The following is a 72,089-nucleotide window of genomic DNA, read 5'->3' as shown; positions in this document are numbered from 1 at the left end:
TAAGGAAAGCATTATATCAATTTGGAGATAATGAGGAGGCAAGATATAAAGATTAAGGACATCATTTTCAGAATCACTTAAATTATTTTGGAACCTTGGTTCCTAAAACTTAGAAAAAGAAACAGAACTTCAGAAGAGTGTTAAAAATATCCAGCAAATTAATGGAAGGAAGGGATATCCACAACTTCTGAAAAATCTGTCTAACAATATACTTAAGTGGGCACCATAGACTTCAGTGGATGCTTCTGGAAACATTAATCAGATCCAAATAAGATTAATTAGAACCAGGATATGAACATTTTGATTCAGTCTTACATCTTAATCACAAGATCTTTTATCATTCATGCTCTAGTTCAGATATTTAAATAGGGCCATTTTATAATTTCATGGGCAGTTATCACATGGGTGCAAACCACTTCAACAAGGATAGCTATATCAGTAAATGATAAACCAGCTATAAATTCTTTGTGTTAGCTATTGTTTCTTTTACTTCTCATATTATGCATAAGTTCATGATAAGGTAGGTATCAGTAGGTATCAGTCACTCACTGTATCACGCAAAACTTCCTATTGTGCTAAAATAGATGACTGGACAAAGCCTCTTTTGGGTCAGTGTCAGTAAGAGCTGTGGAACTTGTCTGCCTCACACTTCGCTCATTTCCTTGTAAACTCTGCGGCTTCTAATACCATGCAGCTCTCAGGTAGACTCCAGAAGTACATGACACTATGGGGTTAATGGACCTAGTTGCCAAGATTCAACAGCCAAATAGAGATGGGTGTCAGATCACATATAATCACACACAATCTCCCGTACATCCGGAGCTGGGAAATGGATTCTGTGCAAATGAAAGAGAGATATAACTTAACCAAGTACGCCCTTAACATTAAGAGCTTCAGTCAAGACAATAATACCTCCATTTCGTAACTACAGGTTTTGCTTTACTTTAGCACCTGTTTATTAAACTCCTTGCTTCTCATATTTTCACATGGAAATAAGCCAACTTTTGAAAGCAGCGGCAAAGGATTTCTCATGACTAAGGGGCTCTAGGTATGGATGAAGAGAAGTACTCTGATTACATGGCTCACATTTTTGCTTTCTATTTTAATGTGCTAATTGTATGGCTCTTTCATATTCTTCAGTGGTATAGGTGCATTGGTGATGTTTGATCCCAGTACCTCTGAGTATTGGGCCCTGAAAATCTGCCACCTCCCTCAGTCTAAATTATCAAGAGGTAAAGGAATAAAACCTATATTTGACAGGAAAATAGAAAAATCTGTATCTTTGAATCTTTCAGAATTGCTCTGGACAACACACTAGAAAAGATTACAATGAACAGGAATAAGTCTTCCCTGGCAAGGAGATGGACTAGGAAAATGAATCAGTGTTTTCTGTATCTAATTTCTATGATGGTGAGGCATGAACATTCTGACCAAGCAATTTACATTGATTTACAAGTATAACTTATAAATCTGTGGGTGCCTACATAAGGATTTCAGATCAGCTTATATAATGTGTATAAATACATTTTCACTTTATTTGTTAATGTACTGCAAATGAGGATATAAATCTGACATGAATACAAGCTTACCTAATTGTATTCATTTAAAATGACAGTCACTCCTGTACAAATGGGTAGCAGAGGATTACAGCACAGGCCTACTTCTGTTGTTTAGCCCAGGGTTAAACTTGCAAACCAAATTTACATCATTTACTTGTCTTCTGATATATTTCCTCCTGAATGCTTTCTTATCCTAAAAATACATGCCTTCTGAGGGCTAGATCCTCAGCTATAATGCAACTAAAACATCCTTCAGCTTAGCTCATCATCTTTAATAAAATTATGCTAGTTTTCAGCATTTGAGGATTTGAGGTGAAATCTTTGTTCCAATTAAATCAATAAGAGTTTCCTATTGAATTCAAGGATTACATCCCTGGCCTTTCTATGTACACACATTTTTTTTTAAGACTAAAGTGATATACAACAGCTCTGTACAACTTGCACGCAGCAGATCCTTTTAAGGAAAGAGTAGAAAGCTCCTCAGACAGTGCACATCCTGTTTCCTTGTGAATAGGTTCTGAATGTTTATAAAACAAAATATAGGATGAGTTATGTCAAAGATTCATATAAATTGTCACCATTTATAAATATTTCAGACATACTTTGGACATAAATCAACATTGAAAATTTCTGTAAGCCTATCAAGCCAGCTGTAGCCTAGTTTTATATCAGCTAACACATAGAAAACTTTTTATTTTAAGAGTCCTTCTTGTCTGTGATCATATTTTTGAACGAAGGGTTTCACATAAAACCAAAATGACAGTGGACATTTAACAGGAAAGGACTGAAGCAATAAATGTCCAAAGAGCAGCTGGATCCTGTTTCAGCCTGGATGAGCTGTACCAAGTACCTGACAGTCTTACTGCCTTTCCATTTTACGCAAAACTACAGTAAAAAAGTGGTATCTTCTGGAAGCTATTCCATGTGGAATGTAACTCATATTCTGGGCAGAGTGATATTTTATTTGAGCAGCAGATAGTGTGGATCCATAGGTGTGTATTTAGAGAGAGATGTAGTTGTGGAAATTAAAGACAGAAAAATTACATGTAGGACCCAGCTCCACTTAAATCCACAACAGTTTTTCTGTCTACTTCCAGGGGTGTTGGAACAGGCCTCTTGAAGAGAGGCCTTTTAGCTCCTTTTAGCAAAAAAAACTCCAGGACCATACTCACAGAGTACAAGCTTGACACACTCATGGAAACTGTTTAAAAAAATGAGTGAGATATATATAATTGCTTATCAGGAAGTTGTTTTTAACTTGAAGTTGTTTTTTAATGTACACAATTTCTTGTTTTATACCTTAATAATATAGTAGCAATTTTATATCAATTTTCTATTTGCAATGAGTTTTCCCCTCATCCTCTTCTCCTGCTCATATTTTTAAGGGTGCCATTTATTAACAGTAAAGACTCAATCCTGTAGGACCAAACACATGGAAGTCTTGTCTGACATCCGTGGGTTTCTAAGCCACATAAACATTTACACTTGCTAGCACCTTCATAGATTTAAACAACCTCCCTTTCTCTCTAAATTCACCACCTGGTGGAATCAAAGCAAGCTGGAGAGAGACAGGGCCCACAAACTTCCACCTATGTGCTTCTGCTTATATCTTGTTACTTCTGCTAATTTTACTGCAAAGCATAAAGTAAACTCTGCATTCCCGTGTAATATAAATGACATAATTTAATGTGACTAAGAGATATACAGATGGCATTGCATTTCCTCTGCAGTGTGGAGAGGTCAGACAGCAATTGGCTATAACACAAACTAAGCTAATACTGACCTACAAGCTGCCAGATCTTGGTCCTGCTTACTAATAGCCTATACTATGTGAAGTAATTGAGCATGCAGCAACTTTCTCAACTGTACTTAAGCAAGGGACGATGCTGGAAAATGTCAATGCTCCAACTTAACAGATCTTCATGTAAATAGGAAATATTTTTAAAGATTTTCATAATAAAAGGTTCAGAAGGAACAATCTTTTCATTGAGTATGCCTAGATCTACAGCTCATGTATTACAGAAGCTTAGTCGTAGCTCCTTTATGAAAACTGTAAAAATAAACCTAGAAATAGAAAATAAGCTACATTACTGTTAACTTTGATACATAAAAAATATTATTTATTTAGGTTTTCTCTACAATTAAGTATCCAAATGTTAACCAGTAATACTGAAACTGTTAAGAAATTATCTAGTTTCTAATAAAAAAATTCCCCTCTAAAGCTGTTTTTAAGGAAAGTGGATTTAGTAATTTTTCACTGCAGAATGTCTACACAAATTGGACTATGACTCCATCTACAAAGGATCCTGACCAGTCTGTTTCACTTCAGAAATGTAAAAAGAGGCTTTAATGTTGCCCCATCTGTGCTGCTAAAGACTATTCTACCACATGACAAGCTGTCAAGCAAGGCAAGTTCAAGTATGGGGAAGGAAGAGGGTATGACAATACAGATGACCAGGCTGTGCTGGTCTCCCAAGACCTTGATCACTATAATGTCTTCAAAGATTCAAAGACATTTTTGTCCCTACACACAAGGACAGAGGGATTATTTGATATTTTAAAACCAGCTGTTCAAATAGAAGAATACCTGATTACCTTTCTTCTACTGATTAATCAGTAGCAATTGCTTTTTGATCTGTAGAATGTTCAAATATAAAAGCATGTAAACCATGAAATCATCCTCTACAGACACTGAGGTCTAAGTATACTTCTGAAGATGTGCTGGAAAAGACTTGGGTTCGCTGCTGTGGACAAGTCTCAATTCACATTAGATTATTTTCTGGATCCAATCTGGAAATAAATTGTCTCTCTAATGTGCCTATACTTTGAATAGAAGTCTTCCAAAGAGAACATGTCCAATTAGAGCAACTCAGCTGAGATATGGTAACTTAAAGAGCCACTGTAACAAGATCATGTTCAGTTGTGTTCTCTGCTACTATTCATCCACCTGAATCCTAGGGAGGCATGGAATGAGAAACTGAAGTGCTGCCAGAACCTGACAGTTTTGCATAGATCTCAGAATACTGAGTATGTTTCTTAAATCTCCAAATCCCCAAATCAAAAGATTATTAGAGAATATAAACTTTTATTAAAAAGCAATGGCATTTTTAGATCTGGTTGTCTCAGAGAAAAGCTTAAAAGTTCACATAAAGGAGAAGATGGTAAAAATCATTCAAATTAATATTTTTAAAGGCGATCTAATGATTTCCTGAGGTCTAATTCATGCTTTTGAACACCTGGAGCTGTCAAAATTAAAACTGACTGTAGGAAGATCCTACAATACTAAATGACTATGCAATGTAAAGGTACATTAATTCAAAAGTTGATAAATTCAAAATAATGCACATGACAAAAATAGTGGTAAGCATATATATGACAATGACTATTGCCATTACAGAAGGAGATCTTAATGTTACCATGTTTGCTTAGCAATCAATGATGGTTCATTGATCAGTGCTGCTGAAAAAAAGGCAAACTTGAACATTGGGAATGACTGAGAAAGGAATGCATATTAAAATATAAAACATCATAATCTAGACCCAGTGCATCCACATCTTGATTACTGCATGCAGTTCTGTTTCCTTCCATGTCATACAGTAGGATTATGTAAGTCACAATGAACATTGTGATTGAACAGCTAATTCACAAGTGTAAGTGAAGTTGAATAAAAATTGGATGAAATTAAACCATCTTCTGAAAAAGTTAGGTGGCTTCACAATCACATTTGTAACTTACGTGGAATTTTATAAATATGGACGTGTTTACATACTGTATCTACAAAGTTTTTTAGATAATTTATTTCAAATACTTCCCTAATATTCACCCATTCTAGAGTTCACATTGTAGAGTTAATGCAGTTTGCTCATGCCAGAATTATTTTCATCCTTTTTTAAAAGAGAAGCCCTTCTGCATGATTTCCCTGACCTGTCACAACTTCAGTAATTCCAACTTTGAGTATCATTTGCAAATAAAAATATATTTTCCAAGTCATTCAGGCAAGACGTGGGCAGTGTTACACTTCTGAAGAGTGGGTGGCAGATGAAATTCACAAGTGGAGCATATGCTGCTTTCTCTGAAAGCAATGCTTATTGCCTTGTTCAGTATACCAGACCAAAGTCCTTTTGGCATCTTGGCTACCAAAATTAACAAAGGCATTCACAGATGCCCTTCAAATATACAGTTGTAACAAAGCAGCACTTCAGTCATCCCGGTGGACACTAACAGTTACATATTTATTATGAATATAAAGGGACAGATTTTATTCTTGCCTTTCCTTATCATATTCACTGCCCAAACTGTCAGTTACTACAAGTCGGGTAGCAAATCCGGCTTTTAGTTCTCTTTTCTCCCTCTATCTTGTTGGTCATTTAATACAAGACATCAAGCCTCTGCCCCTTCCAAGATTTCATTTTGCTACTGTGATCCCCTGGTGGAGCAGTTTCATCTTAAACCAGAAACTACTCAAGCTAAATGCCAGTCTTCAATGTTTCAAATTTAGAATCTTTTTGAGGTACTTGCTCTCAGAGTGCATTAGCTGGCTGCACTGCTTGATTAGCAATGCTCTTTCTGAGTAGTATATTTACTCCCAGGAGCACTTTATCATTTATCATACTTATGTTCATTTCACTCTTATCCCAATCGTGGCAGCTTTCATGTAAAATGGAAACAAAAAAAAAAGGAAAAAAAAAAAAGACAGAAAACAAGATTAATACCTACTTAGTACACCTCTAATACCACATGTGTATTCACAAACACACAGGTGCGAACGCACACACATTTTGGCAACAAACATTTTTCTGTAGTTTCTTTATGTTTGGCCTTTTCATTTTTTTCATCAGAGTTATCTGAATGTAAATACTATGCAGAGATGTGAGAAAGTAAAAAGCATTATTGAAATCTGCATATCACTAGAGAACCAAGAGGAACAATGGAAATTCAGGCCAACCATCTGGTGTAACACAGTGCTCCATTTCAAAAGGTATCTCTTCGAGAATCCTGCTACTGAAGTATAATGTGATTTTGGGTCACAGTCATTCTGACATCCCTGTTACGGAGATTGCCTATGTTCAGTTGGGTCAGAGTTTTTGAATATAATTTAACTAAGACAGACATTTTCTTTTAATCTATTGTCATACAGGAACAATTGACACCATCTGTTTTCATAAAAAAAACTGCTTTAACAGACCTCCCATAGGTTGAACAGTCCCCAAGGGTGCAGCTGGAAGTGAGAAGAACCAAATTTATTCTATATTACAAGACACAGGAATCACAGAGCTACTTAAGCATCACAGAGGACAACCAAGGAGAAGTATCTCTTCACACAAATGGGTATTTTGAGGGTAGGTTGGAAAAGGTAATATTAATTTCTCAGAAATTCCCTGAACAAAAGAAAACCAATACTTTATTATCTAGGGAAGGTTCACTCTTCTGAGTCCTGAACAGAAAGTCTTAATTTTAATTTGGAAACTTCCAATCAACTGCAGAGTTCTGAAGATTTCCTGGTATTTCAAATCTGAGTTCTTCAGGGTGTTTTTTTCTTATGCTCTGGTCTGGCAGATTGTTGAAGAACCATAATCATGAATTATTCTTCATTTACAGCTATCTAATTAGCTAACTAAGTTATATTTCAGATTCCTGACTTATTACAACTAGCTTCAACACAAACTGTGTATCTTACTATCTAAAATAATACTGTGAAAAATGATTTTTTTATATGTATGTCAAGCAGAAGAAACACTCGGCAAATGGAAGCTATAAAGCTTGGAATGGAAATGGAAGCTATCTCTTAGGGCTGTGTTTTTTTTAAGTTCTGTGAAGTGTAAAGGGTTAAACTACTCAAACTAGACTGAGAAAAAATTATTTAAGGAGGGCAACACTGTGCTTAGGATAGTTAATAAAGCCCCCCCAAAAGCAATTCTGTGGTTGTGACCATCAATCACTACAACGGTCAGGCAACCATTTCCAAAATAGTGCTTCGGAGAGAATTTGGTTAAAAGATATGCCCTTTTCTGGTTAATTCCAGCCTTTTCAAAAGTTGTTGAGATACTTTTATCAGAAATAAGATTTTTTATGGCAGTTCAAAACAAAATTCATGGAGTTTTCTCTTCAAATGACTGCTATTATAGCAAAGGACAGCAAATAGGATATTAGGCCCTTTCCATGAGCCTGCAAAATTAGGTTTCGTATCATCAAAGGGCAGAAATCATCACAATTCCATACAAAATCTGTCATAGTGTGTACAACAGTTATACCCACTTAAGTCAGTGGAAAATCATAACTAATATATATATTAAGATATGATATGCGCTATGGAAGAAATAGTATATTTATTCTATTTCATAATGCTCTTCCTCTTTCTTTTAGACATTGTCATATCCTCTCCAATCAACTGCTTCTTCAAAGTTTGTTTGGCTCGTTTATTTTCCATCCTCCTAATCTGTCTTCAGCCCTGAGGACTACCTTGTGGTATATTATAGTGTCTAAAATACAGGAGAAAATGACATAAATACCTCTGCTAAAGCTAGCAATTTCACCTTAAGACAACGTAGCCCGTTTTGTTTCTTACAGTAGGAGGTTAAGTTTGAGGCACATTTACAGTGAAGCCTGAGTGGCTGCTGAGTGAACTAGATAGAAGAAAACTGGAGTAAAATACCAGAGTGGGCAGTCATCCTCGTGGCACCTTTCAAATACTTCTGCTGGGTGCAACAGCCTGCTGCTGAACAGAAAGTACCAAAATGTGAATCTTGAGACATACAGAGGAATTACTGTGAAATCAAGACACCTATGAAACTTTACACCAGCTACAAGATTTTGACGATTTTTAAATGGACTCTGACTTTCAGGTTCAGAATGTGATATCTATTAATGATCTAATATTTCATTAATTATTAATAATTAAATCACTGGTGATGAGGAACTGGAACAGACTGCCCAGAGAAGCTGTGGATGCCCCATCCCTGGTGGTGTTCAAGGCCAGGTTGGATGGGGCTTTGGGCAACCTGGTCTATTGGAAGGTGTCCTGGCCCATGGCTGGGCAGTTGGAATTAGATGGTCTTTAAGGTCCCTTCCAACACAAACCATTCTCTGACTCTATATCTAATAAATGATATATAAGACTATTCTGTATATAAGACTATTCACAGTTACAGTGCATACATAAGATGCCTCATAAAACACACTATTTTAGCAGTTATGTTCTTATTGTTTCCATGCGTTTCCATGCGTGTTACCAGACACTACATGGTAGCTTAATAGAAGATAACAAAATGACGCCTCAAAAATATTTTAAAATTGTTACCTGGTAGGAAAACAAACACATGAACAAACAGTTTTTGTTTTTTTTTCTCCTCCAAGAATCATTTATCTTAACAAAATTTAAATCACTGCACCAGTAAATGAACATCTTACATTTCAAAACAAAAAAAAAAAAACAAACAAAAAAACACACTCTGATCTCTGATTATTTAAATCTGGTACTTTCTGAGACATCAAATATGTCTCAAGAATTAGCTTGATAATGGTTTGCTCAAGGAAATGAGACAAGGACTGCAGGTCATACTAAAATTAATATTGAAAGTGAATCTGCTATGCAAAATGAAGTGCATCTGGTCTTGATCACTCCATGTTTACAATCACAATGCATTATGTAGATCCAGAATTTTGTGTCTATTACAAATATATATATATATATATATTCTCATCTGGCTTCAGACTTACCATATCCTTGTAACAAAACAGAAGTAAGGGACTGAGGCACAAAGGTTAACTGAGATCAATAGAAATCAAACAGTGAAGTATCTCTAAAAATGTGGGCCAGAGGGATGCACATAAGTGCTTACTGGAATTTTCAAAATCACCACAGTAGTTTAACCTCTATTACAGTGGTTGAATTTGAACATTTAGAAATGTAGTCTGAACTGATTAGCTGTAGTAGTAAAAGTAGTAGTAGAGCAGAGAATGAAACCTGAATTTCCACAAGCCTAGACACAAGAGGCTGGGACTTACCTTTCTACAAAATAAATGTGAAACTTGGCTTTTGCTTGGTCTGCATCTCATGATAATGATTCAAAAGTAAAAATAGTGAATTTATTTTAATTTAGCAGTGGTTCAATTTAAAATTATTTTTAGTTGTGGGAAATTTCAGCATTGTCTCTGAATGGAAAGTAAAGAGGAGATGAAGCTTGGCAAGCCGACTGTTGCTGGCCAAAACAAATCCATGTTCACACACTGACAGTCCTTGAACATGGTCGTTGGACAACCAATATAGTTGAATTCTCTGAGGAAGATGCTGGGAAATTGGTTTGAATGCCATAATGAGTATATCTGCCCTGTTCCCTCAGCAGCTAAAAATAAAGTTAGAAGAAAGAGCAATCAAGAAACTTTAATAATGATATAAGACAATGGATTATGTTCCATTTTGTTTTCATCAGTTGAAGAATTGGAAAAAAAAAGAATAAAATAGGGCACACCATGCTATTTGAGCACAGATGAATCCTCCATTTAAACATCATTTCTGTTCTCCTCATATATTTGTAACTCAAAACCGTTTTCCCAATAATTCTGACAAATTTTGATCTCTAGATGTGAGTACATTGTGCAGACTCAAAATAAAAAGTCAGAGGACACAGAGGCCAGATCTTTGTGGAAAATTTCATTACACCAACTTTATAATTTCCTATTCAAGCAAATTTTCTATTATTTATTAATGTTTTGCTGTTTCTACGGAATTTATAGTGAGTAAATGAATGGTGTCACAGGGATATTTATCAAATGCTAGCACAAAGTGAAGTTTAAATAACCTAATAAAAAAGTTGGGGAAAGATAATTAAAGTACCCCAAATCCACAGGATTACTATGACTAAATCATCCTCTTCACTCTTTCTCCTCCTCTCAGTACTAAGAAGGAGCTTTAGGAACACTTTCTACATATGAGCAATTAAAATGAATCAGATAAATATAAAATACTGCTTTGCAGTCATTCATACTCAGCTGTTTAAAATTACTGACACAAGAATCAAGTGTTACGGTTGCATTTAAAACAAAGTTTGATGATTTTATAGTTGTGAATAGTGCACTCAAAGCTTTTTACACATTTTCTTGACTAAGTATCTGTATGGTCTTATTTATATATTAAGCTCTTATGGACCAAGTAGAATCAGCAAGATTTTTGTAAGTTGATCGGTTCAGGTTAGGTCATTTGCTCAAGATGTTTCAAATTTTGCAAGAACATATGATTTTATGAGATGATTCTGTTATAGAGATCAAAAACCTCAGGACAATCAGAAATACCTTCTTTCTTTGTCCCTAAACTGTCATGCAAAAAATATACATAATAATGTTAAGGACACCAAGGCAGGGAAAAGATAAGCAGAAGAACCTGGCTTCTCTCTTTTTTCCTTCTAACTCTTAACATTTGCATTCTAGCACTGCTGTGATTTCAATGGGAAGGCTTTCTCTTTCTCTATATATAAATGTTTTATATATAAAACATTATATATTATATATTATATATTATATTATATATTTATATAAATGTTTTTCTCTATATAAAATGTTTTGGAATTCCAGTGGCACTAAAAAAATACACACAAATTATGTAGGGGAGGAAAGATATGGAACAGGGCGGTTTGCAGCTCATGGGAACGAGGTTCCATGTGTACATTGTGCTTTTCAGAGAATGACATGAAACTCATTTTGACTTTGTGCATGAGCTAAAAACTGAACACCATCAGCTCCCTGAGCTGGGGTTTCCAGCACTATCTAGTGAAAGAAAAAGAAAACTTTTCTGGCCAGGTTAATAAAAGAGATGGAAGGCATTTTATTTTTTTCTGAATGATCCAAGTATTAGCCAATATTATGGCAAGAGGCCAAAATAGACTGGAGATCATTTGCTCCATTACACCTACTGTTGTATTCTTGTCCTGGAATGGCAGCAATTACTCTATGTATTTTTAACTCTATTCTCTCATTATGACAATAAATGGTTATTTAAATGCCATCAGGTTCAAATTAGTCCACTGGAAAATACAGCAGGGAGAAGTATCAAAGACAAAGAACTTTTAAATAAATCTCATCTCTCCACCTGCCATATGAAGCAATTTCTATGCCAGGTGGCAGATGTTTATGATGGTGCTTAAAAGAAGTAAAAATTAATTGGATCTGAAAAAATTAATTGTTTTTACTGTAAAGGGCTCTCAATTAAAGGATATTTTCTTTTCTTTTTTCTTTTTTTTTTTTTTTTTGGTTAGAGTTCCTATCACAAATGACCTGAAAACCCCAAGCTCTTTAACATAAAAGAGAAGATAGAGAGATCTGAATCTCAAACGTTAAAAGAGAATCTTCTTTCCTCAATGTAATTTGATATGTAATATCTCATAATCAGGCTATCATGACAGAGAACTCTTCATCCCTTCAATATAACACTTAGACAGTACATGTGGAATTTTCTTGATGCATGACATTTTATACAGGATATAGATCAATCAGACATGTTTTTCTCAGATTTCCTGCAAGAAATACATTGGCCGTAGAACACCATATTCAAAAACCCCTTTTGAAAACTGAGTATGTATTGGATTTGCAACCTGATGAGTGATCTTACAGTTTATAAAATACTTAAGTCTTCTAATAAGTATAATATCTTAACCAAAGAACTGTAATTTAAACTAGACAGTTTTCACTGAATATTATTCTTGTTGATATTTCATATATAAAAATTAGCTGTCTCTTTTTTAGGATGTGTTGCATTCATAAACATGTTGTTAAGTCTCTTATGAATCAATGCCACATCTTCCATTGGTCTGTGTCTGCTCTATTGCAGAAGCTGGTATAGAAATTATATGTAAGTAGCACATATTTTTGTTCCACACATATTCCCTGGGATAATAACACTGCCTCAGCTGAAGGACTGACAAACAATTTATGCATTTTTCTTTTATTCATCCTCTATGTGGGTTTCTATAAAGTAGATGTGGGCCAGAGGAGGAACCTCACACAAACCATACCAAATGGATTATTGAATGAGAGAGGGATTCTGAGAGCTGGATCACAGAATACATACATTCATCTGAATCCTGGAGAAACCAAGATCTAGGAGAAAACACTTTATCACCTCAGTAAGGATGTGGTATATAATGGCAGAAACCTGGACAAAATAATACATTCCTGAAAAGGCAGCAAAAATATCATGAAATACTTTCACACCTGTAGGACAAGCCAAAGTATCATTTTGTGTTGTTATAGCTGCAAAGAAATGGTTGAACTGTCCTAAGCTAAAAACAAAACAAAACAGTTCATATCAAAATACAGGAGTATATTTCTAGAAGAGGACTGTGAATGCTCTTCACTGGAGCATGCCTACCACCTTTAGGGGTGGTCTCATTGATCTGAAGTATGTCCTAGAATACAAAAGCTGATCTACTGCTAAATTTTTATGAACAAGCTTTATTGCAAACATAGTTGTAACAGCTCTGCATAGATAGATGCCAGACATTTTGATTTTGGAGTGATTACACCAATACGACTACAACTTTTCTTTAGTACTGAAGTGACGAAATTGCAGCTTGGGTTCTGTGAAAGGTGTTCAAGTCAAGGATTGTATAAGGGTTGTAATCCAGTGCTGATACCTTCAATACTGCTATGTAACATCATGGCAAGAGATGATAGCATTACCCCTCTTCAAACACACGTGAATCCTTTACTAGGAGAGATGTCTTTTGATCCTGAAAAGTAACTATTGTATCTAATGGCTATGGTTTCCATCAGTCTCTAAACTAGGTCCAGTGTACTACCATCTTTCATTTCTTCATGAATATGTTGCCAGTAGGATTGTCTGGGACATTACAAAATCAACAGCTCCTTAGGTAGTACAGAGGTATAAATTTACATTATCTATGAACATAAAGTGCTGATCATTATGGCTCACCCACTATCATTTTCGTGAATACAATCATGGCACTTTCCCAAATCCAAGATTACGAAATTAATACCACTCAATTAGCACAATATCACTGCCAATCAAGTCAACCAATACAGGCTCGTTGCACACTTAAAACCTAATACATGGGGAACTGAGGCATGCTGTATGTAGCTAGGGCTTCTAGGCAGTAAAGAGGATGGCAGTGAATTAAAGTTATGACAAACTAAGGTAGCAGATGCAGTGAAAGCAGTGATAAAGCATGAAGGGATGCATGAGAGATTCTTCTGTAGTTCAAGCTACACCATACTTCTACTAGTCTAGGTCTTTCCAAAACTCCAATTCCAAAATAGTGAGCCACTTTTCAATAGAAAAAAAAATGTTTCACACAATCCAGACTAGGTCTATTATTCATCCTACTACACCATTCTGTGTTGTTTCTAGTGTCTATTTTATTTAAGAACAACCTGCCTTTCCCCAGTCATTGTTCTCATCCCAGCAATGCCACAGAGAGCAGGAAACTTTAGTGGACAACCTTCTAAACCCCTTCTTCCCCAAACCCCGAATTCCACTTGGAGGTTCCATAAATATGTAAATGACAAGCTCACTATGTGTCTGTGTTCTTCTTTGAGACATAGCTTTTTGTCTGAAACCCACTAATAGCAAGCACATGTAATAGTAGAAAAATCTTTGGTGCCCAAGTTATTCCACTGCATTGTGGTTAACAATTTCTGTGTAATTTCAGTTACACAGTTCCTCTGCTCATAATAAAGCAAATCTGTTAAAGAAAAATAATAATAATAATAATCTCTCTCTCCCATAAAAAGACTCATAGTTAAAGCATATAAGATTATCATTATGCAAGCTTATTAGGCGTACACAAGCTATACTTTTCCCTATACAACTGAAATTCATTGATAAAACAATGAAGTGAACTAACACCCCTCCTAAATAAAGTTTCACCAGTAGCACTGTATGTTAATGGAGCTATTTCATTGTTAATGTGACTGACTGCTTATTGATTCCTGCAGTAATCCAGCAAGGGCTTCAGAGTACAATTTAGTTTGGAGAGCTACGGGTCCAACATCTATGCTCAATTACAACTTTCAGAAGGGTAGATCAATAAAATTTAAATTGCTTATGGTAATCACAACTTCAAATCATTGCGATCAGCATAAGCAATCTGCTGACCCCAGCCAAGCTCCTAAATTGAAACTTGTAATGAGTGGTCATTTAGTTTGGGTCCATTCATATTATTTTGGAGGCAGGTGATGAACAATTAAAGATCAGTCAGCACCTTCCCTACCCAGCATTCCCATCTGAATTCCCAAAGTACTAATATGCGGTAACCCTAGGGTATAGGCCTTTGCACTTCTTTAATGGGTATTCTGTATGAATAAGCAATTATATTTTCTATTAAACAATTTCAGCGTAATTGAATTAGCAGTTATAATATTGCTCGGGCAAGCAGAAGCTTTCCTAGGGAAAAATTAAGTGATATTGGGTAATTCAAATTAATTTATAAGACTGAGAAATGTAACCATTAAAGGCAATTGTTCACCCTCCCCAAAAAATTACAATTAATGAGCATATTGTTGCAATGCCTAAGTTTCCTAACAATTTGTTTTTTGGTCATAATAGCTTTTTTCCCAGTTCATTATAAAAACCTGTCTATTATAATGAAAATTTCATAGGCTGTTTTCTTTGACAAAGCGGGTTGCAAGTTTAAACAAAGATAGCCTGCAGATTACTTTCACGATAAGGAGTCACCTTAGAATTACATTTTAATAAATCATTGACAATAAATCTTCTGCATTACAGCACTAGGGTTTAGAGAAGGAGGAAAAAAGGCAAATACTGAGAAAACGATCAATGAAAATCCCCTTCTGCCAATATGAGAATAGATTGACCAATTCTAATGTAAAGTTTGCTACACATGAAAATAAAAGCCTTATTTGAAAAAGATGCAAAACAAACAGCAATAAACTCCATACACAGATACTGATTTAATTAACATACTAATTTATTAATATTCACCTAACAGCTTTGGCAAATGGTCTAGAAGGATAGAAGTTACTGAATATTTAAACAAGCTAACAGAAACTGATTTGGGTATATTTTCATTAATAAAATGCCAAACGCACATGATTCTAGTTCACAAGATTACATGTTATTCACAACTATTTGGAAAACTGATGAGCATTCCCATTTGAGATTCACAAAACGCTACGTGGATTTTAGCACAAACAGTGCTTTGCCTGAAGACTGTTTAAACTGATTTAGTCATCCAGCCAGAAAGGAATAACATTTCCTGTATTTTTACTTAGAACAAGAGATTTTAAGGCCAGGAACACCTAAGCTACATGAAATATATTTTGCCATATTAACCGACAGCAGAAAATGCACCTTAGTTATGTCAGCTTTTGCACAGTTAGGCAAAAATTTCAATGGCTTATATTTTGGCACGGGTAGGGGGAAGAAATGTAAGATAGAATAACCAGACAAAAGACTTCTGTATGTGTTATGCAACACTTGGATGGTTTTCTGGGACAAATCTACCAAAAAAATTCTTCTGATCACAAAGTCTAATAATGTCACTCACTAGCTTTCATAACAATACCGAGAAAGTAAAAGGGAAAAACTAGAAGCAGTAGATTATGAGTTCTTGATTAAACTGAATCCAGAGTAAAAGCCATGCCTTTGCTTATGTTCCTATGGGTTACTTGCCCTGCAGAGAGCTTCTCCCCTCTGCCTGGGCTGTCATTTTATATGTAATGTAATGATTCTTAAGAATATCAATCTTCTTAAAAAGTATACTGATGTTTTATAGCTGCTCCTGTTTTGCAATACAAATGATATAATTACTTGTTTCTCGCTGGAGGGGGTCCAGTTCTTTTAGTTCATTTTTTAAATGCAAATCTTATTAAGCATTTTATCCTAAAATGGCTACGGTAAAGAGGGCAGTACGATCTTGGAGAAAGATGGACAACACACCTCCCCAAATAAATACTAGGCAAGGAATGAAACCTGAATTAAAGCAGCGTACCAAAAACTGAATTGATTACTTACTGAAATATGTTAACATGATGTAATGGGTAACTACTAAAATCAGATGTACAATAATATTCCATGAATCACTGCTAGCTAGCCCACAACAAACAGAGACATAATAAAGAGCTCTGTTCACCACAAATCTTGAGTTTCATAATAGCTCAGAAATGTTCTGTTTATATTTCTCACCACCTACAGCTTCACATTTGTTACTGTGGACAGACTGCAAACTTTCTTACAGTGGTGAGCAAAGTAACATGAGCATTAACTCATTCCTGTGAGTAACTGCTCACTAGTATGAGCTTGCTAATGACACCCTACCATTGAGATGGAGACCAAAACCAATCAGAAATTCCTGGCATCAACTGAGCTTGAAATTAGATTCTCCTGACCCAAAAGCAAAAGTCCTCACTATTTAACTTAAAGCAGGTTCGCCATGAGTTGTGCCCTATGAGACATGACAAATGACTGAACAGTTCTGACTCCATCCATTAGAGGTCAGTGGTACTTGTAAGCTAGCCAACTCATTACAGAGCTGTAGAAAAGGGATTAATTAGTGCCCTAGCTTAGCTTCAATTATGAAACAATCCATATTCAAATGGTCTGTTGAATATGGTGGCCACTATGTGAGAATCCTGGAAATCTAAAGATAATGAAAACGTTACAAGTAGGAAAAAATAAGAAAAAAAATGAAAACAATAATAATAAAAAAGGTCCAATGACAGCAACAAGGTAGGGACTGAAGTCCATTTGGTGGTCCTTACATAAATTCATTCAGGTCAGGAAGATCCCCCATAAACTTTCCAGATCCTCGTCTGTGAGAGGTAGGTTTTATCCTTCCGTGGAAGAGATCTGGGCCAGTATTGCCCTTTTTGTTTCCACACATGAGAAGTATTCTCTCTTGCAGTTCTGAAAATGTTGAAAGGAAAAAGAAATTTTCCCCTACTTCTCTTAACATCAGGAAGAGGACAGCAACAAACAAGAGAGATATGAGTAGGTAACAGAAGATTTATACATGTCCTGAATGGATCTAACAGGCAGAATCTCAGCCTATATAATTAACTCGTAATTTTAGTATATAATTATCCAGGGCTCAATGTCACCATACTAACGAATACCTAACCTGTAAATATTCTTTGATTTTTTAAAGTACTTCAGAAATCACAGCTGTCTTTTTTTCTCAGTAATTAGCAGATTTAAATATTTGAAGTCAAGATACATAGAAAAGTAATAAATAATATGCATCCTTTCCCTAGGCAGATCTTTCAGACATTGTGAAGAATAAAAGCAAAATGACATTTTAAAGGTTTGTGAATTTCTTGAAAGCAAGCTGCAAAATTGGCCTGACAAATCCTTAATCCATTTATCCATGCAGTGAAAATGTAACATTTCTATTTAAGAAATGAGATAAAATAAAATAAAACAAAATCAGAAATTGTCAGTTCCCATGGCAAGTAGAGTGAAGAAACAAGCAGAACATCCTAGGCTAGGTTCTGATCCAAATAATATAGCTATATATCTGGAGTAGACTGATTTTAACTGTTATTTCAGATTGTAAAGGAAATCCTGATGAGACCATTAGGCTTCCAATCAGCATTAGGTCTAAAAGGATCAGTCTTCATATTTTTTGTTTGTATACTTCAGCGTACTTTTTCACTTGTAAGGAACACCCCGGTAACATCAGTTTAACCATTAAATAATGACCTACGAGTTGAACGCCCTATGTTTTAAATAAAGACAATGCACCTGAATCACATCTTAATCAACCAAATTAAAAGGGCAGTGTCATTACAGTAATATAAAGACATCATTTATGGTGTTTATGGAATGTCTAACAGAAGATACATAGTGTGGGATTGGTGCTATTGCAAAAATTAAATACACAATAGGGTTGGAAGATTATTAGAAACTCGGTAGTTTAAATTAGGATGTCAGAAGAACGCAAGAAGAACACAATATTCTATTGTCCCATACAGGTGGAAGAGCATTAACAAAAGAAATAGACTCATCAAGGGTCAGAATTTTGCCCCCATTCTAAGGATTGACCTCTGAATCATGTTATTACTGTTAGCATGAATGAGATGACCCACAAAACTGTGAATTTGCATGCTCTTGACCTATGCAAAACTCACAGAAATGCTATTTATCTTAAATTTCCCTCACTTTAATTTAAACATTATCATGTCACTTCCATTTGCTATGGAACAAATTTACTTCAAAATATAACTAGTGGGCTCAGCTGAAGACAGTAACCCCTTCAGAATAAAAGAACTGGATCGAAAGGTTTAGCCCTAAAATTTTCTTTTTCACATATCTCTGCATTTCAGCAGAAACTTATGGATAATACAGTAGACTGTGAACAAAGGAACTACTATCCGATTGCTATAGAATAGGGATGCTCCTAAATGTACTTCAAGACCCTAGGACTGGTGGTGCCTGCTCAATCCCTTGCATCATGCAGTATACTCCTGTGACATTATCTTGCACTTTGTGGTATTTAGCATTCTACATTAAGACACCTTGGATCCATCTGCATAATTAGAAAAAAAAAATTAAAGAGGCAATCCTGTACTCTTATTTATAGAAAATATCTTGAAAGGGCTCAAAATCTAGAGAAAAAATATCCCATGCTGTAACTTTTTTTTTTTTTTTTTTTTTCCTAACAAGTATGATTTTGAAAGTAAGATCACGAATCTTTGGATTAGTTTATTACAGACATAGGCTGAATTTCAGCCTCAAGACACTGCATCTGATAGCCCATCCCCTTGTATCTGCTCCATTAAAAACTACCCCATGGACGAATCATGATCCTAATAGTTAGTTGAAAGTAACCTCAAACCTTTCACCCTTTTTGTACTCACAAAGTAATCTAAACCCAGCACATTAAGAGAGACATCAAAGAGTCCCCACTGGTTTTTGTAGGTGCAACTTCTGAGTCTCTCACTTCCTACTTTAGAGATAAGCCACGCAAAGACTTCATTCTGGCCTTTTGCCCCCAAAAGAGTTTTTACTGATATGTGTGTTGCAGTAGAAAGATAAATGGTCAGAGTTACAGAAATCAATACAGCAAAATTCAATAAATAACAACAAACATCTACTGGACAAGACCTAAACTTTTACTATGAAAGAAGTTGTTTTACTTTCCTATGCTTCTGCAATACAGACACTTCTTTTGTACATTCATGTTCATAAAGAATATGACATCTTTCTGATTTTAAAGACTCAGGCAAAATGTGAGACATACGTTCCATTGCCTTCTTCAGAAGCTCCTCAGATCAGTCTAAGAGCTTTTTGGAACCAGAACCAAAAACTCAAATGATATTAAACTGCATCACACATATAAATTTAGATCTCAAATTCACTTTAAACTATGGATCCAAGCTACAAAATACAGATCCAGATCTCATTAGCCTCAAGGTCTGCAGCTATCTGAATCTGACATTTTGACTTGGAGCTGTTTCTACTAGGAGTCAGATTTTTTTTTCTCATTTTCTATTTAGTCATTCCCAGCATGTTTTGCTTACTTTTTTTTTTTTTTTTTCTTCTGTGTCCCTGCACTATGAAGCCATTGAACCATCTGTAGTATTCAGATAATAATTTTCTTAGCTACAACTACATAATTCCACTAATGAGGGCTACTGGAGAATCTGCTATCTTCCATTTGCAAAGACATTATTATAGTTTGATCTTTTGAGTATGCAGGCATCACTCCACATTATGGGTGTTATTAAATGTATAAGAAACCATTTTTTAAAGAAAGACTGTACTGCAGCAATGTATATAAATATCAACTACATCATTTGGTAGTAAAATTACCCAGAAATGCTATTTTAGAGGGTCTGAAACTGTTTACCAGATGGACAGAATTAAGACAATAGTTTTGGCTCTAAGAAAATAATTGGATTATAGTCTGGAAAAGTACAAAAAAAAAAAAAGTTTTTCAACCTAATAGTTAAAAATTACGTTTTCACTTTAAAATCCATTGACGTTTATTATTTCTTATAAGAACTGAAGGAGTTAAATCCCATTTAAAGATGCAGGTCTCCTTCATTGTCTCCTATGTCTCATTCATTTTTCTCTTACAGTAGGAAAGCCCAAATAAAATACCATTTGGGAATTACGCAGTATTCGTTTCCTATTTTCAACTGAGTCTGTGAACCAAAAGACCACCTTTAGATCACACTCATCCAAAAAGGCAGCCTTACAAATCACAGCAATAGATCAGTCAGAGTGACTCTCCAAAGAGCTAGACCTTACTTTATGGAAATTCGTAGCAACTCAGAATGATTTTGGGCCACAAGTTCAAGATAATTATTCAGCTAGTAGCTGGAAAATCTTCAGACCTAGTCTTCACATTGGCAGCTCCAGTACTTGCAAAGTGCTCCCTCTGCAGAAAGCAGGTGATGCAGGAATCCACTTTGTAGCCCCTTTGCCTGAAGCACAGCCTTCACATAAGGGTCCTTGTTCCAGCACTCTACACCGAGTTCATGTCCATCATCATGTTAAAGAAAAATTATATGTTACATGCAAGAGATTCCTGATAACTCTTCATTTTATGACCTGTCTGTGCCCTTCACAAGCATGCAGCCTCTGCCATCAGCCTCTGCTGACACAGTAGCCTCTCCTTTCATGACTGAAATCCTCCAGCATAGAAGTGCCTTCTTAAATGGAGAGAGCGTTTTGAAAATGCATTCCACAGTCTGATCATGAAAAATGGTTATGAGAATAAAAGAATTCCTGTCGTTTTCTTGTATACAAGACTCTCCTTGCAAAAATCAATCCATGCCATTTTTGGAACAGTATCACTAATGAAATTACCATAATCAAGAACTGCAAAGACATCGATTACTAAACACAAGGCTAATAGCAGCCTTGAACGAGATTCTGACTCTACTGAAGATTTATAGAATCTGGCAAAGATTTCTCTCTGTCATCACACAATCCCACTGAAAAACTAAACACTCCTAACTATAAGCAGATGATAAATCCAAGGTCATGGTTCTGCAAGACACTGGCCCCTTATAACATTACAAAAATGCTGTGCTCTCCAGATCCAAAGCACCAAACTAAACCAAACTTGTTCTACCAGTTAAAATTTGTTCAAGAAATTGTCCCAGAATACTTCTTGCCAGATCATCTGTCCTCTAGCCTACAACCAGAACGAAGCACAAAGCTGGAAATAAATTGTGTGCTATTTTAACAGAAATAACACTAACCACAGCTTTGTGATGGATCCAGACCAAATCTTTAAAGCTACATGATTCAGTGATGTGCACAGCCACTGTGGATGAGCCTGGAACTATGACCTCATTGACTTCACTGAGATGATGTGAGATATTCGAGTATAACACAAAATCTTACTTGGACTCTGCTGAAACATTCTGTAACTTAGATCACACCCATCATCCATGAAGAAACGTGAATCAATGATCCTTCTAAGCAATTCAGTCATAAAACTGCATGTGTGAATAAACTTGTAATTCATTTTTGTGTGCGTTTCCTAGATTCAACTGTCAGGTGCCTGATTGCTTAAATTGTACAGCGTTGATAAATGTGTATGCAATTATATATGCAATGTTTTTGCCCAGCACACTTAAAAACTTTACAGATTCAACTTGTTTCACTGTTCTTAGAAATTCAAAGGTCCAAACTGTTTAATTAAGTGTTCCTTACTTTTCACATAATTTCATTCTGTGCACCCATAAAGATTTGTACAGCTGATTGTACAGCCCATAAGCCCCACATCTCATTTCCATGGTCATACACTAAGAGCCGTAACCCTTTTATCCTGATTTAAAGCCAATCCACATCATGTGGGTTCACTTGAAGGACCAGAGCTGGATTGGAGATGCAGCAAATAATTAAGAGAAGGCTGTATTAAATGGAATCCAACAGGTATTTTCCATCTCCAGTGGCTGAGTCACTCTTTTTTTTTTTTTCTCCAAAAAGATTTGAGTTAATAAAAAACCTCCAAGGACCTGGCTCTTTAGCTAATGTCCAAAATGGTCTTTCTTTGTGTAGAAACAACATAATATATGATATAAAAATAGGCTTAAATTAGCATATTGCCAAACTGGTCTACTGTAACGAGTTCTTTGAAGTCTGGCATGCTGACTGATTCCCCACAGGAAGTTGAGTACTCTGAAAACAATTAGGAACAAAAAAGGGGTGGGTGAGAAGGGGGGAGAAGAAAGGGAGCAGCAAGTACAGTAGTTAAATTAAGCAAAGTGAGCCTTGGAATAGTCAAGGGACTAAACAAGCCACCAAATCACTTAATAACAGCACTTCTTTAGAAGTGGAGATAGAAAACACCAACTGGATTTTTAGAAACTGAGACATTAAGGCTTGAAAAAGCAGAATGACAGAAGTTTAAATTAAATAAATGAAAATTACTTCAGAATATAATAGAAGGTAATAAGGCACCCAAACTGCCAGTACTTATAGTAGCTAATCCTGTTCTAAAATTGATCCTAATGTAAAAGCATTGTGCAATTTAAAAGTAATAAACATAATAATCCCTGCCATTTTACATAATAAATAAATCCTAACTACGTTTCTCATTTGTATAAAGCCTTGTGAAATGATGGTGTTGGTTGTTAAAAAATCCAAATGTTTGTTTCACAAGGATATTAGAGTGATGCAGTGGAAAGAATTTTGAGGGGGAAGGTTAAAATATATTTTATAGACAGAACTGAGTAAAAATAACTATATCTGAACAACTGCACACACCGCACAAAGACCTTTCAGATTATACAATAAACATTTCACACCGTGGAATACCCTCTTTATTACATTTTGTTTATACTGAAATGCATAATCACATACAGAGAAATGGTTACAGTTATTATTACTAATGTAGTTGTGGCATGCATGGGAACTATTTATGCAATTAACAATCATATCTGTCCCAAAGATCCTATGATGTAGACTAGCAAAACAGGTAAAAATTTCACCTAGTTTTACTAAATGTGACAGAACTGCAGGGATGTTTAAAGGCTTACTCCAATTAAGCAATGAATGTCTAAGTAACTCATGGTTTCCAGACCAGGTTCCAGATTACCAGTCTGAGCAAACAAAAGGCTGTGGTTCAGGTGGGAACTGAACCTGCATTCTTGTCTTCCCTACAAATGTCTTAGCACAAACTCATCAGAAAGAAATTCTGTTCCTTTGGACCAGCCACCCCAACAAGCACTCCCATACCTCCATGCTGTAGCACCCTAGTGGTGTTACAAAGAACACAGTTCTCTGTCTTACAGCAACACATCTCAAATGTATAAGACAGAGATTTCACTGGTTATTCTGTCTAACTTCACTGGCTATTCTCCCAGCCACCTTTTGCCTACTCCTTCATGCAGACACAGTGGCACCTCAGTATTTTAGGTATCCCCACAAAAAGTGTTTGGGCAACGTTATATAATTTTCTAAAACTTTTGGCAACTAAATTTTGATAATAAATAAGACTTTGGTAACTAACCTGGCTGGTTGCCAAGAACGGTTATGGAATCTCCATCCTTGGAAGTGTTCAAGATTCAGCTGGACCAGGTTATGAACTACCTGGATCTGCTTTGAGCAGCAGGTTGCACTAGATCTCCAGAGGTCTTCCCTTCCAGCCCAAATTATTTTATGATTCTGTTTTATGTCTTTAGACTTCAGATGTCTTCCTTGACGTGCTAAAAATTTCATTTCTTTCAACCCCCCGACATTTCTTATCTTACAGAAAATAGTTCAAATTTCCTTCAAGGTACAGAGGAGTACTATTAAAATGAACTAGATATTTCTACAGAGCATGTCTGCTGATAACATGTGTCCCATATCCTAAGTCTTTCTGAAGTCTTAAAGAGCAACTCTTATTCTTTGTTCTCTTGGAACTCAAAGCCCATATGGTATGTAAGAACTCTAAACACTGAAGCTGTAGGACAAGCCAGAAGACACATGCTGACCTCAACATCCTAAAGAATCACCTTTATTGTACAGTAAACGTTCTTTGAGAATGTGTTATTACTGATGCCACTATAGAAGATCAGACAGCATTATCCTGTCAGAATAGGAGCTTTGTGAAAATCCAGCTGCCTTGAATGCTGATTTATGTTATTGCACTTCCAGATTTAGTAACCAAGGAAAAGCTGGAGCATTTGATACTGACATTCACACTTCTGGCCAAAGTAAAATACATCAGAATGAAAAATATCATGTGGGAGATCTACAGAACTCTCTCAAAAGAGGCTTGTGCACAAGTCTTACTACGTTTCAGTTCCTCTTTGGACTGACTACTACGTAACTTGAAAACAATACTATAAAATGTAAGAAAACTAAGTAGCACTAATTATTTAAAAGTTTTAATTTTTTAATTTTTATTTTTTTTATTTTTTAAGTCTAGCTAGATGAGAGGAATGCCTGTTCAAAATGAGACTGGAGAAGACTGTGGAGATTAAGTCTTCTTGTCTTCTGCACGACACTCCCTTCAAACTCTTCTTGGTTGCTTATATGAAGAACATTTTCCCTTTGGAAAGGTATCTGCTAACTTCCATGTCTTATTTCAAGATTTCCCTGTCACCTTGCAACAGCCTCTTGCTACAGCACTCAGGCTACAGCACTCAGGTATTCATCACAATTATTAGGTCAGTAGAAATGAGTAGGGTGTGACCTAGCCCTCACTCTGTGAGGTTTGGTGGAAGAGATCTGAAAATTAAACATCAACAGACTTGTACTAGTCAGTTTAAAAGCCACCATATGAACGTCACCATATCTCCTTCAAGCTTAAAAGTCACCTCAGGGGGAACTATTCTTAGACAGTATCAAACACCAGCATTTGGTTGCTACCATTCTTTTCATTGTTTACACTTTTATTATTTCATTTTCTTTAAAAGGAAAATGTATTAACGTTACAGTACCATCTATAGCAACAAATTAAAAGTGCAGGTGCCATCGTAAACATTATCCTGCTATGCTAGATTCTGTACAAATCTCAGTGATAATAAGATACAGTTTCTTGTTCAAAGCGGCAAGAATAAAGGTGATAGAAAAAAAAAATCAAAGCAAAAAGAGGTGACCCAGCTCCTGTCATATGTCAACAGGAGAGCAAGTTTCCTAATACCAAGTCCAAGGTACCACATTTAATTTTTTGTCATTTGACCTTTTGTCAGTATGTCTCTTCTCTTACCTTACAGCTGAATGTTTCACTTTATGCATGACAGTCTGAGAGTGCATGTGTGCGATCTACAGCTCAGCCAACTTGTATACAGGCAATGTTAGTAACTGGTATTTGTTTAAGCTTTAAATCTTTTATTAATAGAAGTTTGGAGACTGAAAACACAGAAACGGATATTATCTGACTTGGTCAAAAACAAGATAGGGATAAAACACAGGCCTTTTGTGCTCCAATTATAAAACTCATAAAATTATTTTTTATGAGCAGAAGCAATTGCTATTCTTGGTCTGAGCTATCTAGTAGTTTTGTAACCAGATTCTCATAATATTAAGGCCCTGATAATAAAATCTACTTGCCAGCATTTAGTGCTTCCCTAATGGAACTACATAGCGCAGATCCATGACTGGGCCAAGTGAGCTCACATGGCTGCAAAACATCAAGTCTCCACTAAATAACGCTTCTTCATTCACTAAACCTGCTGAGGGAAAAAAAAGAAAAAAAAAAAAAAAAAAAAAAAAAAGGCAGAAGAGTTTCACTTTGTATGCTTTTCTGGTCCGCACTAAATAACCTTCTGGGTGAGCCAGTGATAATATAGGAGTTTTTAAATGCTTCCTTTGAAAGAAGAAAAATATATCTTTTAAGCAATCAAGCCTAACTTGGAGAATTAAAAATATCTGCTCCATATGTTCAAGTCCCAGGTAAAGTAATATTAAGTACGTACAAGAAAGTTCAGGTAGGAAGAGCAAATGATTAAAATAAAAGTCCCTTGGGTCAAAACACAAGAGTAGTGGACATAGATAAAGTACCAGGGAAAGGAGATGAAATACAAACAGGATGTGCTGTGGTGTCCAAATGAGACACATTACTAAAAAAAGTGTTGCATCATTAACCACTCTATCAACCAGCTCTGCCAGGGCTGCAAAGGACCTTCTATTGCCAACACCAAGTTCACTGACAGCATAGAGACCATGGAGAATAAGAGGATCTCAGATCACTCTCCAGTATGTCTGCTAGTCACACTTTAATACTTCAAAACAGAGGAGGGAGAAAACATATTTGAGCTTAAAGAGAAGCAGCAGTTATATTAACAGCTGAGAAACTATTTCAATTGTGTGATGGGCCTCTTATTATATGACTGAGATCAGTATATTTTGCAGTGATATCTCAAAGGTCAGTCAGTCACTGGTCTTCAGTGAATGTGATATGTGTTGTCCACAGTTTGTGCTGCTTTTGTGGTAGGTACTTGGGTAGCCCCTCCAGAAGCCATCCAGAGCTCTGGTCATAAAACATCCTGAGGGTCTTTCAGTAAATACCCTGCATCAACAGTTCTGACCCACACGCTCAAACTAAAGTGCCATGAATTCACACTGCAGTCCATAGAAATAGATGATACTCAGCACCCCTAGAATCAGTCCCCTAATGATGAGCCCTGCCTGGCCTCCATGGCATATCACACAGTACACAGCCCACTGTCTGACTGAACATGGACCAACTCCGCTTTTAAGCACTATTAGAACTATTGAGATAGGGTGGTTCTAGGTGAAAGAGTTTATACAGACATAGTTAAATGTCATCTGTAATGCACAGAATATCCGTTGTGTCTGTTGTGAACATAATTGTATCATTTTACAAAATAAAATATTTTGATTTCTCTAATTGGAACAATTTTAATGATTTTTTTAAGTTTGTTTCATAAAGTATTTTTGAAATGCTTATTCAGATCTTATAATTCTATTCAATTTTTTAAGCTAATTTTTTTTTTCTAAAAAAGTGCTAAGTTTATCTATGCTACTGCTAAGCTCATTCCATGCAAATTAAAAAATAGTAATAATCTTAGTAACTGAAAGAGTTAAAGGTAAAATACCATTTATTCTTACTTCATGAAATACACAAAGGAAATGTTGATTATTATTTGTGTGCTTTGGGTTTACTCAAATTCATTTCCATGTCAGTGAAGTAGCCAGTACTTTCTTTAGCATGGTTCATACTTGTACACACAAACATACATGCACAAAAATAAAAAAGAATAAAAGTCACCCACATGAATGAGAAAAACATGGTTAAAAATAGGATCCTTTTGACTGTAATCCCACAGAAACTGGCAGAAGGACTTGGAGACATGAAGCTCCTATTAGCCTGTTTGTTTTTAATTGACTAGATTTCAAGTTGACAGTGTCCCTTTTAGCAGTGTACAGAACAAAACAGCACCACATGGCCAGCAGGATCCATTTTAAAGTGGTGCTCTCTTATGTCTCCCGCTGAGGATTGCGCCATATGAGCCATCAGTAACGCCAAGTCAAAGGCCAACCATCAATAAAGCTCTTGCTGTGATCAAGAATATGTAAACAATGGACCAGCCACTTCTAGAGGTAGTTACAGCAGAGTTAAACCTAAAGTAGGGTGGCAACTACCTGATTTTTTTTTTTTTCCACTGAGGTGTTACAAAATATAAAATACTATCTGGACACTAAATATTCTAACTCAGACTCTAGTGTACACATATTTCATTAAATGAAGCCAATGAGATACAGACTACTTGTCTAGATACAAAGCCTGTAAGAGTCAGTGGGAACTTTTTCATTGAATTTACTGGTGTCTGAATCAGGTCTGTAGTCAATATGCTGTTACCCAGATATCAGAGTGATGAGAACTAACAAGTAACAAAGATGTGTGCTTACTCATTACATACAATCTTAAAAAGTACACTTTTATTGAGTAAATTCAAAACATCTGGGCTAAGCTTCTCTTCCTAGATGCACACGTGCCTAGAGTTAAAAACTCATACAATTGAAGTTCATTGAGAACAGGTTATTATTTCAGAGGGAAAAGACCCACCAAATTTAATAGGGATTGTTGCTTTTCTTCTTTCTCCTTACATTTCTGCTATAGGATGGATTAAGCTTTTTCTAGGAAGGATTTACTTCTGCACATCCACGAATAGTTTCCTTAAATCCTGCTAGCCTCATTTTGCTGGGTTTCTCTATAGTTCCTTCATACGTAAGACTTAATTAAACAAATTAAGAAAATCATATAAGCCCCCTTGCAAGGACATACTTTCTCTGACCCTAACCAACTCTTTGTTGCTATCCTTCCCCATATATGACTCATCCCAATCTGTCGCATTATCACTGACAAGGACATACAAAGCCACAAAAGAAGTTGATGGACATCCGCTGCAGAGCATTAGCTACCTTGCTCCATGCTCCTGAGATCTGACTGTGTCTTTTGACAGCTCTCCAAGCATATTTCCCCATTTCTAGAATGAAACTGAACCTTTGCACTTTATTATTATTATTATTATTATTGTTCTCTTTCAGCAAAAAGGTAATTGGGCATGAAAAGTTCAAATCCATTAAATAAAAACTCAATTTAAAATATTTTCCATCCACCAAGCAAGGTCCTATTCATTATGCTGACACTGTACTCCACCTCTGTGCCAAGTGGATCACTCAAAGATGCCCCCCACCACTTCCCTGGCATTTGGTGTGACAAGTAAATCTGCTGTGCACACATTACTTTAGAGGGCATCCCAGTTTTGTATAAATACAAGCAACATTTTTAACAGCACCTTTAAATTCCCATGTTGAATTTTGTAACCACTGAGATAGTTTTATTAAAAGTATTTGCTCTGAGTCTCTCCATGGATATTGTGGCAGAACAGGTAACAGGGTTGTTAGATCTATACACATAACTTCTAAGTTTTATTTCTGCTTTATTCAATTCAAGTTTTTGAACAGACTCAGTCTTGCTCAGATTACCCTACAGCTACATACAAATCATAAAGTGTATTTACTTATCAATACCAATAGCAGAAAACTAAAAGATAAATTGCATAGCTCTATAGAAACCTCAACAGAAGAATTTAGACATTGCAGTTATTTGGTGCTGTATTAATTAAAACTAACAAGGAAGCAAACAAACAAAAACAACAACAACAAAAAACACTCTAATGCTTCAGCCATGGGTTAAATATCCTGTTTTCACAAAGGTCACTTTTCCCATAAAGCTTTTTTAGTACTAAGAGACAGTAGTTAGCCTTAATATCCATTACAAATTTCTCCTTTAAAGCTAGCAAAATATTTTTTTGCCCTACAACTCAATCTGCCAGAGATGCAGAACACGGCTACCTCAATTCTTCACAGGACCAGATCTAAATCCTAATAAAAAAGCCAAAGAGGGACATCTAGTGGTAATATGCATGAAATTAAGCATTGGCAGAGGGGGGAAAAGCCTAGTGCCATGACTATTATGGATCAGAGAGAATAGTTTATTTCTCATTGGAAATGAGGAAAAGTTGAAGGAAAGACTGAAATTAAATCATTAAAAAAAAGTTTGCTCATATTATTTTCTAGCGTATAAAATCTTATAATGGTAATATACTTAACACTAAACTCCATTTGGGCAAACCAGTAAGATGAAGTGACACAAAAGGAGAGCTAACAATCAAGTTAAGTCTAATTTGTTTGAATAAAGTCAAATTATTCAAAATTAACTGATTATAAATTAAAAATTCTTAAACAAAAAACACTACCCCAGAACTCCAGACACAAAGAGAGCAGCTGCACTCTGGCTTTCACTAGCAGAACAATCCCAATGACAACTAAGATCAGGAAAACTAATTTCATTTACCTTGAAAGTCTACAGATATATCAAACTCCAGTGAAGGCCTGAGCATCAACAGAAACTAAAATTAAATTCCAGTTTAACAAAATTTCCAAAAAGTCACCAAATGTGAAAATCGTAAGATTTAGTGCTAACTTTTATTAGAAGTGAACATTTCATCATAATCATCATGAAGTGCTCATGAAATATTAGTGAATTAAGCCATCTGTCAGCTAGTGAGGCAGATCAGTAGTACTGGACTCTTTTCCTAGCTGAAGACAAGGAGAGATCAACGGCAAGTTCCTAACTGCTGGAAAGAAAAAGTAGAGCTGTGCAGCACTAGCCACAGAGTCCCGGTTAACTTTAGCGTCAAAGAGAATCTGTATTTGTAACAAACTGTCTTTCTTATGAAAATGTCCTTTAAGCGTAAAGAGACACCCCCAGAAAGGGTATGTAAATTGCAGAAGTAGGACCTTACCTCGAGATAACAGCTGGGGTGAAATAAGAACACATTTTATAACCGGTTCTTCCACAGGAAAACAGAGGTCTGAATGGAGAGAAATGACCTTACAATCCATAATAAAACATCCTGCCAAATACCAGTATGTTAAGGCATGAAATGCGCACATATTTTGCAATGGACCAAGGTCACTGATGATGAGGAGCAACCTTCTTGCTCATCCTCCTCCGCGTGATGCTGGGCAGCTGCTCTCTGTCAAAAATGCAGCCTAGTAAGATGGTCCACAACTACTTTGTTTTGTTAAAGTCACATAACAACCAACTTTGTGTTATATAGCTATAGTTATGTACATTAAATATAACTGCAAACTAGTTACGGAAAACTGAGCTTTTTAGCGTTACTTTCTATCAAAAGACAAAACAGTTGAACTTCTAGCTTTATAACAATTATGTCCAGGTCTTTTACATACCAAAAGAGTGGTAAACTTAACCAATCTCAAGCACTTTTGTGGCAGTTCCACTTACACGGATCCCTACAGTTGCTCTCTAAAGCGAGGTTTAAAGAGAGACAACGCAAAGAAATTCTTCACAGGAACATGGGACAATCTATAGGGCTGAGCCCTCTCTGCTCAGCTCCCAGATAAATTCACCCTTGCTCTGGTGGACTTTTCTGACTTTCCATGATTGCATGAAAAAGGAGACTGCCATAAGTTTGCAAGCGCATATAATGTACTTCCGTTAAAAAAAAGGGACCATCTCCAATGCCATAGGTGTGATGTTAATTTTGGGGCAGCATCGTAGACTATTCTTTGTAATCACATGATCTCAACTCCTTTCTCCCATAGTGGTGGACTGTGTGTCACAAAGGTGCCTTAAGAGGCAGCTGATTAAACAGAATTAGGTACTGAGTTGACCCAGCCCAAAGGTCATATCCATTCTGATCTGGAATATTAATAATTCTCTTTGTAGATACATAATGACTAGACATACACGGAAAAACATCCTTAAAATTAACTTATTTTAACTTGAGATAATAAAGCGGGCTTATAAAATAGAACTGAAGAAGCAGAATACTGACTACCTCTCTGAGAATGCTTAATCTATTAATCTTCAGTTAATAGTACTGCACTGAGTCTGCTACTTCAGGCTGCACCAAGCTATCATGAAAATAATCATCTCCTTTCACTCTTTTTATTTCTCCTCATTGTTTCTGCATGACTGCTACTACCTTCTAAATTTATTCCCCCTCACTGGATGAGCAGTACCCATGAGACAAATCCCCCCCAAACCTTTTTTTTTTTTTTTTCTTTCCCTAAAACAGACAGGCTTCTTGGAACTTTTCTTCTTATGCTCTCTCAAAAGTCCACCAGCACATGTAAGATGTGGAATAAAAGAAAGATGCTACCTGTCAGTGGTGATGTGCACTGGGATCCATCAGCAAAGAACTAGAGATGAAAGCATTTGGTTGTGGAGATTATGTGGTCACTGCTAAAACAATGTCCTTTAAGGCATAAAAATAAACGACTCAAATGTGTTTCCATGGCAAAAGCAGCCACCCGGCACACACGTCAGTATTTGGGAATGCCATGTCAAGGCATGGAGGCTGACTAGTTAATACAAGTCAGCCACCATTCCCCTGCCCACATTACACCTCAGCAGGCTTTGAAGACAGTGTGCTGGAGATGTCATTTTCCACTCTTTTATAAACACACACTTCAAGATGCTTCACTCCAGGCTAGCAAGTGATGCCCTACATCACTATATTCATTTACAGAATTTAAAACATAGGATCATGGTTACAACTTCATACACTGCAACTATTTGTGAATCATATTCACCATTACTTTCCTAAGAGTGCTTAATTAGCAATAACATACAGAAAATACTTCAGGCATTATAGTTCACATTTCTCATGCCTACTTTTAAAATAGAAAAATAGTATCTTTGTACATGTGGAAAGATGCTCTAAATTCTCTTTGCATTATTTTTATTTTCCCAAGAGTGAACAGGAATGAAGAACAGGGTGCATTGCAGGACGAAAGCACCTGTTTAAAATATTTCATATTCCTCCTTGCATTGCAATAATATAATAACTATCTTGACTTAAAAATAATAATAATTCTGTTTTTAAAGATTAAATTTAATGTTCATATTCCAGAGAGAAACAAGTTAAAGAAAAAAGTCGATCAATGCTTGTTTCCTAATGTCTCTGAATAAAGATCACATACCTTTCTGGAAGACATGCTGTAATTAAAATAACCTCAGCAGAAGGGCAGCTATTCCATGGCTTATTTTCCACTAGAGGTCAGGCTGAAGGAAGTAATGATCTATTCTAGCCTTCAAAATCTCTAAGTGAGAGTTAGTTACTAATCAAGTTTTGGAAGTCTGAAAATCAGAATTTAATTAATACCACTTTGCTTCACTTAAAATGAATGACAAAGATGTATTTTTCTAAGTGTCCAACTGCTGGAGGTATTTAATCATGAGAGTATTTTAATGCATGTCAATACAACTTTTCATGGAGCATTTGATGTGCCATCTCAGTTGGCAGGACAAGGTTTGTACTGCAATAGAAAAGTTTTTCTTAAAACTTCAGACTTGAAATGAAAAACACGTTAAAAGGTTTGATTAATATCAAAGAACATTCTAATTACTTTTAAAAAGGTATTTTTCAAGTTCGTATTTTTTGCCCTGAGAAAGGATATACATTACAAGTAATGTCCATCAAAAAAATAGACTGAATTTGTTTCTCTAAGTAACTAAGAAACACTGCTAAGCATGGAGTAATGACCATAAAAGACTTTGGGTGACTACAAAAATTTTTAAAACCCCAGAGTGATTTGAATTAGGAGCCTAACCTTTTCTTTTTGTCCATTTTGATGACATGCAATGTCATCACTTTCAGAAGAGTTTAACTAGCTTCCTGAAATAAAACCTTGAAGCCAAACTTGCTCCTGGAAGTTCAAGGAAACATCTAATGTATCATTTATAGTTTTAAGCACCTGCTTTGTTGTGCCAGGACATGAAATCATGCTCAGATTGCAAGTCCTAGCTCCAAGGTCTTCACCAGTCACCAGCCCTCAGAGCAACTCCCTGCCTACAGGACATCTGTCTCCAGCCATGAAAACCTGGACAAAGTAACCTTGTCTACAGTCACGTAAACGTTTACCTCTGAGTTGAAATCTAAATTGAGGAGTTGCTCACAAGTTTACACTTCTGAAAATAAAGCAATTCACTGAGAAAGGAAATTAACTAACTAGATCAAACTGTATCAGCTAGTATTTTAAAGTACCTTACGGTCACCTATTAGAGCCACTTCAAACCATGATGTACTTTACCAAAGTAAAAATACAAAATGTCAAGAATAATGTGCAGAGAGAAGAACACTTGTAGTTTCTCCAGCCACCTACGATAACTGGTGGAAATAAGATGCATAAGGTATAGAAATGAAGCCTACAAGACATTGGTAGGAGTTTCCTATGGTCTAGCTGTTTCCGTACTTTCACCAGCTCAGAAGTAGCCTACCTGCTGATAACAGCCAGTTGCTTCAGTTACAGATCACCTCATTTAACAATTTTGTAACAGAACCAGATAATCTCAGTCCAAAATTTGCATAATGTTTTTAAAGGTGAAAAATAATTTTATATCAGCAGTGTATTCAACTAGTGTTTTTTCTTTTTTCTTTTCCAATTTAATTTACTAGTTCTGAAAATAGGCTAACATTTTAAATTATACACCTGTACAACTGAGTATGACACAGACATATCTCTAACGCGTGGCCTGGAGCAATGCAAGAGTCATTTGAAAAGGACTACTGGATCATAACTTCCACAGAGCTGGCAGTCAGAATTTCAATGAAACTGGTAACGCAGATTTCACAGATTGTACCCCACCCAGATTCACAGATGATATTTGTGGGAGCAAAGGAAAATATAGGTTTAAAATAAATGCAAGAGAAACACAGAATAACATTGAATCACTCTAGGTATTTCTAAGGGTTTCTGTTTATCTTTTCTACTTCTCAGCACATAGTGAGTGTATGTTCAAGGCTTTGATACCACTGAGCAAATGGAAGGTATTTAAAATTAGTTTTGTTTCAAATGTAAAATCACAGAAATAAAGATAGGCTCCAGATATTTCTCTTTAGAGTGAAATTTCTGTACAGAAGCTCGATGAAAAAGGAGTTAAAAGCTGCTCCTCAATACATTGTGCTAGGCTGCATCCCTCCTTGTGGACCACTTGTGACATTCTGACCTCCTAACATGCCTGTTAATTAACTAACCTCCTATTTTAAACGTAGGGTGTTATGAACACATAGCTGTTAGGTGGTTAAGATAACATACTATTAAACAACAGAATGAATTGAATGCACAGACCTCTGCTTCCTTAGTGCTACTGCATGTGTACTAGAAAAATTCAAAAATATGGGAATTAATCAATTAAGAACCAAACAATTTTGAATTTAAGGGGCAAAAGCATACTAATAATTCCTCTGTAGGAAAGCTGGTACTGTGAGTTTCTCGTTTTGTCAAATAATGCCTTTTTTTGTGTTAAAGGGAAGGACTAGCTCTGCTGAATTTCAAGTGGATCCCTCTATATGGTGGCTACTTTCCCAATTTCCCAAAGACATTGGGAGACACAGCTGGAAAGAGGAAAGCCACAAAGAATTGAAAAAAATACAACTTTAGATGCTGACATTACAATACAAGGGGGCAGGGTAGGCGCAGATGGATCAGCCTGAGTTGTCAAGTTGACACTGACAACTATTGGTTTGGGCCCCAGTTCAAGGCCCCAGCCTGGCCCCTTCTATCTCCACCACCAGCCCCTCTCGAACTAGGAAGGGCTGATGGGCAACGTTACCTTGTTCCAGTCATACCCTGCCAGTAGCTGGTCTCATCTTCTCATAAAAAGCTAATAGAGAAAGAAGGTATAGGAGGATAACAGCAAAAGCAGGAAGCAGTAGAGAAAGATGCAAGGAGAAGAAACATGGAATTTCATGCTTCTGTGATTCTGTTCCCTGCTGGAGGCCCTGATAACCCAAAGGTGTTGACACGTGCTTACAAATCCAGAGTGTTTGACTTTTAATCATCCTCTCTTGAACATCCTCTTTCTAAAGAATCCATTTCCTCATTATTTCAGTCATTTGTTAAGTTTACTTTCTGGTAAATCAATGTTTACTTGTTGATTTCATGTCCTACCCTTTTCTTATTTACTAAGTAAGACTTAGACACTATCCTTGAATTGCAATTAAAATCCCCCTTCTTTGGATTTATCCAGTCTGTCTACATCCTTCCCAACTCTTCCTATTGGCCTTCTCAGCTACAGCTTAGCACAATGCTGTCTGACCTTCAGTGACTCACCTCAACAATGGGTAGATGGTAGGCCCCAGCACGATGTGCCTTGCACTATTACAACTTTACCCAAGCCAAGAGAAAAGCCTGTGGCATATGGAGACAGCAGAATGAAGTCGTCCACTCCTCTCTGGGCTGTCCATTAGTAGAACAGCTTCTGAAGTGTGGAAGCAGGAAAGAAAACCGAACACAATGGGCTCTGACTTGTCACTTAAAATTTATCAATGACCAGCACAATGGATATAAAGTCTTTTCGGGGTTATTTTCTTTCCTTGAAATCTCATGCTACTATTTAAGCCAGTTACAAAAACAAACAAAAAAGACCAGGAAGAGTCTTTAAAGAAATTATTTCAAACTAACACATCATAGAAAGATATAAGCAAAGAGTAAAATTTCCTATCAGCAACATATTTATGACAGTATGACATACAAACTAATTATATATTCACATCTGAATTACTTGATACATCTTGCAAGTGTCACTCATTTTATGCTGAATTTATTCACAAACCAAAAAAGAGATCATTTACAAAGGGTCTATACTTTATCCAGTCACAAAACTTATTTATAAAGTAACTTCTACAAAAATAATTACTTCAAATTTTCACCAGTGTCACTAAGTAGCGTTTAACTCAAATACTTCTTTTCTTTTTTAAATGTACTCATCTCAGAGAAATGGAGCTACAATGTTTTGCATTTTTGAATCCCAAAGTGGATTACACAAACAACAATTTCATCAAAGATTTTCTACAACAAACCTAGCATTGCTGGCTACATCTTATTATTAAGGTAAGCATTCTTCAAAGAACTGTATGATTGGAAATCTCTTTCTGATAGTGACATTCTATCTGCTGTCTGCAGTTAGAAGAGTCGAAATGAAAACAAAAATTCAAACACACTTTTTTTTCATCTTATCTTTATTGATTTAGACTTCAGAGCTACAGCCAAAAATAGTGCATCTGTAGAAAATTACCACACATGCTATCAATACAGCATCATCCTATGTTTAGAATTATAAGCACTTGACAAACAGCAAAGAGAACATTCAATCTAACATTTTGGCAATGCAGCCCATGAATAGGGAATGCAGAGAGAGGGATTTTTTTTTTTCTCCAAAAAGAAATACTTCTAACCAGGAATGAAAAGCCTCTGTTAAAAAATTAATTCCAGTCACCCTGTAAAACTTACGATGGCTCATTCAAGACATCAACACACACCACTGGAAACTTTGCATGGAATGTCAAATGATACACAGAAGCTATGACTTAGTTACACATACAATGCCATCTTCAGCACTTTGTATGCCATTGAGATGGTAACAGCATACCCAACTACCCAAGACAAACCTCTGGCAGGCTGGGGAATAGGGATCAAATATGCAAAAGTGTGAGTGATCCTAGCCCCAACGAAGATCCTAAAATGCAGCAAGGCTGTGGACAGATCAGGGCCACTAAGAGCATACAGCAGTCCAATGCCAAGAAATGGGACAATGTTTTCAAGGTCATTCAGGTGGCCTCTGGGGAGAAAAGCAAAGTTGTTTTATAGTGTTACATTTTGCTGAGAAAATCACTTCAAGTCTTATTATTTTTCAGCATCTTCGAAGTGTGCTATTGTTAAGGCCCTAACACTTCTATTGGCTTGCTTTACAGCGAGGCCCTGACTTGAATGTATGTTCACCTGACATCACTCTGGTCTCTCTTGCTGCACCCCCATACTTTTATGCTTCTGAACTTCTATATGAAATCTTATTTTTTCTTTAGGATCTTGGTAATATAAGGGACTTACATGAAGTATGTGAGTACAACATGGTGTGCTAGAATGAAACATAAGGAAGAAGACAACAGCTGGAATTCTCCTGTACCCTCTCACAAACATAAATTAAACTGGATGACAGTAACTGCAACTATTAGACTTCATTATTAGACCTTCATGATCTACTCCAATCTTATCAACTCAGTTTTTAGTCTCCATAAAGAAAACATGAAACACCCTATACATTAAACATTCTATGCAAACTTCATGAGCCTCAATCATCTTGAAGAATGTTATTTTTTAGCACCTAAGAAGTCTGACAATTATACTCTTAGTTCATTTTCCTCACTACTAAGCACTAAAATATTGCTAAGTGGAAAAGTGTTTGAAATTTTGAAACCATAGTATAATTTACTAACAATGTGTTGAGACTGAACTCCAGATCTTGAACCCTTCCACAGCCCTTCCTAAACCTTCCCTGCTCCCTTTACCTCTTCAGATAAACTATAATTCCAGCCAAATTTGCTGATTGAAACAACTTGTAAGCCTTACTAATTATGTCAATTTTCACTGCCAACTAGAAACAGAACATGGTACTGTTTTGCAGTTGCTTTTTGAACTCATGTATCATTACAAGAAAACATATCCTCCAGAAATGTTTTTTGGTTTTATTTTTTCTAAAAAAAAGTACAGTGAAAAAGTAATGTTTTCCATACCCATAAACATAACAAATTCCAGTCACTTATCTAGAAGAGAAGCCATGATAAATCTATCCAACATTCTCTGTTGCCTTGAAGCTTGGAATAAACATCCATTAAGAACCATTGTCAGGAGAAAAAAAATGGATGCTCTAACACCAAGGGAGTAATTAGAGACAAGCTGACTTTAGTTCTGCGGAAGCCTTAAACACTGCAGAACAGCAGCACAGGCTTTGAGAATACATTCTTGTAAAAATCCTATCTGTGTAGCTGAGACTGTGAGGTGACTGTCATTCTCCTAACATACTGATTTGAATTAAAAGGGCACTTGGTCCTAAAGCTGGTAGCAATTTAGCTGTCCTCTTAAAATTTACAAACAGAAATTACTCTTCAACAAGTGCCCAGTTCTATGTAACAACCAGCAAATTAAACAACAAATCCCTGAATGACAGAGGGGAAGAAAAGGAAAGTTCAGTATATTTTTATGGCCCACTGAGACCCTCCTTTGTGAGATTTTAATCCAAAAGAGAGATACAGAAATATACTGGCCTTCATGGAACTACAATCATCTACATTTGCAACTGTTCTGAAATCAGAGTTGATAGTTATTTTCTAGATCTTCCGTAATGGTGTTTGAACAAGAACAGTTCATTCACATTTAAGGTTTTGGTATAAAAACTTGGATATAGCAAATAATCTAAAAGCTTCATTAAGGAATAATGATATGGAAAGGATTAAGAATATTAAAGGTTCCTGTGCCTTGTTAGTACAGGTATATCACACAGCATCTCTAATCTTATGATTTTGGTATCAGATTTTTTTTGCCAATAGTTAAATAAAATTAAATAAGCTGCAACATTTAGCCCACTGAACTACAGTTTACATTCTGTCATGAATCTTGCGAAACAAAATACATACGCTGCAGGTTGCACACTGCCATACTATTAATAGCATTCTTCCAGAAGGCTGGCCAACTTTCCTGTACAACTGATACATCAGGCAGTAACCCCAGTCCAATCTAGCAAAAAGAACACAGGCTTGGACTCCCACTCCGTATAATTTACCAAATCACACCCTCATTACAACTCTGGAGTTCCGTGATTTTCATACAATTTCATTCCTCTTCCCCCTGTTATTTCCTTTACACTTTAGTAAAGGATGGAACTATTGCAACTCATGCTGAAATATATTGAAAGCTGATTTATACTTAATATATGCTGATTCACACTAAATCAATGTACAATCATGTTTTACAACCTTCTCACCACTTTCCCCATCCACTCAGGATACTATCCAAGAATGTGCTATTATAGCCAGACAATGACATTATTTGTAATATGCATGCTGACCATTTGAATGTGGAAAAGTTTGTTCATTTGGACAAATTAACATAAAAGATTACTAGAAATAGCAATACAAAAAGGCATGGGTTTGCCAAAGAGAACGTGATGAAATTAGTTCTTTGATTTAGGCTGATTCTGCTACTTAACATAGCTTTTGAAAGACTCCCATGCATTACCTGCGTACACGTTCAACATCTGCATCAGTCCGCAGGTATTTTTTGGCACTCTCGCCTTTACCATATGATGCTGTATCTTCTGGGTTGACAAACGCCTATTTCAAATAAAAACACACAAGACACGTTAGATGCCAAGGATGCTGCTTCTAGTCGAGGTAGCTTCATACAAAGATACGCTCTCTACTAATGCCCCTGTAACCCACGTAACTTACCTGCAGTTAAAAGAACAGAGGACAATACATCATTCAATACAGTAATAATTTATTGAACCTAACCCATGTGTAGCATGCATGCTGACAAGTTAACATAATTTATGCATGTAAGCAATGCCTCTTATAACATGGACAAACACAGCAGATGGCTGAAGCAATGTCAGTGGCCTGAAGGAACATCATAACCTGGAAGGTAGAAGTGTTTGTACTGCCTAAGCCTCTTTTCACTATTCTTGACAAATTATCTGAAAGCCCTTTTGGATCCTTTCCTTCTTCAGAAGTCTATACAAGAACAGCATCCACTCCCATCCTCGTTATTACCAAATAAACTGATCCCTTTCCTTTTAGATAAAAATTTTGCCACTTCTATGACCCTTTATTACCTCCAATACTTTAAGATATCATTTGAAAACATAATTCACTTCAGTTGGTCCAGACTTCAGCAGATGTCTCCTTGCCGAGATGTAGTAACACATGCATTCTGTGAACTGTTCAGGCTATACAGGATTTAGATTTTAAGAGGTATATGATTGCTTTCTGAGGCAGCCTTGATCCCTTCCTGTTAAATATCTTTGGCCTCAAAATTCTGGAGACATTACAGTGCCAGCAACACTCTACCTTCCCTTACTCTACTGCTTTCCTCCATTTTCTCTTAACACTTCATTAGTCTATTTTCTTTTAAAGACTTTTTTGTTTTAAATAAGAAATGAAATGGACTTTATTTATCTGCTTTTAATATTACTGTCCATCATAAGAAAAGCAATTACCCCAAATTAATGAAAGCCCAATTGCCATCTGCACACATATGGATCACAACACAATATGAGCATTAATACAGAACTTCATTAGATCTACATATAGGACCATACAGCTGACCTGCTTCTAGAGCAAAAGGAAATAAGGTTACAACACAGAAATCAGAAATCTGTGTTCTATTTTGAACACATGAGTGCGTGTGGTCTACTAGACTCAACATTCAGCTGTGCCAGAGACCTAGAGAACCATCTGAAATCAGCAGTTGCTCAAATGCCATGCTACTAGGACCTCAGAGGTACTGTGTAACATCACAAACAACAGAATAATTGAGCTGTTTTCTCTTTCATCCAGCAGGTATAAAAAGCAGCATTTCAACTAAGGGACTGCAACAAACTCTGAAGCACATGCTGTCTTGCAGCAGCACATCTCAAAAGAACAATCATATGGGGCAAACCCAGGGCTCTTTCATCTCAGGACCAAGCGTTTCCAAGAGTGGCCAGCAGCAGATACCTAGAGATCACCAAACACATGGCAAACACAACATGCTGCTTCCCATGGGCACCCTTTCCTAAGCTAGATGCAGCTTCTGCATTATTTAGTAATCCTCACTCGATCTTTCATACACTTACCCAGACTATCCATCAATCCACGTAAACTTTCAGCCTGCCACTCATTTTTGAAAATGATTTTTTTTTATGACCTATGTGAAATGGGAAGGTTGAAACAATTAGGGAATGTAAAAAGCTTTGAAATTACTGGATGAAAGGGTTATATAACTCATATCCCCTCTCTGACCCTATTGGTTGGTTATTCACTTAACACAGCTTCATATCATGCTTTATTTGCTTTATAAATTGAATGGCCTGGACACCAACATTATCCACAATACAGTGGAAATTATAGTTCTGAAAACTTCTCATTTAAAAAGAATAGATATGTTTTAGAAGAGTAGCATAAGTCAAATGCAACTGTAAGAGACAGTCTCATAAATATCTCATAATTAGGTTAAAAACATTCTCCATTTGATACCAACAAAGCACCAGCTGGCCAAACCCAGTATATCATTAGGGGAGAGAGGAGAAAGTTGAAATAAAAAAGAAAGAAAAGCACCTGTATTTGAAAGGTGAAAAGAAGAGATGCCTGTGATACCTCTGTATTTCAATACAGATTTCAAGCTCTTCTACCAGATAACAATCCCAATTTCTCACCTTTCTCGTGATTCTGAAGTACGCAGTTATAAGACTCATTAGCATCATTTTTAGGAGAACAATAGTTGCATAGGTAGCATAGGCGCGGAAGACTTCATTGTCAATTAGCTGGGTAAGTTTAGCCATTTCTCCACTTCTCACTGATGATCTTTAAAAAATATTGAAGTTAGACTAATATTAGAGAAGCCCAAAGTTCTGACAAGACTGACAAAACAGCTATTTTTAGCATCACTGCAGTGACAACACAACTTTGGCTCTCTGAAAAAATATTTTTCAAAATATTATTATTTTTTTTAACAAGCAAAATACTCAGTATACTATCACACAAACGAAATTTAGCCAAAGAAACTAGTACACTTTTCAAGTAACAAAAGCCAATTTTAGACCAAGTCCTTTGAACTAGTGAATTTCCCTAAGCAATTACCAGGAAAGAAAGACTGTGATGACATACTATATGTACTAGAGTGTTTAAAGAGGAAAATTGGTATTGCCTACCTTTTCTGTAAAATGACACAATTATAATTGCATTTCAGCTTTCGAACTAGCCAATATCTTCCCACCCAGCAATAATTTGTGATCAAACTGAGTTAAACATGCATTTTCTTCCTTTGAGACCTAGTTCTTAAAAATTGCTTTTAGCATGATTCACGGGCAAAGATTAAGTTGTAATGACAAAAGGCAGAGAACTATTTACACTTTTATCAAGGGTGGTTTCAGCTAATGAAGTCTCTTTTGAAGGCTGTACCAAACCCACCATCTTATGGAGGCGGTATCTTTTATCAACACCATAAAGTTAAGAAAGTTTTGAGGACTGAATGCATACAAAATGAAAAGCATGTCCACCTGCACATCCAATTTGTGCTCTGCACAGAGCAAGGCTTTTGCCTCACCAGCTGCTTTAATCATGCATTTAGTGAGTAGGAATCCATATAACTAGTATTTCTTAGCTCCCAGCTGCTTCATTCATTCTGAGACCAAAACAAAATTACCTTTTTTGTCATAGCTAACTTCAAAATTTCCTATAATATTTCAACAATAAAAAGTTAAAATTATGTACAAATCTAACATTCACTCATTTTGCCTTAAGCACGTTGTCACTGCCAACTACAACCAAACCAGGGAAACTGGACTAGCTGTGAACAACAGAAGACTTGTTCTGAAGGTACATCCTTGGTGATGAGGTGGGCAGGACAGAGGTAAGCAGCTGTTTGCTCAGTGATGCAAATCTAGCCTTGCCTGAACATGTCTAGATGTGGGGATGGGATTTTGCTCCCTCCTTTATCCTTTACAAAAGAGTGCTTCGGTCACTAGGCCAAGCACTGGGTCTAGGGATTATGGGAAACTCAGAGCAACTCTTTCCACTCCCACTGCAGCTTAACAGTTCTAAGAACAACCAGCAATGAATAGACACCGTCACTTTTAACTTGTTATCACAACAAAAAGTAGGCATGATTTCAGATTAAGACCAGAAAAAAAAAAAAAAAAAAAAAAAAAAAGGTAAATCTGTGGCTTCGGAGCATTTTTCCCCCACTGAATTTGAAAGCCACATTGAAAATACATCCAAGAACTATGTAAAGTCATGAAAAACTGTTCACCAAGGTCTCTTTATTCTACCTGCTGGAACTATACCACATTTATCCATTTTCCCTACTTGTAGCGTTATCTTCTTCTAATTATCCTAAATTCTAATTCTCAAGGCCTTGTCTTCACTACAAAAAGGGAAGAGCAAAACCTCACTGAAGACAAAGAGTTCATCAGTGGAAAAGCCAAAATAAACTCTACCTTGTATAACAGATCAGGGTTTAAAGGGATATAATTATTAAAACTATCAGCAGACTGATCTGTAAATGTAACACCACACTGTGGTGTGAATGCAAAATTTAGAAGTTTGGATCCCACATACAGGCTCTTAAAAGCTGAGAGGGGAAGATAGTTAAGCTATGTTGACCTCATTGGGAACCTAACTATGTTAATATTCACATTACACATTATTTTTGTCCCAGTGCTGACAGACTAGGCCTTCCCTGTGCAGTTGCAATTAGCAGTATCAGCAAAATACCAGTTGTGATGGTCTTTTGTTGTTCATTTGTTAAAACACTACTTTTCGAAGTGCGATAGCAAGTCCAGCTTCTCAGAAATATATGCTCCATTCTTCCCCGTTGCATCCTTGAGCTACATCTACCCCTTCCACAAACTGTAGTAATTCAACCCGCCTTCAAAACTCAATCCGTAACAAAACCCCCGCGGCCACGCTGAAGTCACGGGGCTTCCCTAACAAACCTGTGCCGTCCTCAGCTGTGAATTCAAAGCACGTTTCGGCTGCTGCAGGCGTCCAAAGAGAAACTGCGCCCTTTAAAAAGAAAAAAAAAATTGATAGTTTCAAGACGCCCAGGGTGCTCCTTGGCCCGGGCCTAGCAACTCCTCCCCAGCTCGGGGGGCTGCACTTGGGGGCCGGGGGTACCCGTCGCCCCCAGCCCCAAGGGCTCCTCGGAGGGAGGCGATTTCCCCACTCCCCCCAGCCAGTACCCAAGGAGCTCCCTCGCCCCACTCCCAAGCTATCCCTGAGCAAACCCCGCTGCCTTTCTCCCAGCACGGCCCCGGAAGGCGGCGGGCCCGGGGAGAACCTTCCGCTCCCGCCCGGCCGCGGCGCCGCCATCTCGCAGCGCCCACGCACCTCGCCCGGGTCCCCTTGGAGAGAGCGCGCCCAGCGCCGCCGCCCCGCTGCTCCCGGCCGCCCGCTGAACCCCCGCCAGCCACGGGGCCCCGCCTCGCCTCGCCCCAGCGGGCGCGGCGGTGGAGGCGGAGGCGGGTCCGGAGCTGGGCGACAGCTTGGCCCCCGGGGGGCGGAGAGCCGTGCTCCCCCAACAGTGAGGGGTCGGCGGCGGACATGGCCGCTGGGGGCCTTGGGACTCGCTTGGTGGCTCCGCGGGATTGGGTGACCCCGCGGAGGCAGGGTTGAGGCCTCGGCCTTCATGGTTTAGGTGGAAGAAAACCGTGGGAGAAAGCAAAGAGAAAGCTAGCTGGTTTGAACACTTATGGACTTAAAGGCTTTTAAAACCCTGGAGGGAAAGCAAATACCGCAATCCTGGCAGACTTCGCCAGGCACTGTGTTCAGCGATTACACAAGTTGCTAAGTGGTCTTGAAGCTTGCTTGAAAAAATACTGAAAGTACCAAAAAGAAGGGCTGCGAAGCTGGTGAAAGACAGGGAATACAAGTCCTGTGAGGAGCGGCTGAGGGAACTGGGGTTGTTTAGTCTGGAGAAGAGGAGAGACCTTACTGCTCTGTGCAACTGCCTGAAAAGAAGTTGTGGGGAGCTGGGGGTCGGCCTCTTCTCGCAGATAACCAGTGATAGGACTGGAGGAAATGGCCTCAAGTTGTGCCAGGGGAGGTTGAGGTTGGAAATGAGGAGATACATTTATTCTCAGAAAGAGTAGTTAGATATCGGAAAGGGTTGCCTAGGGAAGTGGTGGAGTCACCGTCCCTGGGGTGTTTAAGGAAATGTTGGACCTGGTGCTTAGGGACATGGTTTAGTGGGTGACATTGGCAGTAGGGTGATGATTGGGTGAGATGATCTTGAAGGTCTTTTCCAGCCTTTATGGTTCTATGATTCTATGAAAAATCTCAGTGCTTTCAGCCCCTGGTGGATCTGAACTTTTACCAAAGACAAAATTATTTATGTTGCGAAACCATCGGTGCTATTACAGTTAATCACGCTGTTTTGCAAAACCTAATAGAGGAACTTCAGTGTTGGGCAAGGACTTCTCCCAGCACACCATAATGTGATGAAAGAAGGAAATGGGGTGTTCAAACCTCCCTCTGCTTCTGCAGAGAAAATGGCACAACCTCCAGGGCACTTCTTGTAACTGAAATGATGTTTGTGACTAAGCAGATTATGTAAACAAGACCAATGAAGATGTAGACAAATGTAGTCAGGTGCACAGTAAAAATTTCAGAAGTAGCATATGTAGATATGTATAAAGGAGGAAGGGGATATCATATTTAAAGCTGCATCATTTTGGAAAATGAGTCTTGCATACATGTATTGAGCGTTCATTGAGGCTACTTCTATGATTCAAGTCACATTACATACCTGTGTATGCAGACCTTCTGTGACTTCATGTTAACCATGAAACAGCAAAACTCAGTTGAGGAAGGACTGTAGCTTTGGAACTGTTCTTAAGTACCATAGGAGCTGGGTTCAACAACCTTTGTTCCCACTAATGACACAGCAAATAGTATTTCAGTTGAAGTCAACAAAACAAGTCACATGAATGTGAATAGGTAAGAGAAAGCAAATGTTGCAGATTTTCCTTTCCTAGGGAATGTATTTATTAGAAATCTGGAAATGTTTCAGCTGCTCCTAGCTGTTACTTCAAGGCAGAACTTGTATCTTCAGAAATATCTGTACACAACCTAAAATGTATATCCCAATCACATAGTCTAATTAGTCATACTACGATAGAAATATAATTATATTCTATCATCTCCTGTTTTTCTGATTGATATTCCTCTTTATCTGAAGCAAGTTTAAAAAGAAAGTAAACCTACTAAGTTAAACAGAGTTAAACTAAACTCACGTTATTATACTTGAGAAGAAAAGCTGGTGATGGATTTAAATGCAGTTCTCAGAACCAGACCTGGAGATATGAGAATGCTAGGAGATTGGCAATTTTCAGTAGATATAGGGCGGATATTAAGAGATGCAGAAATGCAGCTAGAAATTCTACAAAAATCACTGTTTCATTTGGATTTCTCTTTTCTGTTTTATGGATTCTACAAATTTAGATTGATTTGTGTGATCTTAATAAACACTTCTGAAACAGAAAGCTACCAGTCTTTGAATTCTGAGGCCAACATTTTTTCCTACCACCATGGAATTCCCCTAGTTATAAGGAAGGCACAGAAAGAAGTTATGAGGAAAGGAGGGAGAGAAGAAGGCAGGAAGGAGAGGAGAGAAGGAGGAAAGAAAAGGAAGAAAAAAAAAAAAGGAAAGAAAAGGAAGGAAGGAAAGAAGGAAGGAAGGAAGGAAAACAAGAACTGAAGCCAATATTTCTTGCAAACTGACTCGTTAAGAGTGGGGGGAAGAGGAGTCTAAATAGAGTGTAAAATTGGGGCCATAGTAAAGCAGAAGTGAACTTGTGCTCAAGGTCTATTTTCTCTTAAAAGTTCGGCAACAGCACAAAGTGCCTGTACAACATTTGAAAACTGCTGTGATCTAAGTGAGGTTAGATACATAACTATGGTGGTAGTTGCTCCTGAGGGACCCATTCTCACAGCCCTCACTCATGTGAATTGTCCCTTTGATGCTAATAGGATTACTCTTGTAAATCAGTGATGCCATATCAGCCTGATGCCCAGGGTTATACTGATCATGAAGAGCTTGATCTTGCAAACCTCATTCATGTGAGCAACCCTTTTTCATGACAATTTTCCCATTGACTTGAAGAACTATCCATATAGCCAGAGACAGTAGAATCAAGACACAAATTTAGGGTCAGCATAAAAGTAGGAACACTAGAGTTTTTCATTTAACCTCCAACAAGGAATAGATATTGCCCACTAAGTTCAGATAAGTGTAATCATTCTCTTTTGACTGCAAGGAAGGTGAGGGAGAAGCATGTATTGATCAACCCCGTTCCATCCTGTCTCCTTCTGTGGCTCCATTTATTCATCATGATTAGACTGGTTAAGAATGTAACAATATATTTTCACCCCACCTGAAGCTTCTGTTCACCACCCCACTGGTAACATAGTTATTTCCTCAAACAGCTGTTCTGTAAAATTAGCAAATAATACCTCCTGCATTATATCAACTAATGATTTGCAGAGTAAAACAAAATAAGAACACCAAGATTCAGTACATATTTAGTTTAAACCTGAATTACTGTTTAAAGCCAAAGGGAAAGTGTTAAAAAAATGTTTAGTGTAACAGACCACAGTCAGTTTTTGTGCTGCTCTGTTAAAACCTACACCCTCTGGTTAGAAAGCACTTTCACTATATCAAATGTTGACACCTATGTAATTTCACTGTGATTCACATGCTTCTGCTTCAGATCTCAAATTGCTATCAAGTTTCTCTGGGGAACTGCTTCAAAAGCAGCAAGAAAGGATCCTTCTGCAGTTAGGAATGCTTGCTACTGGTTACAACCCAGGATCCTTCTGCAGTTAGGAATGCTTGCTACTGGTTACAACCCAGTGAAGGCTACTCTGGTATAAGCAGACTTTTGCTTGGGTTTAGGGCTCCAAAGCATCTGTGCACACCCAGTGTGTCTCTTCTAGTAATTCAGTCATGAAGATCTGAATTCAAAAGCTCAAATCATGCACAGAAACTGAAGCGATATAACCATGCGTCAGGAACAGTTTCACCAAAATGTATTTCTCTTGCCTCATTAAAAATGTCTTTACAGTTCCCTGTTTTACCAAGCATAAGGTAAATGCTGTTTTGTACTACAAAACATCATTCTTCACGTTGTGAGCTCTCTAAAGAAGGGTGTTCTGTGTTTGTACAGAACCAGCCTGGCTGCATTCAAAGGGTTCACAAAGATGGCCACTCACCAGTGCCACTAGGTAATAAAAACAAGCCTTTTCATCTTTTCAACAGGTACTTGGTTTGCACACGTTTGTGATTCTTGTGTTTGCTTTTAGAACAAGCATTCATTCCAATAGGTTTTTATTCATGCTACTATTTGGAGCACAGCAATTCTCAGTAGTGGAATTCAGATTGTTTAAAGAATCCCAGTCACTCAGAGAAGGATACAGCATATAACGTATTTGCCCAGTCACAGTAGGTGGTGACCACAAAAAGTAGAAGGAAGGTGAAAGGAGACATCTCCGCAAAGCACAAGAATGGTCATGTCAGATGTTTTCCTATTCAGTTACACATCATTAATACCTTATTCAAAAGTCCCACAAAGCTCACTTGATAGTTATTTAAAGAGACAATGAGTAAAGTTATCTTCTGAAGTTGCTTGCTCCCTTCCATCAAGTAGCATCATTGCTACAAGGACCACATAAGACAGGGATCAAAAGTTAGGATGTGGACATATAAGAAATACTCAAACACATGAAAAAGTATCCATAGACTGGTGTCCCACACAGCTTGATGCCCACAAGCTTGGCTCAGAAGAGTCAGGGCAAGCATATAGGTGAACTGTTTTAGTGGGTCTATTTATAAGCATATCATGGAACACTGCTTTGATTCTTGCTTGTGCAGACTGCAGCAATGGACCTGCCTCTGAAGATAGCACAGAGCCACCTTTGCAGTTGACTGGTGGTGACTGACATATGTGGTGAGGTATTTAAAGTTATGTGCTGCACTGAAGTGAAAAGAGTGTTAACCTCAGCTTCTGTGAGGCTGTTCGATCTGTAAAATTGTTTTTCATTAGAAAAGCAAGATATTTCATTTCAGTAAAGGCCATGAGAGAGTCGCTATCATTACAGTGCTCAGATGTGCCAATAAAACAGATTATGCAGATGCCGTAGAAGTTACTTTTAAGCTCATCCTGTGCAGAGAGTTATTTGTTAAGAATTATTAAACGCAGCTTGCAGAGCAAAACTCGATCCTTTAAAATAGCACAGCAGTAGCAGAAAGAGAAAAATATTTATAAAAGCTGAAAGATTTATCAAGTTTCACTTCACAAGTTGAACAAAGTCCAGAGAGGAGTCAAAGTACATAGAGCAAAATGAATTTTAAGACGTTGAGTTTATAATCATTACTGGAAGAGTCCAGTAAAAATAAGTTTTCCTTCTGGTAGTACTACTGCTCTGCTGTAGTGGCACAAGAGAATTACACAGCTGGAGACGAGTCTGGGAGGTTTCTTGCTACATTGCCACTTTAAAGACGCAAGGAGGCTTGCAGTCAGTTTAAGTGAGCTACCGAGAAGACACTTGGCTGATAAAAAAATACATAAACAGAAGATGCCAAGGTATTTGTGCATACAAGAGACTCATAGAAGTGAACAAGCAAAAATGTTACACATAATGGAAAGTTGCATCACAACTTAAGTAAGGATCCCAAGGAATGCAGAACAATAATAAGTCCTCTTTTTGGATTCCCTCCTTTACCCAGTTCTGCACATATATTCTTCCTGGTCAGATCATCCACTCAGATTCTTTGTCAGCCTTTACTAACTGTTTGTATTTTCAAAAAAGCCACCAGTAACAACTTTCCAGGAAGCATCCAGAGAGAGATTTGTACTCATTCTCCAAAAAAAAAAAAAAAATTGTTAAAAATTTCTCAATTCTTGAGGATCACAGTCTTCTATTATTCTAGTCCATGCATGTTACTCAACTTTGCATGGGCCCAGAAAGTCAAGGCTTCTTTGCACAGAGTGAAGAAATAAATATAAGCCCATCTGATTTACCTACTCTTTGTGAGGTGGGGTTTCTAGGTCTGTTCCGTGGGCACTTCCTTACTAAGCTGCCATAAAAATTAAGAAGCAATTCCTAGCTTCACTCACGACTACCTCTCTCCTACGTGGGCTGCAGCCTTTTATCAGAGCTGTTGCTAGTCTGTCATTTAGCCACAGATGGGAAAGTTTGCTGCTGTTAATGGAAAATCTGTAACAGGGAATCTGTGATGTATCCCATCTCAAAATGCACTTTCACAGACTAGTTAATTACTGCAGCATCACATTGCTGAAATAAAGCTAATCTTGAGGAGAGGGAGGAAGACATATTAGCGGTTTTGCACTTCTATGACAGACTTTGCAGGTAGAGAAACTGAGAACCCTCTAGCATCTGAAATTTAAATTACATACAGCATTTTAGATGGGTAGAATGTAATTATTGCCAAGCTGGAACTTTGCTAAGTGCATTTAAGTTCTTCAAATGTCGGCTGTGGCTGTTACTGTGCCTGCTACACTGCAGACTGGAAGTTGGAAAATCCAGGTTAGTAGGACGTATTTGGGTAGAATTAAATGAATTTTCAAGTGTTTGTGATTAGCACAGCTGCAAGTGTGAAACCTTTTTATCTATTCATAAAGCCAAACTGCGCAAGTCTCATCAACTTCATAGCAACTACTCTATAGCAATGTTATCTCAGATCTGAACTTTCCTCCTCATTGTCTAGAGCACTAATACCAGCTTTCAGAGCACGACACCATAACTCAGTGCTGCACAGGCAAATCATTTAATTGTGCTATTCAGTTCTGATGATCTTAAACTCAGGATGAGTGTCCTGCTGTTCCATTTCTGAAATTCAGAATGATGAGGCTTGAAACCAAAGAACATCAGCAGTGCCTGAATGAGAACCAGTCTTATATGTTGCACTTAAAGTTACCTTTGCGATGAGGAGGAAACTAAAACTAGTTTCAGCTTCCGCCACTTCATTAGCCCTGAGCTGGTTGCTGGTGCAGAAAAAAGATGCATCAATAACACCTGTTAGGAAAGGGCTTACTGCCCTGCAGTTGTCTGTAGCCAAATAGGTAAAGTTATAAAGTCAACTTTGAAAGCGCTCCATAATCATACTGTGTTGTTTTTATACATATGTAGATGTAGGTATTTAAGTAAAAGAGTAAAATTGCTAGGCCCTGTTGGCCGAAGCAAGTTCATTTTTCCCTGAGGGTGCTGAACAGCTCTGTGGTGGTATGAACCTTTGGTCACTGATAATCTTAACTGGGTTCGTATCGCAGATGGATGTGAATAGGCTCAAAGGCCCCCTTGCCCATTATTAATCACCTAAAATTGGAATTGTGTACACAATGTTTGTATGCATATCACTGATGTGATGTGAATAGAGCAGCTTCTGTCTGGCAGTTTGGAGATACAAGAGCTGAAGGCTGACAACAAGAGGTGCACTCCTGCACAGATGGTTACTTTTGTGGAGTAACCATCTGAAATAAATAATTCAAGTGCTCTGTGTAAGCAAGGTATTGATCAGTAATAATCACCTCTCCTAAGCCTCTGTCCTGAGCTGTGGGTAGGCAGCTCCACACTGGCACAAATCACTTACCTGGTGGGAGGGCTGTGGGGTGGGATTCTGTCCAAATGACAGATCAGAAGAGGTGGGAAGAGGAAACAAGCACCCCTGCTTTTGGGTCTCTGTTGTCATGCTGCAGGAAATGAAGACTAGAGATTCCTGCCTTAAGCAATTTGTCTCTCCCAAGCTCACAACTTGGAAGAAGTTGTATAATGAATGCGAAGTTAGTACCTGCTGTTCAGAGAGGAATGAGTACCCACAGAGTGCTCATCTGGGAGTTAAATTTGTGTGCAAGTTGTGCTTATTTAAGGGTTAAGAGGCAAACTGTGTAGTCAGTGTGAGTCAAACATCATTGTTTTAAAAAATCTATTATCTGCAATTGCAGGGCCTACCCCAGCAGTACCTTTGCAGTATGCAGAGACTTCCCAGGTAGCACAGCTATTTTTATTAGCAATCTCCCTTCCCCCAGCTCTCTGCACTGTGCCAAGTTTAGAGTCAGCAAAATGACTTGGAACCAGTACATTTTATCCCCAACAGGCCAACCAACTGCAATTAAACTGTATTACCATACATTAGGCTTTAAAGGGGTTCCTCTCCTGCAGTATATAAAACTGCAAGGGGAGAGAGAGAGAAGGGAAAAAACAAAAACAAAAAACAACAAAAAAAAACAACAAACAAACAAAAAAGACATTTTGCATGTAATGGGTTAATGTCATCCTTGATGTAAGTGCATTGACTTCAGTTGGCTAGGGATGAATACAGACAATTCAATATTTAACAATCATCAACAACTTTTGCTTAGTTGGCAAGAAAAGTAACAATTTAAAGTCCAAAGCCTTCCCTGTGCTCTTTCCGTCTTCTTGAATCTTTAGTTGGTTGCAGTAGTTCTCTGCTAACAGGAATGACACTCTGCAGGGTTGGCTGTTGGGTATTTTCTGCTGCAGTGCAAGATTACTCCTCATGATTTTATGGTGCAGCCGTAGACTTTTAATAGTCACCTGGGACAATTATTCAGATACTGTATTGTGCAGTAAGATTACCTTTGAACAGCTGCAGAAATACTTAGCAGAGACATGCTCCCTAAAGCCCTGGGATGGGAAATAAAAACAAACAAACCACAGCAGTAAGACAAGAGTCTGTGTCTTGCTCTATCTTTTAGCTTGGGAAAAAAAAGAAAAAAAGAAAAAAAAAAAAGTTTTGCAAATGATTTAAAAGTTAATTGGGGAAAAGACCATTTTTCATTTAGTGACCTATGTAATGCTATAATACCCAGTAATAGGCTACAAATTCATATTCAGTCACTACACAAACACAAACCCTCTCTGGGCAAAGTTGTGACCCAGTACATGGTGCTTTGCCAGGCAATTCTCATTAAAAAGATGAAGAGGTGATAAGACAGGGATGCAATTATTCTCTCTGGTAGTGATGTTCTTTGGTGCAGTCCCATTTACAAAGAACATCACAAAATCATGTGTTCTTCATGCTAGTAGAAATGGGCAATTTTATTTTGCATAACTTCATCCTTGCCATTCTGATGAGTACTATGCCTTAACAAAAATACCATTTCTCTTTCTTTCCCCCAAGCCATGATAACCAGTGTTTCGCTGTTACACTCTGTTGCAACTAATTATTTCTCTGCCACTGCAATTCTAACTAGTCCTTGTGAAAATCTATTGGCCCATATAACCCAGTTGTGGTTTAGCTTGATGCTCCATGTTTTAAGTCTCACTCTACAAAGGGAAATTCAGCTGCACTGTCTTTTTAGCTTGAAAAAAGAGTGCTCGTACACACATAAAATTTTATTGAATCTTTTAATAGCTTTCATCGTATCTGTCTGGTCATCAAATCCTGCCCCCAGCTCTGGACTCAGAAGGGATTTGAAAGTACAGCAAAGGGACAGAAGTAGCCTTGCTTAGTTTGGTCTCTGAGAAGTGTCCCTGTTTCTTTTTCCCTGCCCATGGGCAGTTGGTGGGGGCTCAGTGGGCTCTGCTAATCCACTACTCAACTATAACATAACCACTTTTATTTTAAGACAGAGTTCGAACATTTCCTTAGCATTTTCTTCCAGGATGACCCTGCAGACAAAGTCAAGCTGGGAAAGTGTTTTGTACTTAAACACAGTGTGTGATATGTTGGGAATTTAGTGGCTTGGTACTGAAAGACTGCTTGTTCACTATTCACTGATGCATGCTTCAGTGAAGTTGTTCTTGATTTATAGCTGGATAAGCAAAACCAGAATCAGACCCTTGCTTCTCATTTCTATGGAGCAGGTCTGAGCCTTACATGCTCATGCGTTCATTCTATACCTCGGTCTCACCGCTTTGATTCATAGCGTTCTCCTTAATTTGGTACATGCAGGCTTCCAGACTAGATCACACAGCAGCAGGATAACAATCCTCAGGAGAGCATTTCAGTTTGAGAAATTCATGAAGAGGGTGACTTTGCTGCTTGCTTTCAATGACACTTGTGGAATAGGAAAGAGAAGTGAATGAAAAGGAATTGCCAGCCTGATTCCAAATGCATGCTCTATTATACAGCAGATGACAAATAGCATCCTCAATAACATAGTTCTAGTAGCTGTGCCAGTTTTTGCTGTGTTGTTTTTTTTTTCCCTCTGTAATCTTTCTTTTCACAGTTAGGGCAAGGTTTTCTTATCTGTGCACAGTGCACACAGGAGCTTTGTACTACTCTCTTATGCTCTTCTGCAGAAAAAGTAGTCCACTGGCCTTGTCTGGAGTGGAGGTTAGCAGGAAGAACAGAGCTTCCTTCTGCCATGCAGCAGGGAAAGGCCTTGAGTTCACCCCTTTCTTCTTCCCTTCCCATCTCCTGCACCCTGACCAAGAGGATTGGATTTACAACAGAAGAGAAGTCACCACATTGTGAGATGGTACAGATCTAGGGCTGGTCACTTCTTCATGGAGCAAAACTGGTTTTCTTCTTGCTGGTTTTCTGAGCCATGGAATATCATATGTATCTCTCCTTACTCAGGAATGATCACAAAACAGTAACTTTGCTCTTTTTTTCAGCAGTAAAGGGCCAATCTCCTATTGGCTAAGGCATTTTACTATATGTTGAGTACATTGAAGTTGAGGGGAACAAAAAAAGGCCTTGACAGTAGCTACAGTGACTGACCAGTTCATATATATGTGTATATATATGTGACTGTAGGAGCTGTGCAATAATTGAGAATTGGAAAGCGTTCTTAAAATAAATAAATAAATAAAATTAAAAAGTAACCAGGTTACCACCCCAAGGACAGGAGGATTTTGTCCCGTTCCATGGAAGAATGGCTTCCCACCCTGGCAGCTACAGCAAGAGTATTCAGGACTGAGCTCCTTCTGCTCTTTACCCTACCCTAATTTCCACACACATAAATATTTTCGGAGGGCAATATCTGATTATTGCCCTCTAATGGTAGCATGAATGGTCTTCATACTAGAAAATTACTTTCTTGTGAAGCTGAATAAGGGATTTTGGTGAATTATGCATTGAAGAGATAGTAGGAGAAATGTGATTGACTGTATCCTAAGAGAAGAACAAAGCAAAGATACCTGACATAAATCCTCTTCCTAGTCCATGTCATATTGTCCTGGGAAAAGTATCCCAGATTGTGCTAATCGTGAACTAGATTTATAGCTCTGGTGCAGTAAAGAATCTACAAGAAGCTACGTACTGAGGATCTCTGTATTATGAGGGAGTGTGGAACACAAAAAGTGAAATGAAATGTAGACAGTCATGCTGTAGATACTATTAGAGTTGTCCTTTAAATATAATTTGCCTTCCCCTTCCAAAAATACAGATTAGAATACAGTCAGAGAAGGGATGGGATGTGTGTTAAGACAAGGGAAAATTCTGGTAACATTACTTTAGTATTTCTAGTGAGATTGCATGACTGCTATCAGATAAATCATGTCTGGGTGGATACATATTTGGGCACTGCAGTCCAATAGACTCTTGGGTAGTAGCATACCCCAATTTCAGAATTAATTTATTTGCTTTGTTGAGTTTTCATTCCACCATCACTACTTCCTTTAAAAGGTTCTTTATTTTGTGATGCATTTAATTTTCTGTTCACTGGCCCCTCAAGATTCTCTGTGTGTGTGTGCTCATGCTATTACTGTTTGTAATGTTGTGTGCTTGAAAATGGTGTTTGTGGTAACAAAAATTAAATAGGCATATGTGTGCAAATCTAATCATTTACTGCCTTGTCAAAAAAACTCATTTGTTTCTGTTTCATGAGATCAGCTTATTGACAACAATTGTCAAAAACTTATTCAATAGCAGTCATATTCATTCCTTTTACATATTTTCTTCTTGAAACTTTATAGCCCATTTGAGCTCAGAATAATCATCTACCAAACAGATCTTTTCCAACAAAAGTTTTTCAAAGCCTCCTTTAACCCTTTTTAGGGGCTTAAGGTGTCTATATAATTTTATATTTTGTACTGTACTACTCAGACTCAGCAAGAGACCATGGAGTATAATTATCTTAGTCATGTGCAGTATGGAACACTGTACATACAGTCACACTGAGAGCACTTATACAATAGTTTATGATATCCAAACAAATAAAGGATGTTTTGAGAATCATAATGTGGTCCACGTTGGCCAAATTCCATTTCTAAGGCTTTGTATTGTGGGGAGCTACATGATTAATTAGATAACTGAACCTGAGGTAGGGCAGGTAAATGACAACCTTCCTAAAAGGGCAGATAATACTTAATATATTGTTCCCACTTCCTTATTCCAAGGACAGGAGCAGAAAGGCTTGTTATATCAACCTCAACAACGACCTGAAAGAACTACAGGAAGAGGTGAGAAAATAACTAGTCAGTGATGACAACTCAGTTCTTGATCCCTCCTGTGCACCTGACTAAAATATTGGTGCGACAGTCACATACTGTCATTTGCTGGGAAGCGAACTAAGATCCTGTGCTTGTTTCAACAGCCAACTGAACAATTAATTGTCTGATGATGACTTTTGGTCACTAGTCATCCTGACATGCTGATAGCAGAGATAAAGATTTCATGCTCCACTTCTAGCCTGTGAGCTTCATACTCTGTGCAGTAGCTTTTGATCTTTCAGATTGTGATCTGAAGTCTACCAAAGTTAACGAAAAGACCAACTACTTTAGACCTTGTGTTCAGTAAATGTTAAATATCCTTTCCCATTATACTCCATATCTAAGCTCAATTAAAAGCTCAGGTTCATGAATCATACAGTGACCTCTAGGTTGAGGTTGGAAGGGACCTCCGGAGATCATCGAGTCCAAGCCCACTGCTCAAGCAGAGTCACCTAGAGCACGTTACACAGGATTGCATACAGGCAGGTTTTGAATATTTCCAAAGGAGGAGACTCCACAACCTCTCTGGGCAGCCTGTTCCAGTGATTTGTCACCCAAACTGTAAAGAAGTTCTTCCTCATATGGCAATGAAACCTCCTGTAGTTCAATTTATACCCATTACCCCTTTTCCTATCACTGGCCACCACTGAGAAGAGTTTGGCCCCATCCACTTTGCATTGTCCTCTCAGGTATTTATAGAAGTTTTTATCACAAGCATGTCTTAGAACACTTGATCCATCCCTAATGAAGGGCAACCTTTTGAAGAGGAAACTTCAGCCATTAAGCTTACTCTAGCGCAAAAGCCAAGTTCTATCCTCCCTTGGGCTGAAACTAGCTGCTCTTTGTAGGTAAGGCTGCAGGATTTCACCTTTAACTTCTTAGACTTGTAATAGGGCTAAGTGACTATCACTTGTTTGAGGGTGTAGTGTTTTCCCATCCTGCTTTCATTGTTCTCAGCTTTTAGCACTGTACTGCATGATGCTCTCAGTCTATTCATTGCCTTTCTAGTCTACAGCAGTCAAGGCAAACATAATGTCCAGCAGCATAAATGAACCCTTTTATCCCCCTCATAACCTGATAACCCAAGGGCACATTCTAGCACCATATATTTAAATTATGTGTATGTTCACCATTACTCTTGGTCCATGTTTTTTTTTTTTTTTTTAAATCTTTCATGAAGTTACTTCAGTCATTTAGTTCTGAATTTTCAGGTGTACTGTTTGATTTATAAGCTCTAAAAAGCCTGTCTGAAGTTATACCCACTCTACTTTCGAAGCCAGTTCAGGGACTCTTATCACCTCTACTTACCACTCAGTATTCCCTCTACTGTACTCATGACAAGGCAGATAAATTGATATTAATGCTACATAAGGGAGGTCAAGGGCACATTACAGTTGCCTGATTTGCCTGAATGTGATCTTTCTGCTACCAGTCTTCCACAGAAGGTCTTGTTAAACTCTATGGACATTTCATTCAATCATGAGCATCAGCACAAGTTTCCTTCCTTTACTAAAATTTATTGAATAAACAAGTCACCTAGAAAGTTTCATGGCCTTTTATTATAAGTTCAGAAACTCATAAAATATAATCATTGGTTAATGGGCTGATACTCAAGCAGCCTTAACACTTCCACAGGAGTGAGATTGTCTAACTAGTAACTGTAAACTAAATGCCTTAACATTACCAGTGTTCTGTAAGTGGATCACAAAGACTTCAATTATGTGTATGCTTTTGAAGAATAAGCCCAGCCACAAGCAGTGGTACCTTCTTTAAACCTGAATTTTCCTTGATGAAGAAGATTCATAGAGTGGATGTTGAATGAGTAGGGCCTATCTAGAGGGTACGTCTCACAGCTGCAGAGAGTGATAGCAATGGCATATATTTCCTAAGAACTTTGCCCTACAACAGTTAAAGATAACTTATCAGAATAAACACTAATGGGACAAAGTTTCCATCTAGTAAGTCCATGCCAACCAAGAACCTCAATGTGTCTTATAAAGTAACAAATTAAATTTTTGCTTTTATTTATTTATTTATTTATTTTGCATTTTGAAAAAAATAAATGCTTTTTTGTGTAATAGTTTTAACAAGGAATACTGATCAGCTCCCTGTGCAAATTCTTGAGAGAATCAAAGTTTATTATATTAACACTGGAAATGAGGAAAACAATACTGTATTGTAGTGTTTTACAGTATCTTACAGCAGAGTGATGGTTAAATTGGTTTTATTTACATATAGACAAGGATGGAAGACTAGGATAGGTTGTAATGAAACATGGTTTAATTTCTGTATTTTTTTGCTGCAACATCAGTACTGTAAATGTAGCATGTTTTATTAAAAATAGCGTGAGTACTATTATTTGATATTTTAACCAGAGCAATAGCTGCATGTTCCAGTTATGCTAGGTGCTTTAAAAACAAGGCCATACCTGTCACAACAACTACATTGGATATATATGTTTAGCTATGCAATTTCATTAACGTCAGTAATGTGTGTACTGTGCCCAATTTAAGGCATGGTGATAACTCATTGCAAGATTCAGGCTTAAGCTGGAGAAATAGTAAAAAGTCAGTTCAACAAGCAATAGAGGGGGATGGGAAGATTCAAAGTTTATACCCACTACATGCTCAGAATGGATTACAAACTGCACAACACAGTGATGAGTCCTGTTACATTTGTGGAAAAATCTGAAAGAGACTAAGAGAGATTTTATTTTTGTTTGTTTTAATTTGGTTTTCCTCTTGAATGAGTTATTTTGGTTTCAGCTTATGTATGGCAACTGTTTCTCCTATTTCTAATTTGATTATCCCTGATTTTTACATTCTCTACTAAAAGTATATTAAAAGACTGCAAATTATGCAAGGCCTACTTTTCTGGTCAGTACAGAGTGTCCTCACATTCCATTGCTCTTAATGGAAATTAATTTTATCAAGCCTACAGACCTTAGAGCAATTTTGTAGATATTAGATACTTAGACGTCTGTGGTGTTTTATTATTGATTAAAGAATGAGAAGAAATCTCATGGCTTAAGACCTTGTGCTAGGATTTATGAATTACTTTTTCCTATGTGATCCTTGGCAGGTCATTGAATCTGTCTTTCTGTTTCCCATCTGAGAAGCAAGGAATAATGATGATTTTCTTCTGCTGCTCTTTGTCCATCATGCCTACTTAAATAGCTTGCTCTTTGGAACAGGCCTTGTTTCTTGCTAGTAAAAAGAAATCCCATTCTGAGTTAGGACCTGGAATTGTAATACAGATAATTAATATCAGCATTAAACAGTCAAAGGTATTATATCCAAGATGCATTTGGCCTGAGGCCCACGTAGTTCTTAAAATGATGGATTTTTAATTGATTATTTGGAATGAGACCTTTTCTCAGACTAGCTAAATCACTTAGACCCACGCACACCAGCTATATTTAGAGGCGAGGAGGTGGCAGAGTAATTCTTAAAGTGCTCTGTTTCTAATAACCTAGGTGACTGACAGTCTGTGAGCGCTGCCTCTTTTAAAACAAACATGACTCATAGCCCCCAGGCGGCAAGCATGTGCAGGTTAGAAATTGTATTGAACTGTCCACATTCAAGAAACAATGAGGTCTGGTCATAATAATAAACATTTCATTTATTAATTTTAGGTTATTACAAGCAGGAAGGTATACTAATGGCTTGGCATCTATAACAGAAAAATGCAAAAGGGCCGTGCAAAATGTGTTAGAGTTTTAAGGTAAGTCTGGAGTAAACAAGGCAAAATTTTCATCCCATACCCATACCCCAATGCTTTCAGAGTGCTGAAATGTAGCTGGCTTATCAGACGTTGTAATGAATTCTGTGTAAACTAGATGTTTATAAGAATAATATCATCTCCAGTGTCCAAATCAAACACAAAATGTAAATGGCCTTCTAGACCCAAGGATACTTAATTCTCATCGAAACAGACCTCCACACATAGAGCTGTTTCCCTGGCACTTCTTGTCCAAAACAATTATTAACACACTTGAATGATCTTTCTCTCTTTCAGAGAGCACACGTAGTGAAATAAAGCCATGTCCTCAGAAGCTACCAGGGAAGTGCAAAGGCGGAAGAGCATACCAAGAGCATACCACCCTGGCCTTTGTCCAAAGCAAAGGAAAAAATAATTAAAAAAAATATTTCCTAACATGAGAAGAATTCCTCTGTCTTCTTGAAAGATGCTTTACATCACTTGTGCTTCTGGGAACAAAGGGCCCAAGTGATTATTGTTTTGTGTCCTAAGCTCATCACTGACCCCAGCACCCAGCCACAGTGCACTGTTTTCTGCGACTACACCTGTCATAAGGCAAACTCGTCTCCAGGAGTTTAAGACAGCACTGACAGGACCTCCCACTGATGCAACAACTTTCTTTCTTTATGACCTGCATGTTAAACACACACTTTGGTCTTAACTTCAATAAAAACGCTGGGCAAGTTCAGGAATAGCTGCTTGGTTGTTCCACTAGATTCTCATTGTATAAGTCAGTATTTCTCTGTGAAGTCCACGAAAAATAAAGCCAGTTGTAACTCCTTACCTTCTTAAGGTAGTTTCTCTAGAAATTAGATATGGTCCTTCATGTCCCACATCATGGGCTCCTTTTTAATAGCTAACAAGTTTCATTTCCATGAATTTGCATTCAAGGAGCATGAAGTGACCTTTACGTACAGTTTACCAGTTAGTGCAATACATGTTACAACACTGAAAACAAGTTAAGCCCAAGAAAAAATGCAGCAGCTTTGGTTCAGCCTGCTTCCAGCAGCTTGCTTCCTTGTTTCCTTTAGAGCAAACACAACACTGATTTTGTATTTGCCTCCTAGTTCTGTTTCTCAGCATTTCACCCAGTGGCAAGTGAGAGCTAGGAATAAAACCTGCTTAACAGCAAGTCACACGCAGCTCTGCAACTGGTAATGAAAACTCCTCATGTTACTGATAATGAAACAAACAAACAAACAAAATCTGGTTATTCAGTGGTTTTGTACCAAACAAGGAAACTGTGTGTTTTAAAACATCTTCATGCAGACTTAAGGGAGGGAGCCTGACAGTCCTGGAAACTAAGAGCCAGTATCGTGTAGCAAGGAGTTGTTTGTAGAAGCTGTTCAGTGTCCTCACGCCTATCTGCAAACATGCCTTCAACTGTGACCCACTTTACTGGGTGGCGTCTTGTGTAATCCTTTGTCTTTTTAAGAGCTACATGTGTGAGTAACTCAGTGATAATAGTAATCTCTTCTATCAATGTGAATAGACTGCAAAGCTCTGAAACTACCAGCATGTGCTAGATATAAGGTTCATCTGCTTCCTGGGGGTATTGTACTAGCAAAGAGCAGCTTAATAAAGTGACGAGAACGCTGAGAATTAGTAATATCTGCAAGCAGTATTGCTTTATGCAGTATCTCTTTAATTAGCTATATTCCATTCAAGTTATTGCATAAGATTCAGATTCTGCTCTACTTTCAGAAGTTCCTTTATTTCTACACCAGTAAAATTAAGTATTTATTGGTAGCTAACCAAGTTAAACTACTTGCTGTCAGTTTGGGCTGGTGAGTTTACAGATGTTAAATATCTGAAATATAATATTTTATGTATTTTTAAAAACATTTGTTCCACATAATTAACAACTACATATGGTTTCATTGTCTGCATAAATGTCCACTCCTTTTTTGTATCTTGTCAAGTTCTTGGCATCCAAAATAAATTAATTTCAAAGTCTAATTATATGCCATGTACAAAGGTATTGTTTTTATCAGGGTTGGATTTTATTCTTTCCAATGGCATTGAATTGAATTTGTCTTCTGATTCTGTATTACAAGACAATGAGAAAATAAGCTCTCTATATCTTAGTTACTGATACACATTTTCAGGATTATCCGTTTTATAAAGGACAGCCTTATTAGCCTTATTCAAATAAGAGACAACAATTTCAGGGATAGATGCAATGATTAGGAGATGAGTCATGTATACATTTTAAGCAATATTTCTAGATTCCTTTTCTTCCTTAATATTTTCTGCTGTCACTATCAACTTCCAAGAAAGTCTTACATCTACTGTCAGTGACCCACCACTTTACCCTTGCTATAGTGAGCCCTTCTCCTCCAACAACACTGGCTCCAAAGTCCAACAGAAATGTGGAAAGATTCCTATTGATTTCAAAAGCCTGGAATCAGTTCATGGTTGTGTAGAGCAGTTTTAAAGGGACAGGTCTCTCTCTTTTTTTTTTTTTTTCCTTTTTTTTTTTTTTTTTCCTTTTTTTCCTTCAGTCTCTCTGTCCAGGATTTAGTTTTATTAATGTGTGTAATAAGCTCTGCACTGGGAGGACAAAGGAAATACAGCTTGATGGCTGATGAATGTTTGAGTCTTTCTCCTTATGAGCAGGACTGTGATTTTCTTGTATTGCAGTAAAATGCTTAAAACCTAATTTAGTCAGGATGTTGCTGGTGGTTAGATGTGGATGCTTGACCACTAAAAACTGAACTGGCAAGCTACACACTCCTTTCTCCTTAAAGTCACTTAAGAGAAGGGGAAATGATTATCTAGAGTGAGCTGTCAACCTTTATGCCAGCTTTCCTCCTGATATGATTTATAAAACAGCTAAGATAACCTCTTGGGGGGAGCTTTGCAATGGAAATAGCAAGTGATTCTTATTCTAATGAACATAACACTGTCACAAGTTTAAAGTTCAAGTCTGAAGTATGAAGGTTTGGGAAAAAAAAGAGCCTGTAAAATACGAATGTGACAGCATATGTGTTCATTGCCTGAACAGTGTATGAAACAGGAGAAATAGGCAAACTTTATATTTCTAATGAGGTTTAAAATATTTTTCAGCCTGTATCCAGCAGAAGTTCCTCAATACTGTCTTTTTTTTTTTTTTCCTTCACACTCTCCCTTATGGAGACCAGGAATTTTTCTCAGAGCAAGTTTTGCACCCTTTGGTCCCTCAGCATTGCAAAATGTGCTGTCATGATTGGCACTCATTAAATAAGCCTTTGTTGGTAGCTGCAGCCAGCAGGCAGAGGACTGAATGGACTTTAAACTTGTGGAATTTAAACTCCTGGAGAAGGCTTGTCCTCACCAGCATTTATAAACACCAAATGGGGGTTTTTTGGATAACTTATTTCCTTCCTTTCTACTGAAAAACAAAAACAACAAAGGAAGAGAAAGAATCCTATTACTGGGTGTCTATCAATAATATCTAGCTTACTTCAGAACTGCTTTAAAAGATGAAAGCAGACTTTTATAGAAACTGTTTCAGGCAATAAACACACACACACACACACACACACATATATATACAAATATATATATACACATACATACAAGTATATATAAAGTTTATGAGCCTACGGCAAGTTAACCTGCCCCTGAACTTACCCAATGTATTTCTTATGACAAGAGCTGTATGAATATAATTTAGGTAGTTGGTGAACCATCGGATCTGCAGGTATGATAGCTTTTCACTGTCTGATCAGTATCTTTCCAGCTCAAGGCTAGAGTTGCACTAGATCCTCACTACCAGCTGGAACAGAAAAGTTTGTGCTCAGTGGTGGCACAAGGTACAGGATGGCCGTGATTGTATAGTGGTCAGTACTCTGTGTTGTGGCCGCAGCAACCTCGGTTCGAATCCGAGTCACGGCAGATTTTTTTTGGGTTGTAAAGAGGATCCAGGCAACTACAGGCCTATCAGCCTGACCTCGGTGCCAGGAAAGGTGATGGAACAGGTCATCTTGAATGCAATCACACAGCATATGCTGGACAACTGGGGGATCAGGCTCAGCCAGCATGGGTTAATGAAATGAACTTGTCCTGCCTGACCAACCTCATCTCCTTCTATGACCGAGTGACCTGACTGGTGGATGAGGCAGATGCTGTTGACATAGTCTACGTAGACTTCAGCAAGGCCTTTGACATGGTCTCCCATAGTATTCTCGTGGAGAATCTGGCAGCCCATGCCTTGGACAGGTACGCTCTTTGCTGGGTTAAAAACTGGCTGGGAGGCCGGGCCCAGAGAGTGGCGGTGAATGGAGTGAAATCCAGCTGGCGACTGGTCACCAGTGGTGTTCCCCAGGTGTCAGTGTTGGTGCCCATCCTCATTCATATCTTTACTGATGATTTGGATGAAGGAATTGAGTGCACCCTCAGTAAGTTTGCAGACAACACCAAATTGGGGGGGAAGTGTCGATCTGCCAGAGGGTAGGAAGGCCCTGCAGAGAGACCTGGACAGTTTGGGTTGATGGGCAGAGGCCAGTAGGATGAAGTTCAACATGGCTAAGTGCTGGGTCCTGCACTTTGGCCACAATAACCATATGCAATGATACAGGCTTGGGGCAGAGTGGCTGGAAAGCTGTGCAGAGGAAAAGGATCTGGAAGTACTGGTTGATGCTCACCTGAGGTGGCAGTGTGCCCAGGTGGCCAAGAAGTCCAATGGCATCCTGGCTTGTATCAGGAATAGTGTGGCCAGCAGGACCAGGGAGGTTATCATCCATCCCCCTGTACTCTGGTGAGGTTGCACCTTGAGTACTGTGTTCTGCTCACTACTAGAAGGACATCGAGGCCCTTCCAGAGAAGGGCTACGAAGCTGGTGAAGGGCCTGGAACAGAAGTCCTGTGAGGAGTGGCTGAGGGAGCTGGGTTGTTTAGTCTGGGGAAGAGGAGTCTCAGGGGAGACCTTATTGCTCTCAGCAGCTACCTGAAAAGAAGGTGTGGGAAGCTGGGGGTCGGCCTCTTCTCCCAGATAACTGGTGATAGGACAAGAGGGAATGTCTTCAAGTTGTGCCAGGGGAGGTTTAGGTTGGAAATGAGGATACATTTATTCTCAGAAAGAGCAGACAGGCATTGGAACGGGTTGCTCAGGGAGGTGGTGGAGTCAGCATCCCTGGGAGTGTTTAAGGAAAGGTTGGATATGGTGCTTAGGGACGTGGCTTAGTGGGTGACATTGGTGGTAGGGGGATGGTTGGGCCAGATGATCTTGAAGGTCTTTTCCAACCTTAATGATTTTATTATTCGGCTGAGTAGAAAAGTATACTGAGATAATACTTTAACAAAGCTCTCATTACACTTAGAATAATTTTATTAGTTAGGTGAAGGTTTGAAGCACTGTATTACTATGAGGCACACATGTTGTCCTAGCTTCTGGGTGCACTGCCCAGTTGGAAATGGTGTGGTGGAGTCTTTTTTGTGATGGTTTCTTCCTCAGTGGCCCAGCCATCCCCAGCCACGTAATGAAGGGGACAACAAAATTTGTGACAAACTCCTGCAAAGTGGAAGCATGGAATTTTTCAGTGGATCATCAGCTGAATGCTTATGACCTGAAAGCAATACTGAAAGTACCAGCAATCCAAGAAATCCTTTCTGCTGGTTTCATGTAGTTTGCTTGAGTTGTATAGAAGGAGTTCACAGCCAGTGAGAACACATCACTGCCATGTGCTTGCTTTCTGTGGAGTCCTACCATGTTGAAATTCCATAACTAGTGGCAATATTAATTTGATTTTTTTTTTTTTATCTTTCTTACACATATTCAGTGTGCTTTATTTTATGCAGGGTGTGGAAAGGCTAAGTACTAAATAGCCTGAAGAAGTAAAGAGTTAAAAAAGAGGAAGTGAAGAGCTGTTATGTTCTCCAAAGTGACATATGATAGCAGCTCACTTTCTTGTGTTGTGAAAAAAATAGAATATAGTCTAAACAACTTAAAAACAACAACAACAACAACAAAACACAAAAGCATACTTGGACAGTACTTTCTTAGGCCTGATATGCTAAAATACCTAACTAATGGGACAGATAGTCCTTATACAAGAAAAAGAGGATCTCCAGGAAACCCGCATGTCCTCTTTGAATTTTTGAGAAAAAGGAACATGAAGAGATCCCATCACACTCCAAATGACAGACACTGCCTCAGAATTAAGAGGCTGTTATTTACTCTGAGAACCTGGTTGCATTATGGGATCTACCTGACTGACATTCAGGGAAAAAAACAGCCAGAGGACAAGCATCCTGTCCCTCACTGGCAAAAAATGCACACTGAGTAGGAAATATATAGCTTTGTATATCTTTTTACAATAACTCCTGAGATATGGTCAGCACAGCTCTGGATTAGGGAATAAAAAGTATCAGAGCTTGTAGAGATTTTGGAAAAACATTGGTGAATCGTTATTGTAGTTTCTTCTCTGATCTTATTTAAGATTCTTCATTTATATATGCGTCCCTGCTGATGATTTATGATGGGGCCACGAATACTCTGGATCATAGTTGACCCATCTACAATGTGGGAAATGACATTCCTTGCCTATCTGACAGTAATGTGCCAGACTTAATTAGCAACAATGTTTTGAAAAGTGACTAGTTAGAGATATCCTGTGAAAACTGAGGCTCTTGAAGACTATCAGGTTGAACCTCTGGATATATATACACATTTAAAAAATTACAAGTAAATTTTTGAAAAGCAGTTGGTGCTCTGATAAGATGCATTTAAAACACTGTTATAAATCATAGCAAATATATTAATGTCTACTTTCATACACATGTTCCGAAACCTAACTCTTGTTCTTCCCCTTATTCAGTGCCAAGGACTTAAAATCCCAACTGGTCTTAGTCAATGTATTCCATTTTCTCCATCTTTCACATGGAAGTGCAAACTCTGTCATACCTGCTGAGGCCCACCTGCAAAATCCAGAGGTAAAACACACTGTGACCATGAGCAGAAAAAAAACTGTAAAACTTAAGATTCAGTCTTAGATCTTCTCAGGACTTTACAACTCCATGAAAGCATGCTTGTGTGACTGCCAAAATCTTTCATGGGGGAAAAAAAATCATCATGATTCCATTACTAAACTGGAAGCAGCAGCCTCTTGCACAGCACACATATGTGCTATAAAGCATTTTTCATTATGGATCTCTTGCTTGGTGACCTAATTTCAACTGGTGTCAGCTCAACACAACACTGAAAACTTCTTTGGATGATTAGAAAACATTCCTCTGAAGTATGTGAACAAACATGAGCTGCAAGTGCTGTGTTGGAGATTATCTTACAAATGTAACATCTCTGCACCTCTGCATATAACATTGCTATTTTTTGCTCCATCAGCTGCCTGAATATTAACAGTTAGTTGCAATCGTATTAAGCATCTCCCCACCATTTTTTCAGCAAGAAGCATAATTTTTTTCTCTTGGAAGGAGCCAGACCAAGTTATACACACTATCAATGATAAATAGATGTTAAAAATATCTGAATTCAGTGTTTATTTTGCTGTAGTGAGGTATGGTAATTTGGGAGACATAAGTTTATTGCATATCTTGCATGGAACCTGAAGCTGAAATTATGGAAAGTTGCTGGCACCAGCAGAGCTTTTCTCATCCCTTGAAACACTTGCCAAATATGCTAAATATGTGGCTGTATTTAGTAATTGTATATTCCTCTGAAATCACAGTTTTATATGCCCAGGAAGGATTGCTGGATCTTCACCTGCATCTTCAGAAGTTTTTATTTGCAAAGAATACACCCCATCCCCTCTCTGCTCCTAATCATGTACCAGACCACATACAGCAGCTACGTGTGTTTTTGCTGGTTTTACTACTTCTGACCATCAGAAGATGATGAGGCTCTGGGCACTGGAACACCAAGGAGGAAAACTCCATTTCCCAACCATCCCAGATAGCACCCATGCAGCCTGCAGTGTGGAAAGGGTTAAAAAAAAAGTAGAGTCAGAGTTAGTCAGTATTTTTGAAGATGTGTTTTGTGGCAACTTTGGAAGAAGGCCCAAAAATTTTAAGTTCTCACCAATGGAAGCAGTGTTCCCATCCTGGTGTGCTCCAGCTGTTCCAGACTCCAGCTGTTGGTCTGAACCCTGGTGGATGGTTAGAGCGATGTAGGCTCTGGAATATCTGTAATTCCTGAAGGCAGTCCAGCACCGGGCTGCCACAGGAGTGGCAGACATGAAAGCAGGCAAGTTTTGCATGGAGTCTTGCCTAACAAGCATAATTCTGTCAGATTTTATACTACATGGACAAGTAGTGTAATCATTCAACTTTTAAAGTATTATTATATTTAAGAAAATTAAATTCTCAGCAGCTTCTCTCTCTCTCTCTCTTTTTTTTTTTTTTTTTTTTTTTTTTTTTACCTCTTTCTTTACCTCTCCATCCCCATCAAAGAAAAGGCAGCTATTCTGGATGTAGAATGGAAGAATTAAGAAAAAGGTAGTGAAAGGAGGAAGAAGGAGTCTGGGAACAGACTGAAGAAGAATAATGATGGAAAAAGGTGGGGAGAGTGGAAGGGAAAGGTGAAAGTCAACTGAATCTCCTTAGTCAGGGAGTCAGTCCTTAGGGGTAAACCTTCCCACACCCTGCATAAAATAAAGCTGAGTTTTATAGAAACTCTCATTCATACCAGTTATTCCCAGAATAAACCCATCTTGTGCTTTGAGATTATTAACAGATTTTATTCTTTAATTAAAGACTATTCACAATTTACACACAAAAAAATCTGAACATATTCTGCACAGGTCATCCAAAGTTTAGCACTTGCTGCTTCTAAAGTACTTGCCTTAACGTCTTACTGTTTTCTCATGTATGTTTGTAGTGCTTTTTTTGGTCAAAGGGGACTGAAGGGAACTGCATATCGCAGATAGAGAGATACAGTGGTGGTAAAAATGAAACATAGTCTTTACTAAAACTTTGTTTGCAAGATTCTATGGCACTGGTTCTTTTTATACATGTGCAGACTGATTTCTTGGGTCACTTCCTGACATATTTTTCTTACAGCCTAAGGTCTTACCTCCAAAATTCATGCACTCTCTTAAACATGGAGAAAAGCAATCATTTTGGAGATATGACTGTATCATTACTAAACACTGTAGCCTGTGTGGTTCCTTTGTGCATTGCATTGCACCCAAGTTTCTATCTGACTTTTCCAATTTGGCCAGAGGAACTGGATAAGAAAATTAGGGGATCCTTTTGCTCTTTTTTTTTTCTTGTTACATCCAGGTGTGATAACCAAAACCTGGTTTGCATTCCTCCATCTTCATTTGTTCAGCCACAAATATAATTACTTGATGTACGTCTCAGCAAGAGATTTCATATCTAAAATCTTCAAAAAGTCTGTCAAGGAGAAAGCAAGAGGGAGGAAATCTAAAGAACTGAGATGTGGTTTTGGGTCAATATGTAGTATGAACATGACAAAACTTTACTGAGGCACAAACTCTTGTGTATCTAATTGTAAAATGCGAGCACTCAAAACCAAATTTATTTATCTTTGTCTTTCTTTTCCATTTTTTCCCTGTAACAGTATCAATTATTTTTCAATAGTATCTTGCATCCCACTCTTTCTCATCTCTTTTTCAGTACTACCCTTTTCTCAGCTAAATCAACAAAGGTATTTTTGTTCCTTTACCTATTGTGGCAGAGTCTGTAAACACAATCTTACAAAGAGAATTTCTAAGTGTAAGCATTTGCACTAAAAGCTTTGAATTGCTATCTTTGATAAAGCTATTTGGTCTGATTATACTGTTTTGGAATCACACATTGAAGCACACCTCTCTAGAAAAAAAAGGGGGGCGGGGGATTTTTCAAGATGCACTATACTGCGTACCTCAGGGGATTATTTTTAAATATCGTGTAATCCATGCAAGCAATTGTATTTATATCCTGAAACACAGAATCAATTAACAGTGAAAGTTAAAGTCCAGTGTTTAAAAACCAACAACACTTAAGCTTAATGCTGTATCAAACATACAATGGTTAATAATAATTATTCTGGATTTCATTCTCCCAAATTGCTTCCATGCTTTGAAGACTAAACAGACAGATATTGCAAGCAGTATCAGCCAAGTATCATGGATATCTTGTATCAACCATAACAAGCATTCTGCCTGAGCACTCAATAACAGGTGTAACAGTCATGGATGGTTATAATTTATATTTAAGCAGGAGATGAAAAAAAAAAAAATCAAAATACAAATTCAGATCTCACAGAGTGGAATTTAAATTGAAGTAATTATACTTTTGAAAATCCAGTGATATCTTTCAACTGCTGTATGTAGAAAAGCGTGCATTCAAGTCATCAAATAGCAGAGGCCAGAAGTACAGCCTGCTATGAAGTTAAACGATGTATTGGTTTCACCATTTTAGGCATGGACAGATGTTCTTTTCATAAACCTTTGCAGCTGAAGACATCACTACCCTGGGACAGACATCCCAGCACCCACCAGTTCCACCAGTGGAAAGGATTATGTCAACCTTCTTTAGTCAGTTTCAGTCAATATGAGCCAGGTTAAGCAGTAACTGAAGCTAGAGAAGTTAATCCACTATGTTTAGGCTGAAATTTATTGTCAAGTTATTTTTTTTCACCTGCCATGTTCAGTGGAAAGACATCCAGAGAAATTAAATCTAGATGCCTATACTTACAAGTTAACAAAATTTTCTCAGTCTCATGTATCATCAGTGCAAACCACTGAACATGCTGTCATAATGTCCACTGATTTTCAAGAGCACCTTCCGGCTTGGAGTTGAGCACACTTTACTGAGAATGCAAGGGTGCCTTTAAAATCATGCATCTGCAATAAAACTGCTTAGACATGTACTTTTTATTTTTATTTTTATTATTATTATATATACTTTTGATAGCAACATACAATTTTCCCTCTCTACTAACTCGCTGTCTGGCACCACTCTTCTTTTTCTACGTATTGATGATTTCAAAACAAAGCAACTGACCTTACTTTAATGAAAAAGCATGCTTTGGTTGAAATGATAGCCAAATCACTTTTAGCATGTTACAGAAACTAGTATGTCATGTGTCCAGTATTAAATCAGTAGCACACATGCTGCCTTAAAGACAACTCAGGGTGCTTTTTTATAAGCTTAGTTTTACTCCAGCTAACTAATGAAAGCTAGAGAGCAGATCCAAGTTTTTCTTCTCCTTTCACCTAGGTACAGTGTACTCGACCTCCCCACTGAAATCTATTTGGAGAACAGTAGGAATAAAATATTAGATGGATTCAGTGACAGCATTTCAGTATATCATTTGTGAAACTCATAAACAATTAGCAGATAACTTGGTTTGTGTTGGAATCTGGAGGTTTAGGTGACAAAAGATTGTTGTCTA

At 37.7% G+C, this 72,089-nt stretch overlaps 1 protein-coding gene, 1 long non-coding RNA gene and 1 other non-coding gene across 6 annotated transcripts; 2 read left to right on the top strand and 1 right to left on the bottom strand.

The window, feature by feature from the left end:
- Positions 1-34,604: 34,604 nt before the first annotated feature.
- Positions 34,605-57,669, top strand: LOC118178519. The gene is made up of 3 exons (XR_004756176.1): positions 34,605-34,617; positions 49,070-49,079; positions 57,383-57,669. It is a non-coding gene; the product is annotated as an uncharacterized LOC118178519 (long non-coding RNA).
- On the bottom strand, positions 36,787-45,046 carry MGST1 (microsomal glutathione S-transferase 1). 4 transcript variants are annotated; one of them, XM_035347101.1, is made up of 5 exons: positions 44,904-45,046; positions 44,443-44,579; positions 42,230-42,377; positions 40,054-40,148; positions 36,787-37,600 (listed from the first exon to the last, which is right to left on the bottom strand). In XM_035347101.1, exons 3-5 carry the CDS (start codon positions 42,353-42,355, stop codon positions 37,354-37,356), a joined length of 468 nt encoding a protein of 155 aa, XP_035202992.1. In that variant the 5' UTR covers positions 42,356-42,377; positions 44,443-44,579; positions 44,904-45,046; the 3' UTR covers positions 36,787-37,353. The 4 variants fall into 4 exon arrangements, with proteins under 4 accessions (XP_035202992.1, XP_035202981.1, XP_035203001.1 ...); XM_035347090.1 differs by having other exon boundaries at positions 44,510-44,579; XM_035347110.1 differs by lacking the exon at positions 44,904-45,046 and adding an exon at positions 44,756-44,802 and having other exon boundaries at positions 44,510-44,579.
- A 6,890-nt stretch (positions 57,670-64,559) lies between the features above and the next one.
- On the top strand, positions 64,560-64,631 carry TRNAH-GUG. The gene has a single exon. It is a non-coding gene; the product is annotated as a tRNA-His (tRNA).
- The last annotated feature ends 7,458 nt before the right edge of the window (positions 64,632-72,089 follow it).

This window comes from Oxyura jamaicensis, chromosome 1 (assembly GCF_011077185.1).
Source record: "Oxyura jamaicensis isolate SHBP4307 breed ruddy duck chromosome 1, BPBGC_Ojam_1.0, whole genome shotgun sequence".
In the NCBI taxonomy this organism is placed as follows: Eukaryota; Metazoa; Chordata; class Aves; order Anseriformes; family Anatidae; genus Oxyura; species Oxyura jamaicensis.
The sequence above is the reverse complement of the archived record's forward strand: the minus strand, read 5'-3'. Positions and strand labels throughout refer to the sequence as shown.

Bases quoted from the DNA above. Each gene is read 5' to 3' on its own strand.
- MGST1 (XM_035347101.1), bottom strand. From the start codon at position 42,355: ATGGCTAAACTTACCCAGCTAATTGACAATGAAGTCTTCCGCGCCTAT. The intron at 40,149-42,229 runs GTGAGAAATTGG...TATTTGAAATAG, and splicing joins ACTTCAGAATCACGAGAAAG to GCGTTTGTCAACCCAGAAGA. The intron at 37,601-40,053 runs GTAATGCATGGG...TTTTCTCCCCAG, and splicing joins GATGTTGAACGTGTACGCAG to AGGCCACCTGAATGACCTTG.